The sequence below is a fragment of the Schistocerca cancellata genome, chromosome 1 (assembly GCF_023864275.1).
Source record: "Schistocerca cancellata isolate TAMUIC-IGC-003103 chromosome 1, iqSchCanc2.1, whole genome shotgun sequence".
Taxonomy (NCBI): domain Eukaryota; kingdom Metazoa; phylum Arthropoda; class Insecta; order Orthoptera; family Acrididae; genus Schistocerca; species Schistocerca cancellata.
In genome coordinates this window covers 322,788,764-322,860,852 of record NC_064626.1, presented here as the reverse complement: position 1 = coordinate 322,860,852, position 72,089 = coordinate 322,788,764, and positions in this window count along the sequence as shown.

Below are 72,089 nucleotides of genomic sequence, written 5' to 3'. Positions count from 1 at the left end.
CAGAGCTTCGTGCTCCTTTGATGTTACTGTATTCCTTCAAAGAAAACGCTTAGTTTTGACGTTACATGTGTAAATGCTGGACGATTTTAGAAGTATGACGTTCGCCGAAGCAAAACCTTTTGCAGTTCCACTTGATAACGGCCCAAAGGCCGAAATTATAATAGTGAAGTAAAATAAACAATTTTCTACAGTCAAAGATGAACATAGTGCCTTTCAAAAAATTCCACATGGTTGTATCCCAACCACGAGAAGTTACTACATCGTCATTATACAGGCAGGGCTAAAACAAATACTAGTGATCACTTGCGTCACTTTATTGTTGATGTCCTGTATATGCTGGATACGTTTTCCAAAAGGATGGTTGCCAGTCATAAACCACTGCTATGGCCTAAGTACCCAAGATACGAATTTCCGATTACCTGGATGGCAAAAACTAAGTAATTTTGTGGCGTGGTCTTCTGAAGCGGAGTTTCGGTACATGGCTTTTATTGCAAATCGGGAAAAAATATTGAGAACATTTTATTCTCGAAGAATGTTTGTCGTCATAGATGAAGCTCGAATTAGGTAGAATAAGGGGAAGTAGTGTAGTTCCATTATTGTTATGCATTTCACGTTGATGCAGGGAAATGCACAAAATCGAAGGAAAATACTTTGAATAAATAACGTTTAGCACAAGTGAGCTTCTAACCATGTTTTCTTGGAAACAAGGCCCCACTGGTTAGAGGAGGTCAAGGAAACCGTAAATATGTATTTTAAGACACACAGTTATGTAACTTCTATTAATTTTTCTTCGTAAATTCGTACCGTCTACAAACACTTTCGATATCGTGGAAGAAATTTCGTCCTAGATTCCAAACAATTCAGAAATGACGAGTTAAACATAAATATCCTCGAAGCCCTTAGAAGGAAGTCATTTTGTGACGTTAACGAAGAGGTAATTGGTTGTTTACTACCTGTAATGTTGGTTTTACAATCATGGAGTGGTTTCATAGTACTGAGCGTAACTACGAATAGTCGTTGTCTCAAAGCTTTGACTGTGATCGTGAAATAAAACCAGCTGTTTGCTCTTAGCTAATCTCGTTGATGGAGTGATATTACTAATTGCTCACCATACCTTCAGGAAGATAATCAATATGCACATGGAAATAGTGTCCACGTGGTCGGCCCACGCAAATATTATCTCTCTCTTCACAAGCTCTGTATAGATGTGGACGACGCAGGATAACATGACACGTCCCGGCGGTTGTAATTAAACTGTAGTTAATCACAGAGGTCCAGACTGGTCTCTAATTCTCGAACTACAGCGACACTTTGAAGGTATGCCAATGCATTAGCGCGGAACCGATTTACACTGGAAAAAGTTAATTCTGATTTTAACTACCAGATTCTGATTTTGGCTACCAAGTACAAATTAGGCGCTGTGACTCCAAGAAAGACGTATAGAAATGTTTCCGTATGTAATGAATCAGGAACGGGACCAGGGCAGAAAAAGTCAAAGAAGTGAGGAAGGCATAATGTGATTTCATTATTAATCGCCGCTTACGCAATTTGTTCAACAGTTCTTTGCAGCAGTTCCGGTGGAACGGAGCAACATGTTCCTCTATATCGGCCTTCAGATCAGGTAGAGACCGAATGTGTTCCTGGCACACCCTACAGGCCCTATGAGTGTATTCTCTTCAAAGAACGGACCGAGAATAAGGGCGCTTCTGAATCCAACAGCAGAGTCACGTACTGTGAGTACAATGGCTTTTAGTGCACAACATGCTGTTTTCCGGTACCCCACATTCGGCAATTCTATGTATTCACTGTACCCAGTAGTGCAAAATGCGCCTCGTGACTACAAAGAATACTGCAGGGCCATATCATCAAGTTCGATCCGTGCCACACACTGAAAAGCAAATTCAGAATGTTGCTGCGGATCGTGAGTTTACAGTTGCTGCACCATTAGGATCTCTTGCGGGTACTCGTGTAATATAGACCGCAAAACATTCTGTATTGTTGATCTTGGGATACCACACGAGCAGTAGTACTATTGGGGCACCAACTGCATGATCAGTTACAACAACAGTAACGTCATCATTGATTTCCAACGCGGCAGGACACCTTCCTCTTCCAGATGCCACACCAAGTTCAACCATGTTTTCGAATTTCATTGTTATCTTCTTTAAACATCGGGCCTTTTCTCAGATCTCTCATTCGGCGATACTCTCTCAATTCAGCAGTGTACTTGCTGCCGCAAACATAAAGTAGATTCAGTAAAAGCGCGCGGTCTCTCTTTTCGTTTGCCAAATTGTTCACTCACGTTACGGCTTGGCAAATGACAGCGTGGATGTCACACAGTCATACAAACTGTGTACAGCCCCACATTTGTACCTAGTGACCACAACTGAATCTATTTTTTTTTTAGGGTAAATCGGTTCTGCGTTAACGGATTGCCATATCTGCCAAGTTTCGCTGTCATACCATAATTACAGCCTGCACTTTAGTTATAACCATCCGGTATCTTACCATAGACAAGTGAACAACACACAGTCGTAGGAATTCGATGACAATCTGATAACAAGCTAGATTATTTTCGATACGGTATTGCTCTTATAGTATTACAGTTTTATTAGAGATAATGTTTTTACACTCGTACGTTTAATTCGCAAAGGTGGAGCGGGCTGTTCAAGTTCTGGTAGACTACAGAACCAGTGTTTTCATCCAGTTACCAGGCGAATTCGTATTGGAATAGAGACAGCCTCAATTTCCAGTATTTGAGACAGTGTTTCTAGTTCTGGCTGTAGCCTTACAAACAATAGAAACCATCCGAAAAAGCTTGGTCAGAACAAGGGGAGTTCAGCTATAGAAGAATGCGATATAGTCTTACAAGCCACATGATAGTGGCTTCAGTCACTAATAGCTTCGTACTAGCAAGCTAATGCTGTGTGTTTAAACCCTTATAATTTTACCGCTTTTGTGCTCCAGCAACAATGCTGGCTATACGAGCGATTCGTTTCTGCGTATGTTGTGGATGAAGTTTTTATTTTCATGTAACTGGAACGCTGTTTCTGAGCTCATCACATCGTTCGTGCTGACATGGTATGTGGGAGCGCTGGCGTACTTATACCAACATACGTTTATCCACGTAGATTGCTGGAACTGTTTCAGCATGTCACTGCTTAGCATTTTAGAGTGAGATGTAACATCCTTCTCTGGTTGAAAATTTCAAAAGTCGAAATTTCAGTCGTAATAAATATTTTTAACGGACATAAGAGAAATGGTTACGTTCAGCATTTTTAATTTATTGAATCTAATTGAAAGTCTAGTATAGGTCTAAATTTATTTGTTTGTACTAGTTAATTAAAGTCGGTGTGTAGCGCACCTAAGTTGTTGCCGATATATACTCTATTTGTCATTATCTATTCCAAAGGGAACAGCAACGTGATTGAGATCTTACCAATTATAGAGCCTTTCTTCTTTGCAGCAAAGCATCAGCTGAGCTCTTGGAGGACCAGAGGATTGCAGAAGGGTCCCCAATTCGAATATATGGGAGGAATTCACTACTACCGCATAAATATCAAAACATCTTCGCGTGCACTTTATACATCTACATTTATTGTTCAGTTTCGTTTATTTGAAGTAATTATCTTACTACTTTTGAAGCTTTAACCCAATTGCCATGAGAGCTTGTAGTGGGGTAGCGGAAGTCCTGCTTTGGAATATTTAGAAGGCTTTCAGGCCCTTCATTTGTCCTACAAACAAGAAAACCGCCCTGAAAATCTAAGAGAATGGGAATTATTTTTAGTTCAGTATTGAGACGCTATCTTCCAGACACGATGTATGAAAGCGTAAAGTACTAACAGAATGGGAAGTATAATCGTACTCATTGTCCAGCTTTTAAGGGAGCCTTTTGCACGTTGTGGGCGCGAACTGTTTCGCGCCAGTGCGTCTACTAGATTCCAAACATGTTTTCGTTTACCCTTCCCCAATCATCCAATCGAAATTATTTGCAAATGACGTTGCTAACAGTACTGGTGGTGTAAGGCCCTGAGCGAGGCAAGAATAACAATTCGTATTAATCCATCGGCTTAATGGGGTAGGGTATACACAAAATAAGTTTGCAATTAGTAGAATCCAAGTGACTCTTGCCGAGAAATGTTGCAAATGATAACTCCTGGTTTTCACGCTTTTTTTGAAAATGAACATTATGACTTTCAACAGAATGGGGCGTCACCTCACTATCACATTGATACAAAGGCATTTCTAAGTCATACATGCCCTGCCGGATCAACAGGATTGAGATGGAGTGTGGAGTTTCTACACTCCTGGAAATTGAAATAAGAACACCGTGAATTCATTGTCCCAGGAAGGGGAAACTTTATTGACACATTCCTGGGGTCAGATACATCACATGATCACACTGACAGAACCATAGGCACATAGACACAGGCAACAGAGCATGCACAATGTCGGCACTAGTACAGTGTATATCCACCTTTCGCAGCAATGCAGGCTGCTATTCTCCCATGGAGACGATCGTAGAGATGCTGGATGTAGTCCTGTGGAACGGCTTGCCATGCCATTTCCACCTGGCGCCTCAGTTGGACCAGCGTTCGTGCTGGACGTGCAGACCGCGTGAGACGACGCTTCATCCAGTCCCAGACATGCTCAATGGGGGACAGATCCGGAGATCTTGCTGGCCAGGGTAGTTGACTTACACCTTCTAGAGCACGTTGGGTGGCACGGGATACATGCGGACGTGCATTGTCCTGTTGGAACAGCAAGTTCCCTTGCCGGTCTAGGAATGGTAGAACGATGGGTTCGATGACGGTTTGGATGTACCGTGCACTATTCAGTGTCCCCTCGACGATCACCAGTGGTGTACGGCCAGTGTAGGAGATCGTTCCCCACACCATGATGCCGGGTGTTGGCCCTGTGTGCCTCGGTCGTATGCAGTCCTGATTGTGGCGCTCACCTGCACGGCGCCAAACACGCATACGATCATCATTGGCACCAAGGCAGAAGCGACTCTCATCGCTGAAGACGACACGTCTCCATTCGTCCCTCCATTCACGCCTGTCGCGACACCACTGGAGGCGGGCTGCACGATGTTGGGGCGTGAGCGGAAGACGGCCTAACGGTGTGCGGGACCGTAGCCCAGCTTCATGGAGACGGTTGCGAATGGTCCTCGCCGATACCCCAGGAGCAACAGTGTCCCTAATTTGCTGGGAAGTGGCGGTGCGGCCCCCTACGGCACTGCGTAGGATCCTACGGTCTTGGCGTACATCCGTGCGTCGCTGCGGTCCGGTGCCAGGTCGACGGGCACGTGCACCTTCCGCCGACCACTGGCGACAACATCGATGTACTGTGGAGACCTCACGCCCCACGTGTTGAGCAATTCGGCGGTACGTCCACCCGGCCTCCCGCATGCCCACTATACGCCCTCGCTCAAAGTCCGTCAACTGCACATACGGTTCACGTCCACGCTGTCGCGGCATGCTACTAGTGTTAAAGACTGCGATGGAGCTCCGTATGCCACGGCAAACTGGCTGACACTGACGGCGGCGGTGCACAAATGCTGCGCAGCTAGCGCCATTCGACGGCCAACACCGCGGTTCCTGGTGTGTCCGCTGTGCCGTGCGTGTGATCATTGCTTGTACAGTCCTCTCGCAGTGTCCGGAGCAAGTATGGTGGGTCTGACACACCGGTGTCAATGTGTTCTTTTTTCCATTTCCAGGAGTGTATATCGATCTCCTGATTTATCTTATCCAGACTTCTGTCTGCGGGGCACTCTGAAGAATACAGTTTACGCTGCAAGACCACGAACACTGGATGGTCTTAAAGAGTAAACTGAACAAGACTATGATGCTATTCCATTACGAACAATACATTTGGCATTTCGTTTCGTTAAAAGTCGTTGTCGACGGTATGTTGCGGCGGAAGGAGGCCAATGTGAACATTTACCAACTGTCGTTTGATCTTAAAGTACATTACAAACATTGTACTGCATTACTATCTCCTTTAATTAAAGGCATACATTATTTTTGGACACCCTATGTTTACCTGCAATGGTCGGCTGTCGATCTCCAAAGAAATGGCCGCCCTTGAGGCTGTGCTATCTGGTGAGAGAGCTCGCGCAGTGCGTCAGTCGGCGTTATGGACGAGCGGCTAAACCAACAGTGCGTGCTCTGGACAGTGAGTGCTTGTTGAACTATGTCCATGTGACATGGCATTGTTTAATGGTGTGGCCTTTGCCGTTTGTCGTCGACTATGCGTACTGGAAAGAGCCGGCCGTGGCGACCGTGAAGTTTTTCGGCGAATACGGCCGGCTGGCATACGTGACACTTGGGTGGCCAATTGGTGCAACCGACGGAACTCACAGGCTCTTCATTGACTAAGTGCCTATGGTGATGCCTGGCTCATTAAATTTAAATCCGAATTTTGTTCAGCACCTCAGTGCATGAAAAGATGAGAATGGTGTCCTCTTGTCAAACGATTTAAATTTTGTTTGAACAAATGCCTCAGTAGTTCGACTGGGTACTTAACTGTGCCTTTTAGAGGGCTGGAAATGTCGTGCGACTAGGGCCTCCCGTCGAGTAGACCGTTCGCCTGATGCAAGTCTTTCGATTTGACGCCACTTCGGCGACTTGCGCGTCGATGGGGATGAAATGATTTTGCAAAGATGATGATGATTAGGCTGTCAGGGGAGGCGCTTATTACACTATTGGCCATTAAAACTGCTACACCAAGAAGAAATGCAGATGATAAACGGGTATTCACTGGATAAATATATTATACTAGAACTGACATGTGATTACATTTCAACGCAATTTGGGTGCATAGGCCTTGAGAAATCAGTATCCAGAACGAGCACCTCTGGCCGTAATAACGGCCTTGATACGCCCGGGCATTGAGTCAAACAGAGCTTGGATGGGGTGTACAGGTACAGCTGTGCATGCAGCTTCAACACGATACCACAGTTCATCAAGAGTAGTGACTGGCGTATTGTGACGAGCCAGTTGCTCGGCCACCATTGACCAGACGTTTTCAATTTGTGAGAGATCTGGAGAATGTGCTGGCCAGGGCAGCAGTCGAACATTTTCTGTATCCAGAAAGGCCCGTACAGGACCTGCAACATGCGGTCTTGCATTATCCTGCTGAAATGTAGGGTTTCGCAGGAATCGAATGCAGGGTAGAGCCATGGGTCGTAACACATCTGAAATGTACCGTCCACAGTTCAAAGTGCCGTCAATGCGAACAAGAGGTGACCGAGACGTGTAACCAATGGCATCCCGTACCATTACTCCGGGTGATACGCCAGCATGGCGATGACGAATACACGCTTCCAATGCGCGTTCACCGCGATGTCGCCAAACACGGATGGGACCATCATGATGATGTAAACAGAACCTGGATTCATCCAAAAAACTGACGTTTTGTCATTCGTGCACCCAGGTCCGTTGTTGAGTACACCATCGCAGGCGCTCCGGTCTGTGATACAGCGTCAAGTGTAACCGCAGCCACGGTCTGCGAGCTAATAGTCCATGCTGCTGCAAACGTCGTCGAACTGTTCGTGCAGATGATTGTTGCCTTGCAAACGACCCATCTGTTGACTCAGGGATCGAGACGTGGCTGCACGAACAGTTACAGACATGCGGATAAGATGCCTGTCATCTGGATGCTAGTGGTACGAGGCCGTTGGGATCCAGCACGGCGTTCCGTATTACCGTCCTTAACTCACCGATTCCATATTCTGCTAACAGTCATTGGATCTCGACCAACGCGAGCAGCAATGTCGCGATACGATAAACCGCAATCGCGATAGGCTACAATCCGACCTTTATCAAAGTCGGAAACGTGATGGTAGGCATTTCTGTTCCTTACACGAGGCATCACAACAACGTTTCACCAGGCAACGCCGGTCAACTGCTGTTTGTGTATGATAAATCGGTTGGAAAGTTTCCTCATGTCAGCGAGTTGTAGGTGTCGCCACCGGCGCCAACCTTGTGTGAATGCTCTGAAAAGCTAATCGTTTGCATGTCACAGCATCTTGTACCTGTCGGTTAAATTTCGTGTGTGTAGCACTTTATCTTCGTGGTGTAGCAATTTTAATGGCCAGTAGTGTATTCTCCTCTTATAGAGGCCACTCCTGTCGTAGTGCGGTCCTAATCAGCGCACCTTTGGCCTACGTCGTTTCACCGCCTTCTCTTCTCTTGCGTTCTTCATCTTCGTTCCCGCGCTTGTGGTTACGCCAGAAGTGACTTCAGATTTTTTTTAAAGTGCTAGTCTTTTAATATTTATGTAAAGGTAGCTTCCTTAGAATATTTCTGGGTAAACATTTTAAAGTTCCTTAAAGATTGGGCTCGTGTAGCCGCTGTGACGTTTATATGGTACTGTTCGTCATAGCTGAGTTCAGTTGATTGAAGTTTCTTTAATCATGGCAACAGCCGTCGAGTAATTTACATTCTTGAAATTTTACTACTTAAATATTTGAAACTTTGTTTTAAAGATACTGCTCTTGTACCCACTGTTCTGTGAGTTATTACTACAACGAAATTCCTGGTTGCAGCAACACTCGCCGACCAACGCTAACACGTCATCTTCTGTACTGTAGGAGTGTGACTGACGGGTTGTTTGCTAGAACCATCTGTGTAATTATTTAAATATGTTTTCGAGTTTCCCTGAGCCTTGTTTGTCAATCAATTTGTGAAGGCAGCTGTCAGGGAGGCCCTAAGGCCCCATTATGTTTTCAAAGTCACGCCGTCCATTGCATTGCCTACCTGGCGTAATGTGAACATTTTTTAATTGTCTGATCCAGCAAATGGTAGATGTTGCTACAACTTTGGACATTTGTAATAATTGTTTAAATAAATGTGTATTATTTACTGTATTGTCTCTGGGTTTGTGCCCACAATCTTCCCACTCCGAATTGAGTGTAAGTAACTTTGTTATTTGCATTTACTAGTTAGATACCTATGGTCTAAGCAGTGATCTATTGACGATCCGGATTACAAATATGGTAAGCTCAAAGGCGCTAAAGCTTCAACATTAATTTGAATCAAAATTAGTAAATAAAGCATATCAGTTATTTTGCATTTTAAAAACAGCTTCTAAGTGACAAGTAACGACACACCCGTTCTGTTTCAAAATAATCCTTGGTAACTGTGATGAGATCTGTGAAAATGACTCAATTAAATAGGTAATACAGCACTGTTATTGGGCTCTTCCTGCATACTACGTTGTTGAATACAGCTAGTTTTGAGTATGATACTTTTCCACACACTACGAAGTCGTGTCCTGAATTTTTTCATCTCCACTGAACTTATTATAATTTTGCTAAGACTGTGGCAATATCTTTCTACAGGCATGAAATTAAATTTTCTGTGTACTTACGCTGAGAAAAGCTGTGTTTGCAACAATTTATGTAGTATTTACGGTAGAATCTAAACCCTAAGTTGTCTTACTGGAAAAATTCTGTGCAAACGACCTACCACCATAGCGATTAACATTATTGGAGTGACACCGGTTTACCATATTAAAGCGATATTAAAGTTTCTATTATGAATTTGAAACACCAGTACTTGCGTAACTTGTTATTACTGTGATAGACTAAATAAGCAGTACACTGAAGTTCTGTGTTCCAAATCTTTAGGTTCTAATTGTATAAAAATTCTGATGTAAGGTTTAAATTTTTACTTACCCATGCAGACAGTCAGTTCTCCCGTTACGGGTGAACGATGAGCTTGCACGAAATCAGCTAGCTAACTTTAGAACTCAGTGTTTATATGTTCTGGAACGTAGTGACTTATTGGGACCAACTGATTTGCTACTAAGACGTGTCGGTTACACAGATAGATGAGCGGCAAAACCAGTTTCCCCAGCTGAAACACGGACCAAGATTAGGCCTGCTCAGCTGTCCTGGTTTCACTCCCCTCTGTGAATACATCTCACACGGGTTGTTGACAGCAGTATAAAATCATCTGCAGACCCGTAGTTACTGTACTCTGCTATTGAAGTGCGAACACCGTCGTATCACTTTGTCTTTCGCTTCACTGGACTTGCTGGCTCTGGAGTGGACCGCTACCGAGACGGTCGAAACTTTGGTTCTATCGTTGTTTCTGTTTTCATAGTGACTCGTCGTGACAGCCAAACAGAATTTATACAATATCATTTCCTGTTTGACAGCCATTTTACGTTTCATGTTTGTGTTGCACATTGCACATGTGAATATACACTCCTGGAAATGGAAAAAAGAACACATTGACACCGGTGTGTCAGACCCACCATACTTGCTCCGGACACTGCGAGAGGGCTGTACAAGCAATGATCACACGCACGGCACAGCGGACACACCAGGAACCGCGGTGTTGGCCGTCGAATGGCGCTAGCTGCGCAGCGTTTGTGCACCGCCGCCGTCAGTGTCAGCCAGTTTGCCGTGGCATACGAAGCTCCATCGCAGTCTTTAACACTGGTAGCATGCCGCGACAGCGTGGACGTGAACCGTATGTGCAGTTGACGGACTTTGCGCGAGGGCGTATAGTGGGCATGCGGGAGGCCGGGTGGACGTACCGCCGAATTGCTCAACACGTGGGGCGTGAGGTCTCCACAGTACATCGATGTTGTCGCCAGTGGTCGGCGGAAGGTGCACGTGCCCGTCGACCTGGGACCGGACCGCAGCGACGCACGGATGCACGCCAAGACCGTAGGATCCTACGCAGTGCCGTAGGGGACCGCACCGCCACTTCCCAGCAAATTAAGGACACTGTTGCTCCTGGGGTATCGGCGAGGACCATTCGCAACCGTCTCCATGAAGCTGGGCTACGGTCCCGCACACCGTTAGGCCGTCTTCCGCTCACGCCCCAACATCGTGCAGCCCGCCTCCAGTGGTGTCGCGACAGGCGTGAATGGAGGGACGAATGGAGACGTGTCGTCTTCAGCGATGAGAGTCGCTTCTGCCTTGGTGACAATGATGATCGTATGCGTGTTTGGCGCCGTGCAGGTGAGCGCCACAATCAGGACTGCATACGACCGAGGCACACAGGGCCAACACCCGGCATCATGGTGTGGGGAACGATCTCCTACACTGGCCGTACACCACTGGTGATCGTCGAGGGGACACTGAATAGTGCACGGTACATCCAAACCGTCATCGAACCCATCGTTCTACCATTCCTAGACAGGCAAGGGAACTTGCTGTTCCAACAGGACAATGCACGTCCGCATGTATCCCGTGCCACCCAACGTGCTCTAGAAGGTGTAAGTCAACTACGCTGGCCAGCAAGATCTCCGGATCTGTCCCCCATTGAGCATGTTTGGGACTGGATGCAGCGTCGTCTCACGCGGTCTGCACGTCCAGCACGAACGCTGGTCCAACTGAGGCGCCAGGTGGAAATGGCATGGCAAGCCGTTCCACAGGACTACATCCAGCATCTCTACGATCGTCTCCATGGGAGAATAGCAGTCTGCATTGCTGCGAAAGGTGGATATACACTGTACTAGTGCCGACATTGTGCATGCTCTGTTGCCTGTGTCTATGTGCCTGTGGTTCTGTCAGTGTGATCATGTGATGTATCAGACCCCAGGAATGTGTCAATAAAGTTTCCCCTTCCTGGAACAATGAATTCACGGTGTTCTTATTTCAATTTCCAGGAGTGTATAATAACATATTCATATTATTTCCCAAACAATTAACAGCTTAATGCAATACTTAGCATGTGTGATTATTGTAATAGTATGATGCGTTCGACTCTGTCACAGTCATAGTGTACGAGATAACGGCAGTAAAGCAGTAGGGTGGTGAATATCTAGAAAATTGCCATCAGATCTTCGACAGAGCGGATGGCAGTGTGTGGGCGTCCTTTGGCGTGAGTCAAGACAAATAAGGTCCCAACTTTCTGGGACATCGACTACGAACGCGACTCAGGATGCACGTCAGATTCTACTGATGCTCATTCCTCCTTAAAATCCACCAAGAGTATTTTTTTTGTCTAAAACCACAGGTCATTATTCTTCATGGATATTATATATTTTTCTTTTGTTATATTCCACATTGACAAAACAGACGTATGCAAACGGTTCCTCCCCATCAATCCCAAATCGCCTGGTTGTTTGATGTGGGGAAGGTGATCAGACAGCGAAGTCATCGGTCCCATCGGATTGGGAAACAATGGGGAAGGAAATCAGCCGTGCCCTTTCAAAGGAACCATCACGACATTTGCCTGAAGGGATTTGGCGAAGTCATGGAAACCTTAAATAGGAATGGCCGCACACGGGTTTGAACAGTCCCGAATCGCTTTGAAATTGCTTGCGAAAACGACTCATACGTTTCCAAAAGAAAATTTGGATATTTTTGCTAAAATGCTTGCACTTGGTCTTTAGTCATTCTTTTTCTCGGTAACAGTTCGGCACCACGTTATCCTGGGAATTACGTAGCAAGCCGCTTCTTTGTACAGATGTTCCAGGTTAGTTGTTGTAGGCAAATACAATGGAATACTGGATTACTCGGATCTGTGAGTATCGCAAACTGATCACCACACTCCATTTCCTAGTAGACATACTTAATTCTAACACGCAGCGTTCTTTTATATTTAGTCGTAGCTATGAAGCCGAAATTACGAAGAAGCAGCTTTAAGCCATGGATCCACACCAGACATTACTGGCCATTGAAATAGCTACACCAAAAAGAAGTGCAGATGATAAACGGGTATTCATTGGACAAATATATTATACTAGAACTGACATGTGATTACATTTTCACGCAATTTGGGTGCATAGATCCTGAGAAATCAGTACCCAGAACAACCACCTCTGGCCGTAATAACGGCCTTCATATGCCTGGGCATTGAGCAAACAGAGCTTGGATGACGTGTACAGGTACAGCTGTCCATGCAGCTTCAACACGATACCACAGTTCATCAAGAGTAGTGACTGGAGTATTGTGACGAGGCAGTTGCTCGGCCACCATTGACTAGACGTTGGTGAGAGATCTGGAGAATGTGCTGGCCACCGCAGCAGTCGAACATTTTCTGTATCCAGAATGGCCCGTAAAGGACCTGCAACATGCGGTCGTGCATTATCCTGCTGAAATGTAGGGTTTCGCAGGGATCGAATGAAGGGTAGAGCCACGGGTCGTAACACATCTGAAATGTAACGTCCACTGTTCAAAGTGTCGTCAATGCGAACAAGAGATGACCAAGACGTGTAACCAATGGCACCCCATACCATTACGCCGGGTGATACGCCAGTATGGCGATGACGAATACACGCTTCCAATGTGTGTTCACCGCGATGTCGCCAAACACGGATGCGACTATCATGATGCTATAAACAGAACCTAGATTCATCCAAAAAAATGACGTTTTGCCATTCGTGCACCCAGGTTCGTCGTTGAGTACACCATCGCAGGCGCTCCCGTCTGTGACGCAGCGTCAAGGGTAACCGCAGCCATGGTCTCCGAGCTGATAGTCCATGCTGCTGCAAACGTCGTCGAACTGTTCTAGCAGATGGTTGTTGTCTTGCAAACGTCCCCATCTGTTGACTCAGGGATCGAGACGTGGCTGCACGATCCGTTACAGCCATGCGGATAAGATGCCTGTTATCTCGACTGCTAGTGATACGAGGCCGTTGGGATCCAGCACGGCGTTCCGTATTACCCTCCTGAACCCACCGATTCCATATTCTGCTAACAGTCATTGGATCTCGACCAACGCGAGCAGCAATGTCGCGATACGATAAACCGCAATCGCGATAGGCTACAATCCGACCTTTATCAAAGTCGGAAACGTGATGGTACGCATTTCTCCTCCCTACACGAGGCATCACAACATCGTTTCACCAGGCAACGCCGGTCAACTGCTGATTGTGTATGAGATATCGGTTGGAAACTTTACTCATGTCAGCAAGTTGTGTGAATGCTCTGAAAAGCTAATTATTTGCATATCACAGCATCTTCTTCCTGTCGGTTAAATTTCGCGTCTTTAGCACGTCATATTCGTAGTGTAGCAATTTTAATGGCCAGTAGTGTACTTTCTTGCAGGCAAGGTATGCAGGAGAACCTCTCTGAAATTTGGAAGGGGTAAAGTTGTAAGGGGGTTCGTGAGTTGTTGGATAACTCAGTTGGTATATATCTTGGCCCGAGAAAAGCAAAGAGCTGTGGTTCGAGTCCCGGTCCAGCACACAGTTTTAATCTATTAAAGTTTCAGGCGACTTTAAGAGAACATAATCACTAATTACCCGGATTATCGTAGGATTATGATAGAAGTATATCATCAGCGCTTGCAAATACGAATAGCCGCACAACGAGTTAAAAGCAAGCCTTATATTCGACACTACCGGCCATACCCCCACACCGGGAGAGGTGGAAACGTGTAATGCACCCAGGAACACTGTCTAAAGCGACCGTTTTTGTGGTCTAGATGTTATGGCGCAGGGAGGGATAACGTTTCCAGCGTGTACTGGCTCGAAAGCTTTGAACACGCTACACTCAACGCTCAACGCTATTGTGACACTGTACTCACTACACATGTACGTTTTTTCAGGGCCGCATTCGTCCCTGATTTCACTTTTACGGATGACAATAGGCGACTGCATCGAACAGCGTAGATGGAGGAGATGTTAACACGAGAGGATATTCGCCGAATGGACTGGCCTACCTGTTCCCCTCACTTAAATCCCATCGAACGCGTGTGGGGTGCATTGGGGAGACCTAGTGCAGTGCCCACATGCACCAACGACTATCAAGCAGTTGTCAACAGCACCAGTGATGGAATGGAACAATCAATCTACCACAAGAACCCTTTACGAACCTTGTGGTCAGCATGGCAGTACGCTGCAGATCATGCACTTCTATCCGCTGCCATCACACACCCTATTAAGAACCATGCAGTGTCGAGGGGATCAACATGATTCGCTGTGACTTTAGTGTATTTATTGTCTTTGTGTCATTTCTCTTTGATTCGTTTTTTCTTCTTTCATTTACTTTGTGTACTAAATTGCATCAATTCTTTTATGCATGGTCGACGTTCCTCGATCTACGAAGGCGAGTCAAATGAAAACTTTGTAATTCAAATCGAAATTTCGCGCTGTTATCCTATAAATTGGTAAGCGTGCTACGAACAGCGTGCAGAATGGCCTGTAGGTGGCAGCATAGTTGCAGATGCACACATACCGTAGCAGTATCAGTATAAAGATGGCCGCCCCACTTGCGACTTGCACCAAGGAAGAACAGCGTTCTGTTATTCGGTTTTTGCGTAGTGATGGTGTGAGACGTATTGAAATTCATCGACGAATGAAGTTTCAGTACGGTGATGCATGTTTGTCACATCAGAAAGTCTGCGAATAGAGTAGGAAGTTCGCAAACGGTATGACTTCAGTGGAAGATGGTCCTCGTCCAGGTCAGGCATAACGAGTTGTGACTCCACAGAACATTGCAGCAGCTGAAGCTCTAGTGAAGGAAAACCGCCGAGTGACACTAAAGGACATTGCATCATGTTTACAGATTAGTCATAGGTCAGCGCACCACATTCTGCATGATGTGCTCCAGTTTCACAAAGTGTCTGCAAGGTGGGTGCCACGGAAGCTGACTCCTGAAATGAGAGAACGAGGTGTTGATGCTTGTGAAGAACTTCTTCGGCGCTTTGAACGAGAAGGTGATGGCTTCCTTGCAAGAATCGTTACTGGGGACGAAACCTGGGTTCACTTCCACCAACGGGAAATGAAGAGAGCGGGCAAGGAATGGCGCCATTCCTCATCAACAAAACCAAAGAAGTTTCGAACAGAACCATCAGCAGGGAAGGTTATGCTGACTCTCTTTTGGGACGAAAAAGGCGTCATTTTGGAGCATTACATGCCTAGATGGACCACTGTCACCAGTTTATCATACACATGTTATGCTGACTCTCTTTTGGGACGAAAAAGGCGTCATTTTGGAGCATTACATGTCTAGATGGACCACTGTCACCAGTTTATCATACACAGATCATCTGCGGCCTGCAATCAACTCAAAGCGACGTGGATTGCTGTCAGCCGGTGTCCTTTTACAACATGACAATGCAAGGCCCCACACTGCCCGTACAGCAGTTGCAACAATCACAGACCTGCATTTTGAGTGTCTTCCTCATCCACCGTACTCACCAGACTTTGCCCCAAGTGATTTCCATATGTTTGGACCACTCAAAGACGTAAAGGGAGGAAAGAAGTTCCGTTCTGATGAAGAGGTACGCCACGCGGTACATCAGGGGTTGCGCGGACTACCAAAAGAATTTTTTTTCTTAAGGAATTTATGCACTTTGTGAGCGCTGGAGAACTTGCATTGAGCGTGGGGGAGATTATGTTGAAAAGTGATACAGCTTTGTACCACTTCTGCACAATAAACAATATTTTTTAAAAAAAATTTAAGGTTTTCATTTGACTCACCCTCGTATGTTGGCAGTGCTACATCATGCGAAATTTCTTGCGTCCTTAAGTTTTGCCCACCAGCGCAATTAGCGAGAAGAAATTTTCGGACAAAGGTAACTTAGTTTGTAAGTAAAAAGCGTACGAACCGTCGCCCCTTTCTCGTCGTCGTGCGGGTCGCGGCTGTGAAGAGCGAGGCACGCAGTACGTAAACCAGCAGCCACGGCTTGCGGCGAGAAGAGGGAACCACAGCAAAAGTTGTGAGGGGCAGTGCGCAAGTTGGGCGCCCTGCGCTCTCCGCCCACCGCCCTGCCCAGACGGAATACGGAATACTTGCGGAGAACAGCGCGACCCGCCGGCCGCAACTTGCAGCCACAGACGCAGACGCGAGCTGCAGGCCGGGCCACAACACAGGCACTTGCCGCCCTCGGCAATAGCCGCAGACAGCCCACGACTGTCATGAATTCCACTTACAAAAGGTTTAGTCCGTCGTTTTTCATCTCGTGCCGTACCAGCACTTAAGGTGGGGAGAGGAATGTTGCATGGAAGGAGCTGGGCAGAGCCTTCCGTGTCTCCACGGGATTTCGTCGTAGAGAACAAATGGTGCCAAATTTAGCGATATCGGCGCAGTGAGTTTGTTTTCTGAGTTGATGACGTGACTTTCACCGCTAGGAGTCACGTGAATGTTGGCAAAACATGATTGTTTCGTGTTGCGCTTATGGCTGTACTCAGCGTTTTTTCGGGGGAAATGGCATTACATTTCACGTGTGTTTCTATGATAGTGAGGATGCGTTTATTGAAATCTGCTTAAATGACTTTTATATGTTTTTTACACTTGAAATAGAGTATCACGTAAATTAAGTGTTGAAAGTGATGCCTGTAAAGTCAGACTCATATTACATTTTGGAAAGTATCTGTGATAATTCGGTTACAGAAGTAAGTATAACTGTTTCTCATTCCTAATCATAGGTTCCCTAAGGATGAAAACCCAAGGCAGCTTTGGATACAGGCCCTGAAAAGGACAGAAAAAAGTCATTTTCCATCACGACAGTGCACCAACATACACCTCAGCAGTTGCAGTCGCAAAATTAATGGAAGTAGGATTCCAACTCGTTTCACATCCTCTCTTTTCTCCAGACTTTGCTCCCTCGGGCTACTGTTTGTTCCTCGATTTGAAGAAATGGCTGGCTCTTTTTATTCAAAAGAGGAGGTGACTGCAGCAACTAATAGCTATTTTGCAGACTTGGATAATTCCTATTATTCGGAAGGGATCAACAAGTTAGAACAGCGTTGTACGAAGAGTATGTCTAGAAGGAGACTATGTCGAAAAATAAAAAGGTTTATCCCAAACATTAAGTAGTTTTTATTTTTGCACGGAATTCTCAAACGCCGCTCGTAAAACCCACTTGCGCTCCAAGCTAACCAATTTTGGTGGAGGCAGGATGGCTGAACGACGGTTCGCTGTAGGTACTCTTCTTTCCTAACAGCACATCGAGTAGTCAGCGCAGTCAGACTTGTTTCAGCTATCTGAGCTATCCGCACGAATGTGATTTTAATTTCTACTTTCGGAGGCGTTAGCGTCACTCGAGGTTGGCATCTGGTGGTGTCCAGCAGTGATGTTAAGATCATACCCGCCGACTTTTGAACATGGAAGCTTAGGGAGGAATATTATAAGCAATTTGGCGTATTACCAATTAACATTAACTCACAAGCTGTACACTGTCCATTCACATTAATGTGGCCACCTCTTACAGTCTGAGTAACTACCTTCTACAGCGCGGACAGCTGACAGACGTGCACGAAGAGAGTCAGTGAGTTACTGGAAGGTAACGACAGGGCTATGGAGCCATGCCGACTCCAGTTCCGTGGCCAGATGAGCGAGGTTTCTCCGTTGAGGATCCATGGTGCGAACAGTCCGGTCGAGATGGATCCACAGATTCTCGACTGGGTTTAAATCTGGGGAGTTTGGTGGCCAGAGAGTACAGTAAACTCTTCGAACCACGCACGTACTTTGTGATCTGCGTGACACGTTACTTGTTACATTGTCTTGCTGGTAGATGCTGTCCTGACGTGGAAAAATGAACTGCTCGTCGGGTGGAAGTGGTCGCTAAGGATATATGCATGTTTGTGTTGTTTCATTATACGTTCCAGAATGATGAAATCACATAGTGAATGCCACGGATTCATTCTCCAGACCATAACGCTCTCTCGTGGATGCAGCGCTTTTGCTTTGAGATGTTTCACGTCGTACACGTCTATGGCCATCTATCCGATGAAGAATAAAACTTGATTCATCTGGAAAGGCCACATGTCGTCACTCACTGAACGTCCAGTTGCGATAGTGGTGTGCAAATTCCAGTCTTCGGCGCCGATGGACAGCAGTCAGTATGTTTGCATGAACGTGGCTCCTACTCCGGAGTCCCATATGCAGCAACGTTCGCTAAGCGGGCGTTGAGGACACTGTTGGTAGCCCTCTGATTCATCTGGGCCGTCAGTTGCTAAACAGCGTCACGTCTGTTTGCCTGTAAAATCTCCGCAGCCGCCGTTCAGACCTGTCGTTTATGGTTCGTCATGCACCATGTGGCGCGGCACGCTTCTTTTTACCACCCTGCCAGTGTACAGCAATGTTCATTTGTCTAGCTAAAAGCTGTGGTAGAAAATACTAGACCACTACTGTCTACTGCAGGTCGGAACATACATAGAATTGTCCGGTAAACGGGATGTGGCTAGCTACTGAAATAAAAGTTTTAACTTGGCAATGTAAATTTTCAGGTGTATTTTTACGATAAAGATCACAGTTAATACTGCCAAGTCCGTACTAAGTGGCAACACAATGTAAAGTTCACATGCACACCGCAATCACACACGTAGCCAGATTATGGTATTTACACCCGTTACCGAAGTTAATAGAGTTCACCGGATCGTTTAGTTATGAAAATGCTGGCTCAAATGTTGTGCACTCTGCTCTACACGTAATACCTGTTCCAGTCTTAGATCGCACAACACGCCACGCAGTTTTAACTAACAGTCAAAAGCATTAATTTTGATATTCCATCCGAAATTCCACACGACTTCCACTATACCGTTCACTTAAATACACTTTGTACTACATCGCGAACTCGTAATTAGCATTTTTCCGCGATTTTACAGTACTTTCGTCGGAGCTGCTTTCAATGAGATGTTACTAGTTCGAACCCTCAGCCCTGACCCCCCTAGATCACATCAAAGTCTTTGTTCCCAGCATAGATTGGCGCAAGCCTGCATTTTTCTGATTGGCTGATATCACAAACAGCAAATCAGGTTGCAGTATTATCCCGCGCCAACCCGTACTTTACTTCAATGACCAATCATAGTAAAACATTTCTTTCTACAGCAGTTACTAAATAAATAAATTTAGAAAAGTATCAAATATAAAATTACTCCTTCTGAAATTACCGATTAATTTGTGTTCTACTCAAAATTCATTACTACCATAAACTGACTGCAGATTTAATTATAGTAAATCCCCTGTATAGTTTAACTGGTACTTCGTGAATAAACAAAACAATTTTCATTTACTTCTGTTCTTCTTCACTCATACAACATTCACACTGCTAATTACTACACATATAAAACAATTATAATTAAGCAAATACATTAAATATTAATCAAACATAACTTTACAACATTGTTTTGACTACGACTGCTAGCACTGTCCGTCAACTGCTGACCTCTGCCGCCTACTAGTACAACTACGTGCAGCTCTATAACTCAGGTCCATGTTAGCTGGTGACATCTGTCGATGACTCATGCCTATAACGATATCATCCTAACAAGTGACAGGAGCGATGCGAAGGCGCTACGCTTCAACCACAGTCGCCCGGGTTCCGGTTTTGGGTAATGCCATTTTGCCATTCATGGTTTACTGTTATCACGGCGACACGTGAACAGTTTATAAACTTGGCCGTTTCAGAAATGTTTTCACCCTTGGCGCGAAAGCCATGATCATGTCCTTTGGACCACAGATAAACCGCTCTGTTTCCGCATTACGACAACGGCTCCAATGTTGTGTAGACCCTCCCCCTGATACGCTTTATATACTCTCCATAGCTGGAGCTACCACCTTCCGTCTGTGAGTGGTTCTTCAATGTTGACGTTGAACTTAGGCAGTGATTACGTAAATATGACTGGATCGTGTTTGTCCTTTAGAAACCATATCTTTGTTGACAATCCTACCATCCCAAGGAGCAACTCTTAATTATGCTGCACGCACCTTCTTTCATCGCAGTCATTTGTCGATAAGACTTCGTAATGGGCGCTTTAAGCCGTTATTTTATTGCATTAATAACGCCAATATTTCCGTACATCTCTATCATTATTTCAACGTTAAATTATACAGTCGAGGTAATCACTATAGTCTTGGCATAAATTGCGCATGAGTCGAAAATAAATTGTAATATGTCCGTAGGGAAATATTGAAATTGTATTGTGATTACTATTATTCGTCAGTGTATGAAATAAGAATGGCTTCGTGATTGCTCAAGAGCGCTAGTAAACTTTCCGATTGTTACGTATTTCCGCAGAAATAAATAAAGTAAATCCACCGTGTTTGCTGGCATGTGCGAACATGCTGCAAAGGAAAACTCTTTATACGTGCGCGTGCGAGGTGCTAAGTGGCAGCTATAATATACAAAAAGTCAGTGTATTCAAAATATGCTTCACAGAGACACACAGAGTAGTTTTTGTATTTCCATCCTTTTAGCAGGAGGTCTCTGGGTCGATGGCCGTTTACTATCACGACAAATAAAAACACCTACAGCCGTCCTTATGCCTTTATCTTATTTTGTCGCTACCAGTTTCAACGCTTCAGTGCGTCATCTTCAGGCTGTTTTTGATGTGGTACAGGTTTATATGATCCCCATGCATAACACATGAGTTGCCAGAATTACTGGATGCCGCAGAAGAATATAAGCAACAAATGACTGTGGACACTGAGTAAAATTATTACTTTGAGACGAATAGTTTGACACAAGAGAGAAATTTACGGCGAGCTGCATCAAACCAAAATAATGGGCTGCTATTTCTGTAGCATTATTTTCTATGTACGTAGAAAGAAACCTCAGAAGATGCAAGTTGCTCCACGTAAATTACCCATACAGATGGCAAAGCCCATCTGTGAACAAGGGAGCAACTCAGCGTCTATGTAGAATTTTGCTCGTAGTGAAATATTTCTAGGCATGTTTACGACATATTCAATAACTTCAAGACACCATACGTATTACATCACTGTATCTTACACATATTATCTTGAATTGCGGGCAAATGCAGTCAAATATCCACCTTTTTATATAAACGCAACAAACACCGCTCTGGCTGCAGAAAGTTTATTAAAGCCACGAACGGTTTTAAGCATCCTCAGATGATATAACTGTGTCTACAGCATTATTTAACACTTTTCTTGAAGCGGGTGTTAATTTTATCAATGAAGTGAAGGACGAGGAGAGGCTTCAAGAAAAACGTCAAATGATGAAGACACAGTTTTATCACCTGATGAGAATGCACCAAAACTGAAGTAAAACTGGTCGTAATGTCATAAACGTTCTACAGCCAGAGAGTTGTTTATTGTCTTTTACAAACAATGTATCTTAGTTTCTCTATGAGATGCGATTAGTGATAAAACTATAAAAAAATAACAATAATGGTATTAAATTACGAACTACAGCACTCGTTCCAATATTTCAAACACTAGTAACGGGTCTTTTAGTACGTCAGTTTATTTGTTTTTATTGAAGATAAGCCCTTTGTTATGTTCGGGAGTTTACCATTTGACAATATTTATTTACGGAATTTTACTACAGTTAATATTATTTATAATTATCAAACGTTTTAATCCCACATTTGATTGCGTATTTTGACAGTTATTATTAGTAAATATTTGTTTATTAAATATCTGCCACCAGTCCTGCCAACAGCATCACTAGCGCAACGTTGGCAATTTTTATCCATTTTTAAATATCACTCAGTTTAAAACCATGCATCCTCTCTGTCACTGCTTTAAAGAAATTGTCTTACATGTTTATCAAACGCATGTAACCGATTCATGTTCATGAACCATTAATTTTGATAATCCTTTGATTTCCCTCTTCATGATCCGCAACCGCTTATTTGTTCAAATAAGACTGTGAATTTTACTGTTAATTTAGTTACGAAGATAATGGGACCCCTCTAAAAGCCATTTACTACAATATTCTCCTCTGTATCTGCAGTGTCCTCCTTACCACTAATGAATTAACGATTAGGGAATCGATTTGCAAAAAATGGCTCTGAGCACTATGGGACTCAACTGCTGAGGTCATTAGTCCCCTAGAACTTAGAACTAGTTAAACCTAACTAACCTAAGGACATCACAAACATCCATGCCCGAGGCAGGATTCGAACCTGCGACCGTAGCGGTCTTGCGGTTCCAGACTGCAGCGCCTTTAACCGCACGGCCACTTCGGCCGGCAAATCGATTTGCACAGCTTTACTGCAAGAACATGACAAGACGAGCGGAAGACATTGTGAATTTTGCAAAGGAGCTGAGTGATCATTGCGACTCTTAGTGACGTGACGTGACACTGGTAAAGACTTTTGAACTCTGAATCTTTTGTATTCAGATTAGAAAATTAGGATGTCTCCTTTTATCGTGATATTGATTTAAAGTTTTTTATGACCAACTGTGCGTGCCTGACACCTATGGAACCATACCTAAGTAAACACTGTTAACCGAATTGGACAATCAGTTTTCGATATCTTTCCTCGATAAACAAAGAAATCATTATTCAGTTTAAAATTGGATTTGACGCATATACTTGCAGCTGCACTTCGCAAACCCTACCCTAGTGTTTGAGGAAATAATTTATCCAGTTGTCGTTCTGTAGTACTGAAAACTGGTAATTAAAGAATAACGTATATTTCACTATCTCGTAGTAACTGCAGAAGCGCGGCTAATTGGTTGGAATCGGTATATCCTGCTATTTAGCGTATTTCCGATGAAAATGTGCAGTTTCAGTGAACTAATTAGCATCTACTAAAAAATAATGATCTCGATTTTTTTCTGTTCTTAATACCAGCTTACTTACTTTATAGGACTTCAGTTGTAATTCGATTAGCTTGTACTTCAAAAGTGCCTACTCCTTCCACAATGAAAACAGCTATAGAGATAAAACTTTCAGTCCACTTTCTCTTTTCTGGGAAAAAAACGAAATATTGTTTTTTTCTTTCTTATTATCTTTAGTCAGTAGTCCCCTTTCTGTCCACGTACAATGTTTTGCGTATTTTCCTACATCGTTTTGACGCAGAAAATACAGAAAGAGTGATTCAGATTCCAGTTCCAAAACCAGTCTAACGATTACGTGCAATAGTTTCACAGTTCTTTCTTATGATGTCTATGCCCATGCTCGTCGATAAATTACGAATAAATGTTCTTATTTCGCCAGACTTTTGAGGAAAAGTCTTTCTTTAAACTGAACATTATATAAAAATTCCGCTTTCAAAATTCAAAAATACGCTGATTCTGATGTGCTACTCGCCTTAGCCCTGGCGATAATTACGTTCTTCTCGCTTGTGTCAGTCCACTACAATGTACACACCCTGCGCTTCCATCGGTTATTGGATGTTTCACAGGTTCATACTCAGCTACTGAAATTCAAACAAACAGTCCGCAGCTCATTGTCGTGCGGTAGCGTTCTCGCTTCCCGTGCCCGGGTTCCCGGGTTCGATTCCCGGTGGGGTCAGGGATTTTCTCTGCCTCGTGATGACCGGGTGTTGTGTGATGTCCTTAGGTTAGGTTTAAGTAGTTCTAAGTTCTAGGCGACTGATGACCATAGATGTTAAGTCCCATAGTGCTCAGAGCCATTTTAACCATCAAACAAACAACAGAGAAATTTCGGGTCGTATTTTAAATAGTCTCCTATTCCTAACTCCTGCAACTTTATTCTGTTACCACTACGTTGTTTTATTTGTAACTCGCGGTGACACCCTGCGTTGCCCAGATACTTATAGTTGTGTGTCCACGGCCGTACTACGCAGTCTGGCCTTGTGCTTAATGTTTGTGACGTCACGTTTCCTGCAATATGTGTCGTACGATATATGTAGGTTCAGAGGTATATGTGGATACTGTATGCAAAATGCGTTGTGAATTGAGTCAGTAACAAGGACGTAATAAATTTAAACGTCATGCACAATACGGCAGTTTTTCACGCATCTCATTGTTGACGTCGCCATATCTCCTGAACGATGGTTCGTACAGGCATGTAATATTGTAGGTACATTCAGTGGCATATTGTCTACAATATTTATTGCGATTAGAGCTAGTAGCAAAGCAGTAATACATTTAAACAGTATGCATGATGCAGCAGCTTCTCACTCTTCTCGTTGTTTATGACGTCATATCTTCTGAACTATGCGTCGTACAATGATGGAATTTTGTTATGGAATTCAGTGCATAGTGTATGTAAAATGTGTCGTGGATACAGTTAATAGTAAAGAAGTGATAAATTATAATGTCATGTCTTATGCGGTACTTTTACTGAATGATCAGGTGAAACGCAGTGAACAATAAACAATTTCCCTTTCATGATTTTGTGGGAGCTGTCACCGAGAAAAAAATTCGCAAATGTCTGAAATCATGTGTAAAGTTTGTTGCTAGTCATTAAGTTCAAAAAATGGTTCAAATGGCTCTGAGCACTATGGGATTTAACATCTGTGGTCAACAGTCCCCTAGAACTTAGAACTACTTAAACCTATCTAACCTAAGGACATCACACACATCCATGCCCGAGGCAGGATTCGAACCTGCGACCGTGGCAGTCACGCGGTTCCGGACTGAGCGCCTAGAACCGCTAGACCACCGCGGTCGGCAGTCATTAAGTGCTCTCATTCCCAAATACTGGGTAAATAAAGTCTAGGAATTCATGTGTTACAGGCTACACTTCCTTTTCACTCCCACGGCCTTGATAGTTGGGTGGTTCTTACTCCCACAGAAATTGTTTATGTGACAGTAAGGTACATGTGTACTAAGATCGGTTAAAAGAAGTCCAGTAATTCAGGAGGAGACTGCAACACACACACATACACATTGAAACCTCCCCTTAGAAAAATTTATGAATGATTATGCTGATAAATCCCTTATGTTATTTGATTTTCAATCAGCTGAGCAAAACTGAACGTCCACAGACATTTCTCTCTAATTTACTGTCTCTGATGGACACAAGTCCAGATCATCCACTCTCAAAACTCCGCCATCTCTCTCCCCACATCCACCACTGCTGGCGGCTCACCTCCAACTGCGCAATGCTACGCGCTGTTCACATCCAACTGCCCAACATTACAGTAGCGAATATTACAACAATGCCAACCAGCCACAGACTGCACACAGCACAGCCAGTGATTTTCATACAGAGCGCTACATGGTGTTACCAATATAAAAACCTAAACAGCCTACTTACAACACACACCCACAGATACATCCATTTTTATAATATTTATGGATACATCAGTATAACAGTCGTAAGATATTCCTATTCGTTGTAACGTGCATTGCGAAATTAACTTTACCTCTCTTAAAACAAAAATACTACGTGTTGTCGGGACAAAGTGTTCTTGGAATTAGAACTGCAACGGAATAACCACTATTGGAAGAAAAAGATTAGTGATTTAACTAGAGTCCAGTGCCTTTCCAGAAATGTGGCAGAAGAGCCTTCTAAACTTCGTACTCGTAACAGTGCTTTCTCGGAAATATGAGAGCGCTGACTTCTAAATATAGGTACTCGCTACAGTACGTTCTCTGAAATACGGCAGCACCGCCTCCTAAATGTACGTATTCGTAACATGTGAAAGCACTAAGAACAAACAGCACGTTTGTCGTCAGAGGCGCTTGAGAGCAACAGGAGGAGAGTTTGGCCGGACACGCGGCGCCAGCGTGAGGGCGCGTTGGAGGCGCGGCCGCTTGTAGCAGCGGTGGGAAGACCCAGGGGCGGCTACTTCTGGGTGAAGGCTTTTCCCTGTCCATCAGCCGGTTTACGAGAGCCCGCCGGCGGCGGTGGCGGCGGCAGAGGCGGCGTTGCTGTAAAGGAGGATGCGTCGTGGGGGCGTGCGAGCTTTATGTGGGGGCGTGTGCGTGTGTGTGTGTGTGTGTCTGTGTGTGTGTGTGTGTGTACGTGCGGCCAGGCTTCGTTACGCCGCCCACCGCTGCAGATGAGATGCGCGCCCCGGCGTCGCAGATAGCTTCATCCCGAGCGCCCGTTGCCAACGCGTTTCCTTTCAACTGGCCGTGTTCTCCCAAACAAGCCTGCTACTTTGACGCAGCAACTTTCCTTTTCTCCAGCATAAAGGCGCATACTTTACTCGTACTGGCAATTTTGTGTGGCTTACTCGCTTCATTCTCGCACAGATATACCAGTCTAAGCTATACAAATTTTAACTAGACCCTATGTTGATTAACGTGCAGGGTCTTTACAAGTTATCAGAGCGTATTTAGTGGATTATTAAACTTTGGCCCAATCATGTTTGATTATTAATAACTCGCATGTCAAAAAACGAGTGTCGAGAGGGCAAATACAGAAGCGATTCCTTTAAAAAGGCCACAGACAATTTCCTTTCATATTCTTCCCCAATCCACAGTCTAAGTCCCTTTCTACTGCTTTGTTATCAACTAAACTTTAAAGTCCAATCTTCATGTATTTTCTTTGACTTGTTTCTTGACGTCACTTGTCACTAATTACATATCTAACCGGCTATCAAATGAAAACGAGGCCTGCAAAGTAAGAACCTACGGAATATCAGACCAGCTGTCTGGCTGGATTGAAGAGTTTTTAGCAAACAGAACACAGCATGTTCTTCTCAATGGCGAGACGCCTACAGACGTTAAAGTAACCTCTGGCGTACCACAGGGGAGTGTTATGGGACCATTGCTTTTCACAAGATATATAAATGACCTAATGGATAGTGTCGGAAGTTCCATGCTGCTTTTCGCGGATGATGCTGTAGTATACAGAGAAGTTGCAGCATTAGAAAATTGCAGCGAAATGCAGGAAGATCTGCAGCGGATAGGCACTTGGCGCAGGGAGTGACAACTGACCCTTAACGTAGACAAATGTAATGTATTGCGAATACATAGAAAGAAGGATCCTTTACTGTATGATTATATGATAGCGGAACAAACACTGGTAGTAGTTACTTCTGTAAAATATCTGGGAGTATGCGTACGGAACGATTTGAAGCGGAATCATCATATAACATTAATTGTTGGTAAGGCGGGTGCCAGGCTGAGATTCATTGGGAGAGTCCTTAGAAAATTTAGTCCATCAACAAAGGAGGTGGCTTACAAAACACTCGTTCGGCCTATACTTGAGTATTGCCCATCAGTGTGGGATCCGTACCAGGTCGCGTTGACAGAGGAGATAGAGAAGATCCAAAGAAGAGCGGCGCGTTTCGTAACAAGGTTATTTGGTAAGCGAGACAGCGTTACGGAGATGTTTAGCAAACTCAAGTGGCATACTCTGCAAGAGAGGCGCTCTGCATCGGGGTGTAGCTTGCTGTCCAGGTTTCGAGAGGGTGCGTTTCTGGATGAGGTATCGAATATATTGCTTCCTCCTACTTATACCTTCCGAGGAGATCACTAATGTAAAATTAGAGAGATTTGAGCTCACACGGAGTCTTTCCGGCAGTCGTTCTTCCCGCGAACAATACGCGACTGGAACAGGAAAGGCAGCTCATGACAGTGGCACGTAAAGTGCCCTCCGCCACACACCGTTGGGTGGCTTGCGGTGTATAAATGTAGGTGTAGATGTAAATGTAGAAGTAAGCAAACTGTGTTGAAATAGGTACGTATAATGCAGATCGTCAATTTTAACTTATCATCTAAGAGCATACGCGATGTATCGATTACAAAGATGTGCGTTTGAAAGAACGCTGCGAAGCAACTATCGCTGAGTCAAAGTATGCGTAACAAAGAGCTTATGTTACGTCACGCAGTAGTACGCAGTATCAGCAGGAGAAGCGCGCCAGAGACTGGCAGTTGTAATGTCCCCACAGAAAATACCCTCTACCACGCACCAATTAATCATTTTCAATCAAACCATGCACATTCATTCACTTTGGAAAAGTTATCTGATCTGATTTTCTCGTAATATATGCGGCGACAGCTCGACGATGCCAAAGTATTTTCTAGTGCGTTTATTCTTTGAAATAACAGAGATGCATATATGCATTTTCCATGGTTGTTAGAGTGGTAACGAGGACAGCTTCTGGAGTATCTGTTGAGCGATTGACGTGTTTCTGAGAGATACATATTCTGCTTTTCTTCTCGCTAAAGCGAGCCAATTAACATTTGTGCCGCTAGCGGTTTGTTTGAGGAGAAAGAGACTGTAAACGGAAAATAATTAAGGCATGGAATCACGGGAGATCTGGATATGTAATGGAGATGGATTTAATACACAATTTCCTCCATAAATAAGGTTTGTGACTTTTTTGTTCTGGAGTGAATGAACGAATGAGTTTTTCCTGAATCATTTGATGATCACGTTGGCCCTGTAATTAGTGGGGAAGTTTCAGCTGTGTCGAAGAGAGCCTGCAATCACTGAGTCTGTGTTAAATCGTCCAAAAGGCTTCGTACACATCTGGAATTCGCAATCTTTCGTAAAAGGAACAAATTGTCCAAACGATTGATTCTCCCGACTGACTGCAGTGTTTAACAGCAATAATAAATGTAAAGATCTCTTACAGCAAGCCAGCCGCTGATTGCCAAGACGAAGGACTCCACCAAAGATCCTATTTGGCTGATTTCACGTAATGAAATCTTATATTAAAAACTGTACATAGATAAAGGAGAGAAAGAGAGAGAGAGCGAATGAAGAGAGAGATAATACTAATAATCCTCCATTAGTCTAATTTTTCGCCTGTTTTATCACAGATCAGCCAAGAGGCCTCACTTTACTGTATAGATTTATGTGTGAAGGTGAAGGGATCTTAAAGGCAACAGATACACGTCTATACAGACAATACATTACACAGAGATAGCGGCTAGCTGCATTCATCATCTATTCTTAGATAAAGAGACGGCAACTTATTATCCGAACATTTAAAAAAAATATTAAACAGTGTCTGTTGCGATGCTCCGGAGAGGGCAGTTACTTAGTGTAAAATATTCAGTGTAATAATTTCATTGTGGTGTGATAGTGATTTATGGAAGAAACAATATTTGAAGTATAATTAATTAAGAAAATGCTACAAATATTATTACGAAATTTTGAAACTTCCTGGCAGATTAAACCTGTGTGCCGGACCGAGACTCGAACTCGGGACCTTTGCCTTTCGCGGACAAGTACTCTACCAACTGAACTACCTAAGCACGACTCACGCCCCGTCCTCACAGCCTTACTTCCGCCAGTACCTCGTCTACTACCTTCCAAACTTTACAGAAGGTCTCCTGCGAACCAGGAGTGCTAGTCTTGCATGGTTCGCAGGAGAACTTCTGTAAAGTTTGGAAGGTAGGAGACGAGGTACTGGCGGAAATAAGGCTGTGAGGACAGCGCGTGAGTCGTGCTTGGGTAGCTCAGTTGGTAGAGCACTTGCCCCCGAAAGGCAAAGGTCCCGACTTCGAGTCTCGGTCTAGCACACAGTTTTAATTTGCCACTAGGTTTCATATCAGCGCACACTCCGCTGCAGAGTAAAAGTCTCATTCTGATTACGAAATTTTGAATAACAATCTTTCTACATACTGTTACATCAATTTACAATAAGGTAATCAGTATTCATGTATTTATGCGCTTTTGCTGTGGTACGAACTTGAGTGAGACCAGCTTTGCACGTAATATCAAGTTTTTTTTTTGTTTTTTTTTTTTTTGTAAAGTTCATTTGTTTGCGTAAATGTGATATGTAATTTTTATGATATGGCTTAACAGTGGCAGGTCAGTTTCGCAATATAGTAAGATTTTAAAGTAAGATATAACAGTCATCATCCTCACTCTTGTTCCGCCTCCCAATTCCAAGTCGTTTTTATTTAAAGAAATTCTAAATGTGTCTCACTCAAATATCTTGTAGTTAATTTAGTGGTACTGAGAGCAACACAACGGGTTATCCAAGGCAACACCAATACGAGGCAAGAAATTTATTTCACACAGTTTATGGATTTGCACTCAGGGACCACTTTTGTACTTACTCAGATTTACAGGCCCGTAGTAAGGTCGGGTACATCTGAATATTCTCACCTCTAATTTGCCATTATCGTGCACAGGTTTTAACTAGTCTGATTCACTGGTATTGCTTTCTTGCTAGCAAACAGATTGTTTAAAATAGGGTCAGGTAAATGCACAGATACACGTGATTAGATACTCAACCTGAACACCACTTGATACCTGTTCTTTGTTACACATAAACATCACACCTTACGTAAGACATAAACGTTACAAAGTATTATTTCAAAAACAATCGCCCTAACTGTTAATGCATTTGTCGCACTGTGAGACAATACGGTCAGTGCCTTCATGAAAAAAATGTTTGCGGTTACCTACGGAAGCATGACTGTGCCAAGGCGTGTACCTCTTCGTCCGAAGCGAATCCACGGGCACGAATTTCTTTCTTCAGGGCTCCAAAAATACAGAAATCACATGGGGAGAGATCGGGACTGTATGGAGGATATGTAAGAGCAGGCCCAGATGTCGCCAAAATTGTTTCTAGCATGCTGCAGAAGTTTCGATGTGAACCCCTCACCCGTCCTCTATGCAATCCCCATGTCTCCCCCTGAGATTCCCATATTTTTGGAGCTCTGAAAAAAGGCATCCGCGGCGTCGATCTGCGTGGGATGAAGAGCCGCTCTCCTGCGTACAATCATGGTACCGTAGGCAGCCGCAACGATTTTTCCGTGAAAGCATCCATCTCACAATGGGATAAATGTATAAAGAGTTATGACGATTACTTTTGATATAATTAACAGTTTACTTACTTTTTTCCATCTGTTTCATCTTCATTTGACTTCCTCTTATAATTGAACCATTATCCTTCACTAATTATGTAAGAATTACGACCCCGATTCCAAATGTAGTGGAGAAATCTAAAAGTAGACGGTATGTTGTGTCGAGAAACTGTCGCAAATGTAAAAAGTGACGTCCCCACAAGTTAAAACTTACTACAAGGTCGGAACTTGCTTCTGCTAGACATCTTTCCATTCAGAAGGTGGTGCTCTTACAAAGAGCAAAGGTCGGATTCGATCCCAGGTACGGTACAAAGTTTCACTGTGTCGTGAAGTTTCATAACGACGTAGACTCTGCTGGAGGGCAATAGCCTTATTACGACCACGCGTTGTTTACTATAGTTTAAAACAATCTCGGCAACCTTTGGCCTCTGAGGCTCTTACCAGCAAAGTATGTTCGAGAAATTTTGAAGACTTGCAATTTTACGTGCTCCGTGTTTGCACTGATAGTGTAAGGCGAGCTGTGACGCATTCCTCGATGATTACGATGTTAAGAGTAATCTTTGTGAAATCAGATTCAGGGTTCGGCTCGGTACACAGTTTCAGTCTATCAGAAATCCCATAACGTTGCTCACTCCGCTGACTAGAAAAAGATTTGTTGTAAAACTACAACTGTGTGTGTGTGTGAGAGAGAGAGAGAGACAGAGAGAGAGAGAGAGAGAGAGAGAGAGAGAGAGCGGAACTGGGACACCCATCATACGCAAGCTGTTCCTTTGCTGACTAAACTAGTCGCGGCTCTAGAAATCTAGACGATCCATCAAATTGTCCTGGGTCCGGTTTCGAACCCAGCCACTGCTTAAATTTTGAATAAAAATCGCCTGCAATGACGACAGAAGACTTCCGGCATTAGGAGTCACCCTTGCTCTGTCAGCGTCCTTGTCAAAGAGGGCGGAGGAGTGGGTAGAGGTTTGAGGCACACTCTTGTCCTTGGCAAACTAGAGGAAGCATCAACTGCATGAGAATGCAAACGGCAATGGAAACCACTGGATTAGAGACACACAATGAGTATCCACAGGACAGTTGAAAAATTGATATGATGATCCCTCCATTGGAAAATGATTCCGGACTGGTGCCCCATTCGGATCTTCTGGAAGTGACTGCCAAGCGGGAGGTAAACGTGAGAAAAAGACGGAATAAACAACGAATAGGTAACGTACTACGGGGCGTACCATGGAATGACGAAAGTTTTACGTGGTGAGAAGCTATAAAAACTGAAACGGGAAATTCTAATGCTCGGTCTTGTGCCTTGTCCAGTTCTTCATTTCTGCCCATAGTTCAACTGTCCTCAACTTATTAACTGGCAAATTTCCTCCTATGTCTCCCCAGTCTAGCTTTCCTGTACCTTTCAGTATTTTTCCCCCCACGAGTGGAGTCTTAGGGGCCTTGCAAACAGTTTAGTTGTCTTCCCAGATGTCCGGGGCGTGCTTTCCGGCATTACGTTTTTCTGACAGTAAAGCGTAAAAGTAACTATGTCCCTTCAAGCGCTACTAGGCACTGATACTGGTCAACTTTGGCCTCATGTATACCCATGAAAATCTAATTCGAGTATGACATCGTATCTTCTGCCTAACCCTCCCACTTGGAAATTCATGTGTGCCCAACCAAGCGAATAAATACTACCGACATCTTCGGAACTCACTCTGTACTGAGGTGTGCTCAAATTCTTATAGAAAACATATCCTGACATTCTACGGATACCTATGACTCTGTGTCCAGTAAAAATTAACACAATGTACCTATTACATAGCCAGTCCAATAATAATCTGTCACTGATTGTGCACACGGGTATCCTCTTGCCACATTTACTGGGAACGCTGCGCAGTGGCCGCACCATTCCCTTTTTCGTCGAACGCCGCGGCGCAAGCTCTAAACTGTGTCTGGGCCTGTGAGAGTCCACACGGACCTTCCCGTTCTTATTCTCACACTTACTTTGGACCGAGCGAGGTGGCGCAGTGGTAGCACACTGGACTCGTATTCCGGGGGACGACGGTTAAATCCCGTCTCCAGCCATCCTGATTTAGGTTTTCCGTGATTTCCCTAAATCGTTTCAGGCAAATGCCGGGATGGTTCCTTTGAAAGGGCACGGCCGATTTCCTTCCCAATCCTTCCCTAATCCGAGCTTGCGCTCCGTCTCTAATGACCTCGTTGTCGACGGGACGTTAAACACTAACCTAACCTAAACTTTCTTTGGCCTCCAATACTGAGATTTTATGCATTTCCGCCCAATGTGACCAGGCTACCACTTTTATAGCTTACAGTTTCCGTGTTAAAGACCACCTTCTATTTCCTCGTTACTGCACCTCTCTCTACTAATGCTACTTAGTCCTACAGCTTCACTTAAGGATTGTGGGGATTCCACTCGTACTTTTCGCAAAATTTCTGCTGGCGAACCCCGCAAGAATGAATATAGTGCCCTCTGCTCTTTCTGCTACAGAATAGCTTCTTTGGTGTTGTCTTCATTTGTTAACTCAAAAGTATTAATGGTCATTTTCAAATGTGATCAACAAAACCTATAGATTCTCTCTGCCTGTGTTCCATACTATTAAGCACATGCTGTATGCGCGTTCCGTCGTTCTCTAAGTGCTTTTATATACGTTCCTCGCTGCTCGCACAACAGCTTCACATGTACATACATCTAAATTATCAGTCTGTTAATCTGAGTTCACATTAATCACATATAATATGTTCTTCTTTGGACATATTATGGCATTATGCTTCTATGAAAAAGGTGTTGACATCTGCTAAACCAATACTAAGTAAGTATTTGTAATATATTTTTATACTTCAGATAAACATATAGGAAAGGTCTAAAAATCTATAACGTTACTAATTTCGTAGACTTCTGAAGAAGACTAATCTGCCAAAACCGGTAAAGCAAAATAAAAATATATTTGCAACTGAAGACTGAATTTCATGCCGAAATTATGTTGCTAATCGTATGAATGGAGAGCTTGTGCAGGTATATGTATTTAATGATGGTGTTCAACAGTTGAGTGATGACACTGAAATAATTCCTGTGGGCAATGATTTTAAATTTTTATTGGGGAATCAATGTGTATGGTAAGAAAACTTTTTACATGGTCAGTGAAATCAGTAATGCAAATCAGTTTCATGATTTTAATGATAGTGCAAATGGTAATGACGTAAGAGAGCCGGCCGCTTTGGCCGAGCGGTTCCAGGCGCTTCAGTCCTGAACCATACAGCTGCTACGTCGCAGGTTCGAATCCTGCCTTTTGCATAGATGTGTGTGATGTCCTTAAGTCAGTTAGGTTTAAGTAGCTCTAAGTTTCTAGGGGACTGATGAACTCAGATATTGAGTCCCATAGCCCTTAGAGCCATTTGAACTATTTGAACGTAAGAGAGATAAAAAATTTCTAATTAATTAATGATGAGCAACAATGGTTGTTGGTAGCAGTAAATTAAATAGCAACTGAATCGAAATGATAAGTATATTTACAGTTTTTATTGAAACAGTGAATTAGTAATTTCGAATTTATAAGCAGCAGATGTATAAGTCAATACTGTGATGAATTAAGACAATGGATATGAAGCGTACAATTTGTTGTACGTAGTAGAATATCTTGGCGGTCTTAATGCCAAGGGTATATATTTCAGGTTGAGGTTTTTGGTGTCAATTTGTTATATAAATTGTGTTTAGCCTTGAAATTTTGGAGGGTAGTTTGCTACGGTGATGTGTAGGTTTTTGGAGTACGCTTACTATGGAATTGTCAGAGTTAAGAATTTTTGATGTGTTAACTGAATGTATTTTGTGTAATTGTTGCAGTTAAATTATGAACTACAGACCATGGGGAGGGAAAAATTATTGTTCAACAACATGTTAACTGAGAAAAAGTCAGCCGATAATGATAAATTGCAATTAAAGTTATTTGAAGCTACAGTGTGACATGACAAAATAGGCTTATTACGGAAAAACTATTTTGGTTTGTGAGGGTATTTATTCATTAGGGTTCGATTAGTTTCTAGTATAATGTTGTGTAGAGATTTTGTTTAATATGTTTTTATTCCCTGACATTAAACTATGACAAAGTAGTGAGATGCAACAGTATTTTTGTTTTGTCTAATGGAAGGGTTAGTTTGTTAGATTGTTCATAACGTCAGTCATCTTTTTAACATTTCTGAGTATTATTTTGCCACATTTTGCGTTAATTTTGTTTGGAGAGACTTTGCCTCAGTGTAGCACAGTATCAGTGGTTTGAGCTATTCTGATCTTGACTGGAACAAGTTGTTGTTAAAGAAATGAAAACTCTGTATTTAGCATGCATTCTTTACGAACACAAATAACTGCTTGTCTGTGTCAGGTACACGATAAAATTTAGTTTTGCTTGGGTCGGGTCTGGATGGTAGAGCATGTGGGTTTTGATCAAGCCGGTGATTGGATGGGTGTAAATAACCGGTGACTCACTGACTTTTGTTTCTTGGTCATTTCAACTGGTTGGCAGGAGTGTTGAAAACAGAGCTGCACCGTTGTAACGAGATTGGGAGGCACATTAGCGGACAGCAAAGGTGGTGTGATCAGTATTCGTTTGTGCTACGAAAATATATGCAAAATATGTGATTATGTAGATGGTCGGATTCATAAGTTACTAAGAAAAAGAGGAAAAGAGCATATGATGAAAACTTTAAGCTAATTTGATAATGGATCTGTGACCACAGAGGTTTAATTTTTTTGATTTTTAATTGTTTATTATGTTTCCAGATAGCTTGTACTCATTCACAACACAGAGAACTACAGGAGTTCAGAAGAATTAAAAAATTATCTAGTCGTTTCTGTTTTATTTGCACCACATACTGCCTCTTTTGGTATGCGTAGGGATACAATCGTTTAAATATGTGTGGGATAATGCTACATGGAACATATGGATAACACTGACAAGGAGAACGAACAGGATGAGAGGACATCTGTTAAGACATCAGTGTCTAGCACACTGGACTCGCATTCGGGAGGATGACGGTTCAATACCGTGTCAGACCGATTTAGGTTTTCCCGAGATTTCCCTAAATCACTTCAGTCAAACGCCGGGGTGGTTCCTCTGAAAGGGCACGGCCGACTTCCTCCCCCATCCTTCCCTAATCCGATGAAACCGATGACCTTGCTGTTTGGTCTCCTCCCCCCAAATCAACCCAACCAACCAACCACAACCCAACCAACCAACCACAACCCAACCAATCTATGGTTCTAGAGGGAGCTGTGTAGGGTAAAAACTGTAGAGGGCGGCAGAGATTGGAATACTTGCAGTAAATAATTGACGGCGTAGGTTGCGAATGTTACTCTGAGATGAAAAGGTTGGAACAGGAGGGGAACTCGTGGCGGGCTGCTTCAGACCATTCAGAACACTGATGATTCAAAAAGAAAAAGTATAATGTTTAGGATAAGAGATGCTGATGCATGAATTAGATGATAAGTTTTTCTTCAATTTTTGTGGTTAAAGATACGGAAGTATTTCTTTTGTGGGCATATCACAGTTTTTTGTGCTAACTGCAACACCATTCACTACGTGAATGGAGGAGCAAGCGTGGGTACTGAGATGGTACATCCAAAAAATTGTGACGAGAGATTTTAAAATCAGACGTGGATAACCATTCTGTTTGTGATAAGAGAAAGATGTAGCAGAGCGGCCGAGCCGGGGCGAGTAGTTTGACAGCTGAAGAGCCGAAGACAGGCAGAGTCCACCAGTGCCCGCCCTAGTCTCGCGCTGTCGTCAATAGATTGTGGCACCCTTTGATGCGCAGTTATTCGTGGTCGCTCTTGCTATGAGAATTTTAGACCGTAGGTCAACTAAACGGTGTCTCTGGCCGCATAGTCAAGAAAAAATCTGGCAGTTAGTGTGGTACTTGGAAGGGTAGCCGCCATAGCCGAATAGGCTGCCCAGAATAAAGTAGCAAATAAGACTAAATTTAATAAAAACTAAACCCAAAATGTGACAGGGAAGTCGGCAACATGGTTTCAAAGACAAAATTAAGACGAGTGCGTGTATGAAAAGGCGCCCTCGATACGAAGTACAGTTTTTAACTTACTTCATGTTAAATGTTTTATGCATATAATGAACTTTAAAAATTAATATCTTGGCAACACCCTAAGCGGTTTTTAAAAACTACGTGTCTATGATAGGTACCAGTGAGCCCTAGTGGAGGATCAGAGTAGATATCTTTAAAAACGTTACCTGTTTTGAGCTACAGGCCGGAATGTACATTCCGCGCATAAAAAACTAAATCTTTCATAAGATACGCAGAATGGAAATGAGCCTACGGCATTGTGGGCCGGGATCCTCCATTCGGGAAAGTTCGGCCGCCGAAGGCAAGGACTTATTGCATTCGACACCACAGTGGGCGACTTGCACGTCGGAGATGAGGATGAAATGATGATGACAACACAGCACCCAGTCCCTGAGCGGAGAAAACCTCCGTCCCCAATCGGGAATCGAATCCGGGCCCCTTGATGTTGCAGTCCGCTGCACTGACCACTCAGCTGACGGGACGGACATAAGATACGCAGAACTGAAGGTAGCGGCAGCATTATATAAGATACGCAGAGTTGAAGGTAACTGCAATATTACTAAAAAACATAATTACACACGCATGATTGTACTCAGTTTTAATTGTTTATGTTTATTAGCAACATCACAATGCTAAGTAGCGTTCATTTAGACAAAATCATTGTTTGTGGACAGAGAAAAACTAAAAGTAACGCTGTAAAGCTGAAGAAATTTATGTGCAAATTCCAAAATTTTACACGTGTTTAATTTTATAAGTGTGGTTAGTAAGTAAAGAGTACATGTGCTTGACTGACGTCAGTGTTAGGGTTTAAGTAGTGGCAGCTATTTTCGAGCGATTTTACTCCGTGGATTCGCTCTTTGATAGTCAGTAGGGGTTGAGAGGTGAAACAGACAGCACAGTGAATAAGAGTATTTGGTAATGGATTTGTGATATTCATTTGTGCTCAACAGAATGAAACGTTTTCTGTTTGGGGACAGTGAATATTTCACATTAGGCGATCTAGTATGAATTTAAAAATTTTTCTTCTATTAATTCTGAGAGTGAACAGCACACGGAATTTATTTAATTATCAGTTGCTGAACTGCAGACTTGTACTCAATGAACAACAATTATTTTCTGGTAACTTTTCAGTATATGCGAATGTATGATATTGTCTGTTTAATTGAAGCCCACGCTCAGACAATTATTATTTCAATGATGAACGATAATTAATTGTGATAAGTGCTACTTTATTTGAAATAAACTCAGTTTCGTTAGAATTAAAGAGGTCGTGATTAGTGGACACCATTTTCATTGCAAATTGCCGTCTGTCTGTATCTGAAGTTGTGGTGTTTTTTTTTTTTTCAGATGCGTTGGTTATAGCATAGCCAATACTTAAAAATCCAACTACATATATTGGAGGCACAGTAATCGGTGACTTATTGATTGACTATTTATTATTCGTGCTATTGCACCTGTGGGCTCACAAGCTATTGAACGGACAGTTATTTTTTGGAATCAGCAACAGTTGGTAAAGAGCATTTGGATCTGTTTAGTCGCACATTACAGCAACCTGATTTGGCAAGTGCTGATTGTTTCATAAGCTGAGATCTTTTTGCCAAATACTATTTTGATTACTGTTCAACTACCAAAAGCACCAAGAAAAAGCATCATCAAGTTAAAGGAAGAAGAAGAAAATAGCCATACAGGTCCATAAAATAGCTTGAAATCGGCACTGATTTGTATTTTCTCCATTGGTGATACTATCATTATTTTTCAACTCCGCGGCTGTTGAGACAGGATTGCAGTCTCCACCAGTGATTCTCGCACAACTTGTAAGGTGGGGCGCGTTCTCTGATGGTGGATTCACTAGGAGACCTCAGTTCGATCCTTAGGTGTAACAAAATATTATTTACAAATGTTTTATTTTGACATTTATTTTATGTCATACATGTAACACCCGCTACTAAAAAAACTTTGTACTGCAAAATGTCCTCTGATCGAAAGCAGTCGTACAGCTAAAGTTGTGTGCACCTTGATGTGTTACTTCATGTCATTTATACCATTTATCAGAACTGTGTAGCACAGGCAACGAAAACTATAGTTTGCTGTGCAGTTGTGAGTGCACTATATCGGGGCTCAGTGCATTTTTCGAACATGTTCTAATTGTTGGCGCTCGCACGATAGGTGCATCCGTAACCAAGGCAGGTCAATTGTGTTTCAAGAGGCACTGTACCGAAGATTTATACCGTATACAGGGAAAGAGGAAAAACAACACCCTCTAGGTCACAACGCGGACGTGGACGAAAGTGTGTGCCGAGTCATCGTGATGGTCGCTCATTGACGAGGATTGTAACGAAAAATGAGATAACGATAGCCTCAAGAGCCACTGCAGAAATGAACGTCGCTCTCGCGAATCCTGTCAGCACCAAAATAACACGAAAAGAGCTCCACAAGCAAGGAACTACGGGACAAGCTCGAAATCTAAAACCACTGCCCGCACAGGAAAACAAGTTGCCGAAACCATAAAACCTGGACTGTGAAGCAATGTAACAATGTCATTTGGTCGGAGGAGTATTTTCTCTTCTAAATTCTGGCCGAGTCTGCGTCCCAAGAATGAAACATGGAAGAGGATCGGTGATGATTCGGGCAGTCATATTGTAACATTCGATGGGCCCTTTGGTTACTCTACAACGTCACGTTTTTGCCAAATATGATTATTTTGGTTGACGTGGTCCGTCCCATGGTACAATACAGGGTGTTTATAAATAAATATCGGTGTTTTAGTGCTTTGTCATATTTATTACATTAAACTTACTGCTATAAATGATGTGCCAAATGAAAGAGCAACTCAAACAGTTGTATTTGGCATCAGTGCGCAGCGCGCAATGTTTCCGCCGCAGTACGCTAGACGGCAGTAGTAGCAATGATGGCGACTAGTGAACAGAAAGCGTTTTGTGTTTTGCAGTTTGCAAAGACTGAATCCGTAGTTACTGAGCAACGTGCGTTCCGATTGAAGTTCGGTTTTGATCCTCCAAGTGATAATAACATTCGTAGATGGTATCATCAATTTGAAGATACCAGCTGCCTTTGTAAAGGGAAGAGCACAGGACGACCAAGAGTTAGTGAAGAGACTGTTAAGCGAGTGAGAGAGTAGTTCACTCGTAGCCCAGAGAAATCAGTCCAGAAGGCTGGTCGTGAGTTACGAGGTCCCCTGTCGACTGTTTGGAAAGTTTTAAGAAAACGCGTAAAACTATGACCTTACCGTTTACAGTTGTTACAGGCTCTAAAGCCGGCAGACCATGGGTTACGTGCCAACTTTGCAAACGAAATGTTGTTTCATGACGATGAAGATTTTCTGGATCATTTTGTTTTCAGTGCTGAATCGATCTTTCACCTTGGTGGACATGTTAACACTCACAATGTGCTCATCTGGGGCTCAGAAAATCCTCACGAGTTGGTACAAATGCAACGACATTCCCCTAAAGTGACTGCTTTTTGTGCCGTATCCCAGCGGAAAGTTTATGGTCCTTTCTTTTTTCGTGAACCAACTGTAACTGGCCCTTCTTACCTTGATGCACTAGAGCAATGGCTCTTCCCTCAGACGGAAGAAGATGAGACAGAGAATTTCATTTTCCAGCAAGATGGTGCGCCACCTCACGGGCATAGCGAAGTACGCGATTGGTTGAACTTCACTGTACCCAAGCGCTGGATAGGCTGCAAGGGGCCCAGTGATAGGGCTTGCTTTACATGGCCCCCACGTTCAGCCGACCTAACGCCATGTGGTTTTTTCCTTTGGGGCTTCATCAAGGATCGTGTGTACGTGCCTCTGCTACCAGAAGACCTCCCTAAATTGTTATTGTTGTGGTCTTCAGTCCTGAGACTGGTTTGATGCAGCTCTCCATGCTACTCTATCTTGTGCAAGCTTCTTCATCTCCCAGTACCTATTGCAACCTACATCCTTCTGAATCTGCTTAGTGTATTCATCTCTTGGTCTCCCCCTATGATTTTTACCCTCCACGCTGCCCTCCAATGCTAAATTGGTGATCCCTTGATGCCTCAGAACATGTCCTACCAACCGATCCCTTCTTCTGGTCAAGTTGTGCCACAAACTTCTCTTCTCCCCAATCCTATTCAATACTTCCTCATTAGTTATGTGATCTACCCATCTAATCTTCAGCATTCTTCAGTAGCACCACATTTCGAAAGCTTCTATTCTCTTCTTGTCCAAACTATTTACCGTCCATGCCTCACTTCCATACATGGCTACACTCCATACAAATACTTTCAGAAATGACTTCCTGACACTTAAATCTATACTCGATGTTAACAAATTTCTCTTCTTCAGAAACGCTTTCCTTGCCATTGCCAGTCTACATTTTATATCCTCTCTACTTCGTCCATCATCAGTTATTTTGCTCCCCAAATAGCAAAACTCCTTTACTACTGTAAGTGTCTCATTTCCTAATCTAATACCCTCAGCATCACCCGACTTAATTCGACTACATTCCATTATCCTCGTTTTGCTTTTGTTGATGTTCATCTTATATCCTCCTTTCAAGACACCATCCATTCCGTTCAACTGCTCTTCCAAGTCCTTTGCTGTCTCTGACAGAATTACAATGTCATCGGCGAACCTCAAAGTTTTTATTTCTTCTCCATGGATTTTAATACCTACTCCGAATTTTTCTTTTGTTTCCTTTACTGCTTGCTCAATGTAGAGATTGAATAACATCGGGGAGAGGCTACAACCCTGTCTTACTCCCTTCCCAACCATTGCTTCCCTTTCATGTCCCTCAACTCTTATAACTGCCATCTGGTTTCTGTACAAGTTGTAAATAGCCTTTCGCTCCCTGTATTTTACCCCTGCCACCTTTAGAATTTGAAAGAGAGTATTCCAGTCAACATTATCAAAAGCTTTCTCTAAGTCTACAAATGCTAGAAATGTAGGTTTGCCTTTCCTTAATCTTTCTTCTAAGATAAGTCGTAAGGTCAGTATTGCCTCACGTGTTCCGGTATTTCTACGGAATCCAAACTGATCTTCCCCGAGGTCGGCTTCTACTAGTTTTTCCATTCGTCTGTAAAGAATTCGTGTTAGTACTTTGCAGCTGTGGCTTATTAAACTGATTGTTCGGTAATTTTCACATCTGTCAACACCTGCTTTCTTTGGAATTGGAATTATGATATTCTTCTTGAAGTCTGAGGGTATTTCGCCTGTTTCATACATTTTGCTCACCAGGTGGTAGAGTTTTGTCAGGACTGGCTCTCCCAAGGCCGTCAGTAGTTCCAATGGAATGTTGTCTACTCCGGGGGCCTTGTTTCGACTCAGGTCTTTCAGTGCTCTGTCAAACTCTTCACGCAGTATCGTATCTCCCATTTCATCTTCATCTACATCCTCTTCCATTTCCATAATATTGTCCTCAAGTGCATAGCTCTTGTATAGACCCTCTATATACTCCTTCCCCTTTCTGCTTTCCCTTCTTTGCTTAGAACCGGGTTTCCATCTGAGCTCTTGATGTTCATACATGTGGTTCTCTTATCTCCAAAGGTCTCTTTAATTTTCCTGTAGGCAGTATCTATCTTACCCCTAGTGAGATAAGCCTCTACATCCTTACATTTGTCCTCTAGCCATGTCTGCTTAGCCATTTTGCACTTCCTGTCGATCTCATTTTTGAGACGTTTGTATTTCTTTCTGCCTGCTTCATTTACTGCATTTTTATATTTTCTCCTTTCATCAATTAAATTCAATATTTCTTCTGTTACCCAAGGATTTCTGCTAACCCTCTTCCTTTTACCTACTTGATCCTCTGCTGCCTTTACTACTTCATCCCTCAGAGCTACCCATTCTTCTTCTACTGTATTTCTTTCCCCCATGCCTTTCAATTGTTCCCTTATGCTCTCCCTGAAACTCTGTACAGCCTCTGGTTCTTTCAGTTTATCCAGGTCCCATCTCCTTAAATTCCCACGTTTTTGCAGTTTCTTCAGTTTTAATCTACAGGTCATAACCAATAGATTGTGGTCAGAGTCCACATCTGCCCCTGGAAATGTCTTACAATTTAAAACCTGGTTCCTAAATCTCTGTCTTACCATTATATAATCTATCTGATACCTTTTAGTATCTCCAGGGTTCTTCCATGTATACAACCTTCTATCATGATTCTTAAACCAAGTGTTAGCTATGATTAAGTTGTGCTCTGTGCAAAATTCTATCAGGCGGCTTCCTCTTTCATTTCTTAGCCCCATTCCATATTCACCTACTACGTTTCCTTCTCTCCCTTTTCCTACACTCGAATTCCAGTCACCCATGACTATTAAATTTTCGTCTCCCTTCACTATCTGAATAATTTCTTTTATTTCATCATACATTTCTTCAATCTCTTCGTCTTCTGCAGAGCTAGTTGGCATATAGACTTGTACTACTGTAGTAGGTGTGGGCGTCGTATCTATCTTGGCCACAATAATGCGTTCACTATGCTGTTTGTAGTAGCTTACCCGCATTCCTATTTTCCTATTCATTATTAAACCTACTCCTGCATTCCCCCTATTTGACTTTGTGTTTATAACCCTGTAGTCACCTGACCAGAAGTCTTGTTGGTCCTGCCACCGAACTTCACTAATTCCCACTATATCTAACTTTAACCTATCCATTTCCCTTTTTAAATTTTCTAACCTACCTGCCCGATTAAGGGAACTGACATTCCACGCTCCGATCCGTAGAACGCCAGTTTTCTTTCTCCTGATAACGACATCCTCTTGAGTAGTCCCCGCCCGGAGATCCGAATGGGGGACTATTTTACCTCCGGAATATTTTACCCAAGAGGACGCCATCATCATTTAATCATACAGTAAAGCTGCATGCCCTCGGGATAAATTACGGCTGTAGTTTCCCCTTGCTTTCAGCCGTTCGCAGTACCAGCACAGCAAGGCCGTTTTGGTTATTGTTACAAGGCCAGATCAGTCAATCATCCAGACTGTTGCCCTTGCAACTACTGAAAAGGCTGCTGCCCCTCTTCAGGAACCACACGTTTGTCTGGCCTCTCAACAGATACCCCTCCGTTGTGGTTGTACCTACGGTACGGCTATCTGTATCGCTGAGGCACGCAAGCCTCCCCACCAACGGCAAGGTCCATGGTTCATGGAAACCGGATTGAAGCAGCTGTTACTACAATCACTGAAGACACACTTAGCAACGTTTGGGAAGAACTCGGCTATAGACTTGATGTGTACCGTGTGACAAATGGTGCTCACATTGAACATTCATAAGGTTGTTGGTAAAACTGAGTTGCTCTTTCATTTGACATATCATTTAAAACTCCAAGTTTAATATAATAAATACTATAATGCGTTTAAACCCCGATATTCATTTATAAACACCCTGTACTTGTTTCCCCAATCGTGTTGCTGTGTTCCAAGACGACAGGGTACCTGTTCACACAACTCGCATCATCCCGGAACTGTACGGTGAGCACGAGGATGAATAGTGGCATGTCCCATGGCCACCACACACAGCAGACCTGAATATTGTTGAGAAGGGTGTGTCACCATCACCCATGACCAACATTATCACCTTAATTTCCCAATATTTTGTAGGAAGAAAGGTATAACATTGGCTTGAAAACTATCATTTCCGAAAGGACTGGAAGATGTTAGTGCCAACCGTTTTCTCAATCGGCTTAGGCTTGGTAATACGTTATGTTTTTGGTGTTACCATATTTTTATCCATCCCCTCCACCTGTGGTAACAGAGAGAAGGAAATAGCGCACTGCTTCTATAAACACGTGTCATTTACTAGAGGTGTATGTAATGCTTTGTGGAGAAAGTGCGTTAATTTGATGTCGTTGTACACTGAAGTGACAAGTCACGGGATAGCAATATGCACATATACAGATAGCGGTAGTACCACATACACAAGGTATAAATGGGCAGTGCGTTGTTGGAGCTGTCATTTGTTCTCAGATGATTCATGTGAAACTTGTGGGTGATGATTGCCGCAAGATGGGGATTAATAGACTTTGAACACGGAACGGTAGTTCAAGGTAGAAGCATGGCCACTCCATGTGGGAAATCGTTAACGCAATCAATACTCCCAGATTTACAGTGTCATGAGTTTGTCGAGAATACCAAATTTGAGGCATTACCTCTCAGCTCGGACAACGCAGTGGCCGACAGAATTCAGTTAACGGCCGAGAGCAGCGGCGTTTAAGTAGAATTGTCAGTGTAACTGACAAGCTACACTGCGTAAAATAACCTCAGAAATCAATGCGACGAATGTATCCTGTAGCACCTCTCATGGGCTGGTGACCATATCGGACTCAAAACGGCCAGAAAACCGTGGGGTTGGGATTGGGTTGTTTGGGAGAGGAAACCATACAGCGAGGTCGTCGTCTCGTCAGATTAGGGAAGGATGGGGAAGGATGTTGGCCGTACCCTTTCAAAGGAACCATCGCGGCATTTGCCTGGAGCGGTTTAGGGAAATCACAGAAAACATAAATCAGGGTGGCCGGACGCGGGATTGAACCGTCGTTCACCCGAATATGGAGTCCAGTATGAAACCGTGGGCTGATCAGATTTCAGTTGGTGAGACCTGACGGTTGGGTTCGAGTGTGGCGCAGACCCTACGAAACCAAGCACCCAGACTGTCAACAAGGCACTGATGGTGGTTCCATAATGGTGTGGGCCGCGTTTACATTGAATGAACTCGTTCCTCTGGTCCAACTGAACCGGTTATTGAGTTCATTTGCAGCCACTCGTGAATTTTCTGTTCCCAGAAAACGATGGAATTTTTGTGGATAACAATGCGGGTAACAACTGTTCACGATTGGTTTGAAGAACATTCTGGAAAATATCTATATATACATGGTTACTCTGCAATTGACACTTAAGTGCCTGGCAGAGAGTTCATCGAACCATTTTCATACTACTTTTCTACCATTCCACTCTCGAATGGTGCGTGGGAAAAAGGAACATCTAAATCTTTCCGTTAGAGCTCTGATTTCTCTTATTTTATTATGATGATCATTTCTTCCTACGTAGGTGGGTGTCAACGAAATATTTTCGCATTCGGAAGAGACAGTTGGTGATTGAAATTTCGTGAATAGATCTCGCCGCAAAGAAAACGGCCTTTGTTTCAGTGACTGCAACCCCAACTCGCGTATCGTATCAGTGACACTCTCACCTCTATTGCGCGATAACACGAAACGAGCTGCAATTCTTTGCACTTTTTCGATGTCCTCTGTCAACCTACCTGGTAAAGATCCCATGCCGCGAAGCAATATTCCGGCAGAGGACGGACAAGTGTAATGTAGGCTGTCTGTTTAGTGGGTTTGTCGCATCTTCTAAGTGTTCTACCAACAAAGCGCAGTCTTTGTTTCGCCTTCCCCACAATATTATCTATGTGGTCTTTCCAATTTAAGTTGCTCGCAATTGTAATTCCTAGGTATTTAGTCGAATTGACAGCCCTTAGATTTGTGCGATTTATTGTATACCCTAAATTTATCGGATTTCTTTTAGTACCCATGTGGATGACCTCGCACTTTTCTTTGTTTAGTGCCAATTGCCACTTTTCGCACCCTACAGAAACTCCTCTCTCTAGATCATTTTGTAATTGGAATTGATCGCCTGATCATTTTACTAGACGGTAAATTACAGCGTCATCTGCAAACAATCGAAGGGGGCTGCCCAGATTATCACCTAGATCATTTATGTAAATCAGGAACAGCAGAGGGCCTGTGACACTACCTTGAGGAACGCCAGATATCACTTCTGTTCTGCTCGGTGATTTACCGTTCATCACTACGAACTGTGACCTCTCTGAGAGGAAATCATGAATCCAGTCACGCAACTGAGCACGCAATTTGATTAATAGTCGCTTGCGAAGAAACGGTATCTAAAGCCTTCTGGAAATCTAGGAATATGGAATCGATCTGAGATCTCTTGTCGACAGCACTCATTACTTCATAGGAATAAAGAGCTAGATGTGTTGCACAACAACGATTTGGAGCGAATGATGTGGCCACACGTATCGCCCGGCACGAATGAAAAATGGTTCAAATGGCTCTGAGCACTATGGGACTTCACTTCTGAGGTCATCAGTCCCCTAGAACTTAGAACTACTTAAACCTAACTAACCTAAGGACATCACACACATCCATACACGAGGCAGGATTCGAACCTGCGACCGTAGCCGTCGCGCGGTTCCAGACGCCTAGAACCACTCGGCCACCCCGGCCGCCCGGCACGAATCCCATCGAAATTTATGGGATATACTCGAGAGGCACAAAATCGTGCAGTGGCAACACTTTCGCGATTATGGAAGGCTATAGACGCAGCACGGCTCAGTATTTTTGCAGAGGACTTCTAAGGACTTGTTGAGTCTATGCCACGTCGAGTTGCTACACCCGCCGGGCAAAACGGGGTATCCCATGACTTTTGTCACCTCAGTGTCGCCGCTGGGAAAGGTATAGTATTTGATTCCTCCGAAACACGTGTTTATTTCCGTTCAGAAATGAAATGCATCCTACGGAGGCGTGAGACTGCTTCGCACGCTGAGAAGTGCCCTGCGACATGTTAAGTGGCTGTCGCATTATTTTGTCACACCAGTGTAGCTTGAAATATGGGTGCGCGGCACGGAACGAGACAGCTGCCACCGCACGCCACGACATCCCGCGCTGCCCCGCAGGCGGCCCCGCGCCACGCCAGCGCGGCGGCGCGTCGCCAACTTGCGCCCCGGTGCTCCAAGCCACAGACGAGTTCCGCGCCGCGCCGCGCCGCGCGCTGAAAATTCCCGCAAGTTGTCGGCGCGGCTGGGAGTTTATCACGTGCCGGCAGGGCGCCCCGCTCCGCCGCCGTATAAATCGAGGCGGCGACGCCGGGGGCAGAGCGGCCCTTATCTCGATCGCGGACGGATATAGCGCCAGCTGAGCAGCCCCGGGGCTCGCGCCTGGTATCCCTGATGGTTTACCAGATAACGGGCAGGGTTCAACACAGCGCCTCGCCCCACAGGCGAGAGGTCTCGTCTTTATTTTCACCCGGAATAGAAGGATCGTTTGTTACCTTGGACGATTTATTCAGTAGATGTTGTATACTCTCAACCTTTAATTTACATCTACATACGAACGTTAGTGATAATGCTTTAATTCACCTTTTTCTCGCAAAAGGCTAAGTCTTGTCTCTGCACTCCCATTTTCCTCTCTTCTTCTGTCCTCTTCATCTCTATGTATCAAAAACATCACCTCTCACAAATTTTTTTGTTTTTAAAATACAGCGGGGTCCATTTATCGTGACCGGGCCAAATACCTCACGAAATAAGAGTCAAACGAGAAAACTACAAACAACGAAACTTGTCTAGCTTGAAGGGGGAAACCAGATGGTGCTATGGTTGGCCCGCTAGATGGCGCTGCCATAGGTCAAACGGATATCAACTGCCCTTTTTAAAAAATAGGAACCCCCATTTTTTGTTACATATTCGTGTAGTACGTAAGGAAATATGAATGTTTTAGTTGGTCCACTTTTTTCGCTTTGTGATAGATGGCGCTGTAATAGTCACAAACATATGGCTCACAATTTTAGACGGACAGTTGGTAACAGGTAGGTTTTTTAAATTAAAATACTAAACGTAGGTACCTTTGAGCATTTTATTTCGGTTGTTCCAATGTGATACATGTACCTTTGTGAACTTATTTTTTCTGAGAACGCATGCAGTTACAGCGTGATTACCTGTAAATACCACATTAATGCAATAAATGCTCAAAATAATGTCCGTCAACCTCATTGCATTTGGCAATACGTGCAACGACATTTACTCAACAGCGAGTAGTTCGCCTTCCGTAACGTTCGCACATGCATTGACAATGCGCTGACGCATGTTGTCAGGTGTTTTCGGTGAATCACGATGGCAAATATACTTCAACTTTCCCCACAGAAAGAAATCCGGCGACGTCAGATCCGGTGAATGTGCGGGCCATGGTATGGTGCTTCGACGACCAATCCACCTGTCATGAAATATGCTATTCAATACCGCTTCAACCGCACGCGAGCTATGTGCCTGACGTCTATCATGTTCGAAGTACATCGCCATTCTGTCATGCAGTGAAACATCTTGTAGTAACATCGGTAGAACATTACGTAGAAAATCAGCATACATTGCACCATTTAGATTGCCATCGATAAAATGGGGGCCAATTATCCTTTCAGCCATAATGCCGCAGCGTACATTAACCCGCCAAGGTCGCTGATGTTCCATTTGTCGCAGCCATCGTGAATTTTCCGTTGGCCAATAGTGCATATTATGCCGGTTTACGTTACCGCTGCAGGTGAATGACGCTTCGTCGCCAAATAGAACGCGTGCAAAACATCTGTCATCGTCCTGTAATTTCTCTTGTGCCCGGTGGCAGAACTGTGCAATACGTTCAAAGTCGTCGCCATGCAATTCCTGGAGCATAGAAATATGGTATGGGTGCAATCTATGTTGATGTAGCATTCTCAACACAGACGTTTTTGAGATTCCCGATTCTCGCGCAATTTATCTATTACTGATGTGCGGATTAGCCGCGACAGTAGCTAAAACACCTGCTTGGGCATCATCATTTGTTGCAGGTCGTGGTTGACATTTCACATGTGGCTGAACTCTTCTTGTTTCCGTAAATAACGTAACTATCCGGCGAAATGTCCGTGCACCTGGGTGATGTCGTCCAGGATACCGAGCAGCATACATAGCACACGCCCGATGGGCAGTTTGATCACAATAGCCATACATCAACACAATATCGACCTTTTCCGCAATTGGTAAACGGTCCATTTCTACACGGGTATGTATCACGAAGCAAATACCGTCCGCACTGGCGGAATGTTACGTGATACCACGTACTTATACGTTTGTGGCTATTACAGCGCCGTCTATCACAAAGCGAAAAAAGTGGTCCAACTAAAACATTCATATTTCTTTACTTACTACACGAATATGAAATAAAAAAATGGGGTTCCTATGTAAAAAAAAAAACGCAGGTGATATCCGTTTGACCTATGGCAGCGCCATCTAGCGGGACAACCATAGCGCCATCTGGTTTCCCCCTTGAAGCTAGACGAGTTTCGTTGTTTGTAGTTTTTTCGTTTGATGCTTATTTCGTGAGATATTTGGTCCGGTCACTATCAATGGACCACCCTGTATAATGTTCTCAGTCGCCCCCTCAATGTCTTCCCTAGGCTCCAGCCTTCGAAAATGATTTGTAGAAAAATATCACGAGTAATTAAGTTTTCAATGAGTTTTTCTTCGTATTGCCGTATAACATACAGTAGTACTTTCTTCACACCTATTTCTTGTAGAACAATCTCATGCGTTTTCAGTCAGTCCATCTAGTTCTTGTAGCTCTCCTCCAGAACCACATTTTCGTAGCTTCCACATTCTCCTGCTTTGCTAATGTACGTGTTTCACATCCGTATGTCAGGAAACTCCATACAAAGATGTTTATAAAGCCGTTCTTAGTGTGGAAGCTGATGTACTTGTTCAGTAGAAGCTTCTTCTTATTTTGGATAGCATTGTTGGCCAGTGCTAATGCCGGCTTGAGTGTCCGAGCGGTTCTAGACGCTTCAGTCTGGAACCGCGCGACCGCTACGGTCGCAGGTTCAAATCCTGCCTCGGGCATGGATGTGTGTGATGTGTTTAGGTTAGTTAGGTGTAAGTGGTTCTGGACTGATGACCTCAGCAGTTAAGAGCCATAGTGCTCACAGCCATATCCTAGTCTTCTCTTGATTTCCTTGAGAAATCTGTTGTTTTCTACACAATGCTACCGAGGTAGTGTAATTCTGTTACTTACTAGAGTTACCTACTGCCTGTTTTCGTGTCAATCTTATCTCCATCTCCTTTGTGGCCTGTAACCGTGACTTTGTCTTCTTGGTATTTATTTTTCGTTGGTTATCTCATGATATAAGGCCTTAAGCATTTTATTTAGTTCTTTCTCTGAACCTTCCACTTTTGCAGTGTCATCGGCAAACCTGTTCAGTGAATATGGATACCATTAATTTTGATTCCAGTCGACCTTTTTGTTGTTACCTCCTCAGTCATCGTATTAAATAAATTAAGTATAAAGGGCACCTATGTCTTACTCTCTTTCTGATGTGTGCATCTTTCTTGCTGTTCAAAAATGGTTCAAGTGGCTCTGAGCAGTATGGGACTTAGCATCTGAGGTCATCAGTCCCCTAGAACTTAGAACTACTTAAACTAACCTAAGAACATCACACATATCCATGTCCGACGCAGGATTCGAACCTGCGACCGTAGCGGTCGCGCGGTTCCAAACTGAAGAGCATAGAACCGCTCGGCCACAGCGGGCGGCTTTCTTGCTGCCATTAACATCCAGTTCACTACCTCAATGTACTCAAAATTAATCACCTGCCCTTCCAATCAAGTCCTCCATCGCACAATGCTTTAAACAATAACTTTCAATCAACTCGTTTAAAACCTTCTTCTAGGTCAATAAATGCTATATTTATTGTTCTGTTTACTTATAATCCGTTTTCCATATTTTGACGTAATACCAATATTGATTCTCTCGTTCCATTCCCTGAGCCGAATCCAAGCTGATAGTTGGCTACGTCAAGACCTATTTTGTTTTTAACCATCTCTTTAATTATTCACGGCAATAGTTTTGATGCACGTGAGAGAAGCGCTAGTCTTCTATAATTTGTTTTAATTATCACTTCTACAAAAATCACGCTGCAACCATCAAACTTGGGGACTGCGTTAAACCTGCTCCACATGTTCCTGACTTCAATAAGACAAATCTTTTTCTAAAGCTGAATAATTTGTCAGTGACTTTGATAGTAGACATCTGCATTTTAGCTGTTCAGAAGACGTTCCCCCTGGAAAACCAATCCTTCATCGTTCTTGAAATGCCTATCGCGCAATGGTTTCCAGGAAGTTAGGTTCTAGTCTCCCACTCTAGAGTATTCTTAAGATCGCTCGGTAAAATTTCTTATATTTCCTTCATTGCTTCTTCGATGTATAGATTGAACAGTAGGGGCAAAAGAATGCAACCCTGCCTTACACAATGAGAACGCGTGCCGTCTTTTGGTGGAAGGAATCCTTACACCACCGTCCATGGCGGTGCTTTCTCCTGGAAACCGAAAACGCGGCAGACAAAGATGAATGGCGTCGCTTCGTTCGGAGCAGCAGGAGATAGTAATCTGTTGATACTATTTCGCATTCCACCTGCTTTCCGAGAAGACACTGGTCTCAGTAACATGCCCTCTGCATGCTTCGACCAACGTGGGCCTTGGTTGTAAAACGGCCATTTACTTGCTACAGGTGGTTGTCTCCATTGTTCGTTAACTCTGCGTTTTTAGAGGGATCCTTGCGGCCTGCGCTGTCTTCCTGCACGTCACAGAAAAATATTTGCAGGTCCACCAGAGCAGCGGTCAGCAGAGCAATGCTGATCGGCACAGAAGCTGCGCCCCGGCTGACCAGAGGCTCTGTCCCTCGTTCTGTTGACATGAGTCTCAGAAGTCAGTCTTTGTACCTTGAAAAGTATCTATGCAGTACTCTCAACCAGTCGATCCTGCAGTGGCATACTGCTGACTCCCCAAACCAACGCTCATAAGGCGCATTTGGTATTCTGAATGCAAAAGTTTCCAGTCAGAAGAGTGGGGGCTAATAAGTTAAAGATAACTTGATCTTTACGATCACTGACATCATTACTGTAATTAACTAGTATAAAACGAGTGGAAGAAACTTGAGTGTAATTGTGATCAATGGAATTGATGGAATAATAATGAGATATCACAGTCGGGAACGGATTGGCGCCTCTTAAGTTTACTGTTAGAAAAGGTATTGGTACCACAGGGGCAGTCCTGGTATGTTTGATAACAAAAGCAAGACTTCGGAAAAATCAAAATACGATCATAGGATTTGTCGTCATTGGAAAGCTTCTGACAATATAAAATGATGCATGATGCCCGCAATTCTGGAAAAAATAGGAGTAAGCTGTAGGGTAAGAAGTAAGCTATAGGGTAAGACATATAATATACGAACAAAATGTACAAGAACCACGCGGGAACAATAAGAAGCCCAAGAACGAAGTGCTCGGATTAAAAAGGGTGTAAGATAGGGATGCAGTGTTGTGCCTCTGCTGTTCACTCTGTGCATCGAAGAAACAATGATCCAAATAAAAGAAAGTTTCAAGAGTGAGATTAAAATACAGGGTGAGGGTGCGGTGTTGTCGACTATTCGCGCCAGAAATCGACCAGTGCAGAGATGCTGTATGTCACCGCGCCACCAATCCGGATGAGGCTCGAGCCACACCTCCCAGAGTGGCTATGCACCACTGCTGCGCAGCCTGCTTTGGAATAAGGCCGCAGGAGACAAGCTGGACAGTTCTAGTTCCGCTGTGCATCTAGTTGCTGCTGTCCGGAGACGTCGAGTAAACGTTTTTCCGAGTTCACGTCAGTTTACTGAGTGCTGAGTTGTTTTCTACGGGCGAGTGTTAACTGATAGTGGCATAGTGGCGCATAGAGCATTCGGAGTTCAGTGTGATGCAGCACAATGTTTACAGCTGCTTCTTGATATATTTGTGCCAAGAGCTGCCTAATCCAACGCTTGTCATATACAGTCACGGCAGATTGGAGAGCAACAAAAGGTAAGTGTCCAATCAGAGCTAAATATATAGTTCTGTTTATTTACTGTGTGTGTCTGTTCATTCACTCCTCTCCGTCCCCAAACTCGTGTACAAAGGAAAAATCTAACGTACTGGAAGTTACTGATAAAATTCGTTGAGAACATTGCTATCCTCAGTGAAGGTGAAGGAGAATTACAGGATCCGTCGAATGGAATGGACTGAGAGTAAACCAAAGAAAAATGAAAGTAATTAAAAAAAGCTTAGTCTTGATACCACACAGGCCATTGTCAGAAAGACAGGGAAGTTATTGAAGGATTCTGGCTTATCAGATGAAGTGGTGAAGAAATTAACGCCTCGTGCCGCCAGACCTCCCAGCCTCTATGGATTACCAAAGATACATAAGGAAAGTGTTGCTCTGAGGCCCATTGATAGTGCAATCAGTTCGCCCACCTGCAGACTATCTAAACATCTGGCAGGATTATTAGCACCAAAATTGGGACATTGCGAACACCATGTTGTCAACTCGCAGAAATTTGTTGAGACACTCAAGAGAATGAAGATGGACTCAAACAACCTAATGGTTAGCCTGGACGTTGTGTCACTTTTTACGAGGGTGCCAATACACGATACGGTGGATATTTCAGCCCAACATTTTCCACCTGGAATCATTAAGTTGTTCCGTCACTTCCTAACGACAACGTACTTTTTGTACTGCGATGAATATTATGAGATGACGGACGGCACAGCCATGGGATCACCACTGTATCCAGCTGTCGCAAATTTCTTCATGGAGCACTTTGAGGAGGAGGTTCTGCAAACTGCGACATTACGGCCATCTTGATTTCTACGATACGTTGATGACACCTTCCTGATGTGGCCTCATGGTGAAGATACACTACAGCAGTTCGTCGATCATATGAATGGTGTCAATCCCAACATTAAATTTACTGTCGAGATGGAGAAGCACGGCCAGCCAACATTGTTGGATGTTTTGGCTGAGTGGAAGGCAGGAGGCCAGCTTGGTCATTCAGTGTACCGGAAACCAACACACACTGATCGGTACTTGAACGCCAACAGTTTCCACCACCCTGTACACAAAAAGCTGTCCTGAACACGTTGGTTCTAAGAACCAAGATTATCTCTGACGACGACCACCTGCAGTCTGAATTGCAGATCTTAAAACGTGTTTTCGGGGACAATGGATACAGCGAAATAGACATCGCAAACGCTTTCAAGGGCCTCCAACGAAATACATCTGGTGAACCAATAGAACAGGCCAAACGGACTGTATTCCTGTCATACTGTGGAGGAACTACAGTAAGTTAGGACTTTTGCTGCAGAAACATGGGCTAAGACTAGTGTTCCGGCCCGCCCCCAAGATACAAGATATGTTGCGCCCTGTGTGTCCGGTGTGTATGGTGTACCCTATGAATGTGGCAGCATGTATATTGGACAAACACTTCGCACGGTTGCGGAGCATTATACTGAGCACAAGCGCCATATAAAACAAAGGGAGTTTGACAAGTCAGCCATAGCGGAGCATTGCCTAGAAAACGGACATAAAATACAGTTCGAAAATACAAAAAGTGTTGGCTCATGCGTCTACATATTGGGACTCCGTTATAAAGGAAGCGGCCGAGATTCGTTTAAACAACAACAATTTCAACAGAGACCAGGGATAAACACTCAGCAGGGCATGGGGGCGGGCGTTGGACATCCAAAGAAAGCAAAGACAGATGCGCAACGCGGGAGCGGAAGTTTAAAACGTGGCGCCTGCCCCTGGCGCCACCTGACGTCACCGGTGCTGCCACGAGCAATAACTCCCCTAGCTGCCCGGGTCGACTTGGAAGCGTGTATTCGTCATCGCCATACTGGCGTATCACCCGGCGTGATGGTATAGGGTGCCATTGGTTACACGTCTCAGTCACCTCTTGTTCGCATTGACGGCACTTTGAACAGTGGACGTTACATTTCAGATGTGTTACGACCCGTGGCTCTACCCTTCATTCGATCCCTGCGAAACCCTACATTTCAGGAGGATAATGCACGACCACATGTTGCAGGTCCTGCACGGGCCTTTCTGGATACAGAAAATGTTCGACTGCTGCTCTGACCAGCACATTCTCCAGATCTCTCACCAATTGAAAACGTCTGGTCAATGGTGGCCGAGCAACTGGCTCGTCACAATACGCCAGTCACTACTCTTGATGAACTGTGGTATCGTGCTGGTGCTGCATGAGCAGCTGTACCTGTACACACCACCCAAGCTCTGATTGACTCAATGCCCAGGAGTATCAAGGCCGTTATTACGGCCAGAGGTGGTTGTTCTGGGTACTGATTTCTCAGGATCTAAGCTTCAAATTGCGTGAAAATGTAATCACATGTCAATTCTAGTATAATATATTTGTCCAACGAATACTCGTTTATCATCTGCATTTCTTCTTGGTGTAGCAATTTTAATGGCCAGTAGTGTATAAGGAAAGTTGAAGGTAAGGCTCATCAGCCAGCGCATGTTACGTCCAAGAGCACAAGATCCTGTTCTGATACAGAGTTCCCAGTAAAATGTCTGGTATCCGTAACAGGGCCGACTCGAGACATTTTTTCACACAAGTGTCTTATCATTTGGCTGTCCATATCCCTTCACCTCCATCCTTCCCACTCGTACCATTTCACTGGAGACAGTTTTCGCTACTAATATTTATAGAGAATATACACAATCTTGCAGCTTGACGCCTCTGGTAGCCCCCCCCCCCCCCCCCCCTCAGTTTAGCGTCCGAAGTGGTTGTTACTAACTGTGACACGTCCTGTATAGAAATTCGTACCGCAAGCGACGGCTTGTGTCGATTGGACCTTAAACCGGCGCTGATCATTAATTCCAAACGACTCATATGTTTTATTATCGCACGACCCTGAAATGGTTGAGTCACATACGCTCGTAAAACCGTTTACATTATTGTTAGCATTTGGGACATAATGTAGTATTTTCAGTATCAGCTGTTGAATAATTGTGTTTATATTAACAGACAAGTACTTCTTCTTCATCATCATCATCTTTTTCAATTCCGGGTTACGGCCCTCGTTTGTTCGTTATCAGTCAAGGCATCTTTTCCGTGATCTTCCTCGAATCTCTATTTCCTTGTGGCTTGTAGTTCAGTACCTGTTTTGTTAGTCTTCCTTCTGGAATCATATCGATATGTTCTGGCATTTGCTCTGTTTTGCTTTCCTAATTCGTTAATTCATCAAATTCCCAACCGAAATCTGATCTCTTTATTTCTTACCTGATCCCTCAGACTACAAATGCAGTTCACTGTCTTCCAAATAATTTTGCAAGACAGCAATGAAAATCCGATGGAACTTTGCACAGATGTGTCGGGCAGTGTCTTTAGTGTGCCTGTCGGTCGCTTCACGTCGCTCTTTTCAGTTCATAGCGCAAACTGATCACGTGGAAATGTCTAAAACCACAGTGTCTCTCGCCAATTATGTGGATCTGGTGAAAGATTTCGCCTGAAGCTATGCAGCCCTCATAAAATAAATGTCATGCGTTTCTTTCATCAGGACGATTTTCAGCCGCGTTCTGCGGGGGCAATGAAGACGCTCCTGTAGCGGTTTCGATGGGAAGTGTTTGACCACCCACGATACAGCCCTATATTGCCTCCCTCCGTTATTCATCTCTGCTCATATGAACCGCTGGCTACGAAGACAACATTTTGGCACAAACAACGAAAGGCAGACCGGCTTAGAGAAATGTCGGAAAGCACAGGTGACTGCTTTCTGTGACGAGGGTACTGAAAAGTTTGTACAACGCCATAACATATGTCTAAGTCGAAGCGGATAAGTGGAAAATGTGGCTAACTGTTGCGAATAAATAATTTGTGATTTTCTCATTCCGCAAGCGATGAGACCTTACTTCCCGAATAGCACTCGTAAAATTTTAATACGTCTCATAAGCAGGCTAGAACATTGGGTTCTAAAGGAACAGACCTTGAACGATCTAAAATTGGGCTAAGCGATCATGTTTTAGAACAATACTCACAATTTAAAAGATAATGTTTCGCATTTAAAAATTTCAATCATTTCATCTGTTCGTAATGTAATAAAATAAAATATGAGCAGTGACTTATACAAAAAAAAAACACACACATTAATGCCATGGCTCAGCATAAAAGAGAAATAACTAATGTAGGAATATTATTAACAGTGTAATACGTTGTTTAATTTAGCCCGGCGTGTATAAGCACTCAGTAAACTAGCTCAGTTTTCCGGTTAGTTACGTAATCGTCGATACATCGTGGTTTCGTCTCGATTCCCCAATATAAGATAACAAGAGTAGCATCTACAAATGAAATCCTATAATGGAACTGGAATCCTGTGACCAGATCTTTTCTGCCTGGGATGTTATCTCGTTACATAAAGAAAATCTGTAAGCAAATTGTTAAATTATTAGTAACTGCCTCCGGTCTCGTGGGAGCTGAAGCAAAGTTAATTGTCCTAATCGACGGCACGTCTCGTAGATGACCTAAAAGGAAAATGTTAAAGATTTTCTAAGATGGCGCCTAACAATGAAAATTCTTTATTAAGGCCCATATCTACTTAAGACAATAAAGCTATCATATTTACAATAGATTGACCACATACACAAATTCTTTTGACAAAATAACCATTATATTTTTCGGGTATTAAGTACAACTTACATTATCAGCTGGTACAGCAAGATGAGCTTTACACAAGTACGTCCTCTTAGGTCCGAGTCCAAGCAGATAAGATAAACGAATGACAAAGGAAAGATATTTCACGCATAGAAGCGCAAGAGTCCATAGAATATCATGTCCATTGTAGTTCTATCTCTTCTTCTTTGGCGTACTTGTCGATTATTTATAAAATTTGTCGTAATATTTCGTTTTCATTTTTTTTAACCCAGGTCAACCCAGGAGAAACAGTACAAGTTGTACACTACATTTGGTTGTAATGACGGAGTACACCTTTTACGTCACGTCCTTTGAATAGGACCGCAGGAACGAAGCATCGCTACGCCTCTGGCCTACTGTGGCGGCCTGGCGTTCAGCTGCAGTGGGCGGTTGTGGAGGTGGCGCTGCGCCGCACAGCGAGCAGTTCCGGCAACAAGTTAGGCGCAGCGGGGTCGGCGCGCCGCTATGCTAATCGACAATTAATTTGGGGCCGCGGGAGTTGGAAGCGGCGCCGACTTCGCCTCGCCCCACGCCTGCCGCCTGCCCGGACGGCCACCCGCAGCGCACTGCGACACTGCCACCGTGCCGCGACGCACTCTGCCGCCGCCTAGCGCTCCTGCGGTGTGTACGCCATGACGACAAGCGCTTTCACTCAATTCCCAGCTGCGATTAGCGCGTAGTTTGACTAATAATTCTCTAATTCCCGCAAAAGAAACAATGGCTCCAAAACAATGAGGAAATGACATCAAAGTTCAACGCGTTGTTGTTGTCTTTGTGGTTCAAAATGGCTCTGAGCACTATGGGACTCAACTGCTGAGGTCATAAGTCCCCTAGAACCTAGAACTACTTAAACCTAACTAACCTAAGGACACCACACACATCCATGCCCGAGGCAGGATTCGAACCTGTGACCATAGCGGTCTCGCGGTTTCATACTGTAGCGCCTAGAAACGCTCGGTCACCCCAGCCGGCTGTCTTTGTGGTCTTAGTCCGCTCGATGCCAATCTATCCTCTGCCCCGCGACTGCTACGGTCGCAGGTTCGAATCCTGCCTCGGGCATGGATGTGTGTGATGTCCTTAGGTTAGTTAGGTTTAAGTAGTTCTAAGTTCTGGGGGACTGATGACATCAGATGTTAAGTCTCATAGTGCTCAGAGCCATTTGAACCGTCTATCCTCTGCAGTCAGCCTCATCTCTGCGCCGCAACTGCAAACTACATGCACTTGAAACTTCTTACAGTAGTCTATCTTCGTTATCCTTACTTCTTTAAGTTGAATGATCTCTGCTTTGAGTGGCTGGGACATAGCGGAGCGTGCTGCAATGCTCGATTGTGCTCGTAGTTGACATGGATAAAAATGGTTCAAATGGCTCTGAGCACTATGGGACTTAACATCTGAGGTCATCAGTCCCCTAGAACTTAGAACTACTTAAACCTAACCAACCTAAGGACATCACACACATCCATGCCCAAGGCAGGATTCGAACCTGCGACCGTAGAGGTCGCGCGGTTCCAAACTGAAGAGCCTAGAACCTCTCGGCCACACCGACCGGCTGACATGGATAAAATTTTGGTATAATTACTACGAATAATACGATTAACTCGTCACCCACTGCAGGCTCTCTACACTTAGGTGATAAAGGTCATGGCGTAACGAAATGCACATGTACAGATGGCGGTTGTATCGTGTACACACGGTGTAAAAGGGTAGTGCATTGGCGGAGCGCCTCTCTTGAACTCGTGATCATATCGGTTGGACCCCAGACGACTGTTCAGATGAGTACCGATTTCAGTTGATAAGACCAGACGGTAACTTTCGAGTACGGAGCAGACCCGACGAAGCCATGGACCCAAGTTGTCAAGAAGGCTCTGTGAAAGATGGTGGTCGCTCCTTAATATTATGGGCTGTGGTTACATGGAATGAACTGGGTCCTCTAGTCCAACCGAACTTGGAAACCATTTGGAGTCAACAACTATGGATGACAACGATCCATGACGCCGGCGCACAGTCGTTCGCGAATCGTTTGAAGAACTTTCTTGGACAATGCGAGCGAACAATTTTCCCACCCAGATCGCTAGACAGGAATCCCATCGAACATTTATGGGGCATAATTAGGAGGTTAGTTCGTGTACAAAATCCTGCACCAGCCACACTTTCCAACTTATGGACCGTTATATGAGCAATAAGGCTCAAAATGTTTCCAGGTGACTTCCAACAACTTGTTGAGTTCATACTACGTCGACTTGTTGCACTACGACGTGAAAGAGGAGGTCCGATACGATATTAAAAGGTATCCCATGTCCTCAGTCACTTCAGTGTATATTACACAGTTCTCATTGCTGGCACAACACGAATTGTGATTAGTTGTACCAAGGTTTGCAACTTGTACTGGACGCCAGCTTGGAAGTTTGGCACATCAAGCGAAGTTTGGCTATAAAATAACGAGAATATGGCTGTAAAATATTTTATTCCAAAAACATGTTTAGTTAATGCGACCATTAATATACCCCCTCATCTATCTTTACAAAGCTACAAGCGAATTTTCTATTAATACAAATGGAAGTCTTTTCTTGTGAGCTCCTTGATGACGTGTGTCGCTTTTTCTTACACTAAAATCTTTTTTCCTTTTAATGCTGATTTGACCTTGGGGAGTAGATAAAAGTCATCTGGTGCTAGGTCAGTCGCATAATGTGGGTCGTCTAACAGTGGGATGCTGCACTAGAAAACCGTTAACAGACGCCGTCCGGGGTGGCCGAGTGGTTTTAGGCGCTTCAGTCTGGAACCGCGCGACCGCTACGGTCGCAGGTTCGAATCCTGCCTCGGGCATGGATGTGTGTGATGTCCTTAGGTTAGTTAGGTTTAAGTAGTTCTAAGTTCTAGGGGACTGATGACCACAGATGTTAAGTCCCCTAGTGCTCAGAGCCATTTGAACCATTTAACAGATAAGGCGGTATGAGGGGGTACGTTGTCTTGCAGACCCCATGACTTGTCCTTTCACAGTTCGGATCGTTCTTTCCTTATTTTGTCACGGAGTTGAGCAATAACCTCAAGTTAGTAACGTTTATTAACAGTTTGATCTTTAGGAAACCAGTTAAGTTACACAGTTCCATAAATATCGAGAAAACATCATTATCGCTTTTAATCTTGTTTCGCTCATTCCAGCTTTTTTCGCTCTCGGTGAAGTTGGGCACTTCCAGTGCATGGACTGGCGCTTAGTTTCTGGATCATAAGTGAAAACCCAAGGTTAGTCACTTGTGATCACTCTTTCCAAGAACTTAGGATCATTATCTATGGTATTCAAAGTGGCGGTACTAACATTTTCGTGAGCTTCTTTCAGCTCGATCGTGACAATTTTCGGCACCAGTTTCGCACACACTTTTCTCGTGTTAAATTTTGCCTTACGCATTCTTTCCAATTTCTGCGTTTCAACAATCGCTCATTGCATCAGAATCCGATGTTGACGGGCGTCCCAGGCGTGAACCACCTTTATCGTCTTATCTGGTATCTTGGAAACGCTTGAATCACTCAACAATTCGAATGCGTGATAAACAGTCTACGCTATACACTTCCTTTAGTAACAGATAGGTTTCAGTAGCAGTTTTTCCAATGTTCATGTGAAACTTCACAACAACTCATTGCTCTGTTATTTTACTTATTTTTCTGGCTAAACAAAATAACAGCTCTTACAGAAAAGGAGGCCACTGCAGCACTGATTCGTCTACGGACGCCAAAGATGGCGCATTCGACTGATCAGGCTTCACGCTTCACAGCTACCGGTGCTTCTGCTTTGGCGCATGCGTCCTTACTTTGTGAGAGTATAAGTCCAGCCACACCTCGTATAAGCGAATCACAGTCCAAAATTAGTAACTGTTCGCGGAGAGTAACGCTCACTGCGCTAGATTGCGAGAAGCAAAGATGTGTCAGCCGAGGATCGAATCGTAGCGGCAGATTAACGACCCTCGGTGCCGGACCGGCCAACTTTAGGTGGTTTTCAATGCCTGTTTAGGCTTGTTTAGAAAATACGACACACAAGCAGCTAAAATGCCATTTTCCCTTACATTTCACAGACAGACGGCGTCCAGGACTTCCGTCGCTTAGGTAACTGACGACTGCGGTGACAGGAAGAGCATCTGTCCATCCACCAAGTTAAATAAAATAAACTTGGCAAAGTCTTGACTACAGCGGATACCGTACTAGACGGAACTAACGCAAGTAAAAGAAAATGTCTAAAAATAGTAATATTGGCAGTAAAATAACATATCAGTATTTTTATTTTATGAAAACTTTTAATCTTCATGCTACCACAGATTTACTCTTAAAGTATTTTTTACACAGGAGAGCATGAGATTGGGACTTCAGCCTTGAAACTAGTAGTGACCAAATATGAATGGAAATTAAGCAGCTATGGAAGAATTATTTCCAGAAAATCTTTATCACCCAGGATCCCGAAATACAATCACTTTGAAGAAAATAGAGAAGATTATAAAATAATAAATATTATTCATTTTCCGTCACTAAAACATTAACGGCTAACGAGCTCACCTCTTCCATCGCTATGGAAGTTACAAGAAGGTATCCTCTCACAAGCTGCGAGAGTCACGGACTGAACAGTGACCCGAATATACAACAAATTTCCTTTAATTTACGTCCATGGCCACAAATTTTTTGTCATCAGACTACCGGTTTCGGTCTATAACGACCATCTTGAGATCTGTTCTATAAAAACATGTCCTAATATAATTAAGAATAGTGGCATCGTCAAGCGCTGGCGGTGATTTTATGTATAGCACTTGATGATGTCATATGGCTCCAGTATATTAGGATTTGTTTCTATAAAACAAATCTGAAGGTAGTCATTATTAACCGAAACCGGTAGTCCGATATCAAAATATTTGTGACCATAGACATGAAGAAAAGGAAATTTATGATAGCCTCTCGTTTCTCAGCGATATGCTATCTCTTCCAGTTTCCACCATTCGGCCGAATGTGTACCGAATGTGTACCCCTAAATATGCGTTCAGTGGCTCTCTGAATTTTAGAGCAAAGTCAACCTCTTCAATGGAAGTGAGAATTTGGACTGCCGCATGGTGTGTGGCTGACGGCTAACTGGACTACCTCACTATTCTCTATAGCCCCAAACACGACACAGGAGCGTCTCTTAATGTTTTCCTCCAGAAAGGGAACTTCTGCTCAGGAAGATAGTATTGTAATTTCATTTTCGAGTTGGTAATTAAGTTTAATTTAGAGACAACTGTAACACAGAAAACAGATATACACCAATCATATAATTTCAACTTTCAAATGAATAGGTATTTCTTTAAGTCTGACATATTAAAATAGTACTGACTGTGAGGACTATTTCACAATAGGCTAAGTAAAGATTAATAGCGCAGAAATTATGGATTCCAGAATCCGAAAAAATTGGGGAATGTGTCATCTATAGTGAAATAGATGTGCCTTTTATTGATAAAGACAGATGTTATACTAAAGGCAAGCTTAGGAAGGTAGGAATAACTGGAAAGGGATCGAATGCCACTGCTTTTTAACATGGTCTAGAAACGTAAAAATGGTGCTGCCTCGTTCTGTCTTTTAACGTTGTTAAGCTACTGTTTCCATAACGATCACTCGCCATTCAACACGGACCGCCAACAAACATAAGACTTTTTTTGTGTCCCGAGATCAATAAATCTGACTCATATATGAAATTTTCCGCGATTTTACTATTTGTTTTACAAAATTGTTCTGAACGTAGGAAAAGCTGCAAGCCGTGAAGCAGACGTATTAGGAGTACACACAATGTGGAGAAAAAGGGATTAACATAGTTGAAAAGTAAAGGGACTGTGAATTTGAAAAAGACCAGAATAGTGGGCGAAGAAATTGGTTTCAGTGAATATCGTTCAGTTCAGTTCCGAGAAAAATATAAGCTGTCCATAACTGGCGGTCATCTCTGAACAAAGTACTCGTATTTACATCAATACAGTGCTCCCGCCACACTGATTGACTCGGGACATAAAAGTCCAGTTTTAATTAGATTCTCAGTAAGGCGGAGCAAATAAATCGGTAGCGCTGCAGTTCTGCAAATATCAGTCCATATTGCTGAGGAGCTTGGCTGTTGCTACCTGTGAGATAGCCAGTAAATACGATACAGTCCCAGAGGAGGGGCGGTACTCGTGCTGACGTCGGTTTTCCAGCAGAAAGCAGCTGTTTGTTTTCGCAGTGCAAACACGCACATTTGTTGCGTATTTCGTGTTTCCGGCATTCTGCATGAGAAACATGAACAAACATTTATTCAGACCGCTGTTCATATAAAACTCTCACTGTAAACATTCCCTTTTTGAAGTGTTCTGTCGGCAGATAACGCAATTTGCACCGCCCTGGGAGGTATTCTACGGTTAAAGACATACTGAGGTAAATGCAGGGCCCAACTAACTTTTGAGCTTTCTTTCAGTCTTCCAACGGTCAGAAACAAAAAATTTCCTTGAATTTCTCATTCTGGTTATGTTTTAAAGCTCCTTGTGTTCTGTACGTAGAAGTTTGTATTACATTCCTAGATTCCTTAGTTAATGCTGGCTCTTGAAATTTTAAAACTATGATCTTTAAGTGTCCACGTTTACGTGATGTTCCCTTGTGAGTGAAACCGACCTGTGACCATTCGTACTGCCCTTCTTTGCATACGTACAGTACCCCCTGTAAATACTACTTGGTATGGATCTCTGGCGAAGAATATTCTAGGATGGGTCGGCGAAGTGTCACGACATCAAATATTCATTGAGAGGATGAATGTTTTACCAATTGTCATTATCCTTTATATGACTTTATACTTGCTTTGGCAGCATTACAACGAGAGATTCTGATATCGTTTGCACATTATCAAACATTCATGCCTCCTGAGATGAAATCGGTGAGCATTTCACTGGAACGTTACACTGTATATGTCCTTCAAAACACCCCAAATCCACGTAATTTCGACATGCTCTCCCTAGCAGAAAAGGCTGTATCAGGTGGACCAGACAAAATCGACCCCACGATGTCTGCTCGATATAAACTTAAGCTTAGTGAAAATGAAAGGACTATGTTCTGCGGATGGAACTGTATGAGCTGGACTCCATCAGTACGGGAGCTAGGAAGTATCAGCTAGGAAGTGATAGCGATGAGTCCAAGGCAACCTCAAGAAATGGAGCCATCTGGAAGAGCAATCTGACCATTGTAACAGGAAGGATTTATGGACTACCGTACATACTCGTCTATTTCCGCTCCGTTCTGCCCAACGAACGCCCGAAGACTTCCCTCGAACCACTTGTTTCTTAACTGACTTAATGTACTTTAATTTGAAAAGCTAGACCGACATTATTTGCCCAATTTTTACGATTTTTTCAATATTTACGGTGGAGGATCCTAGACTATTTTGAAATGACGAACTGATGACTAACAGCTGGAAATTAATGTTTCCGATGGTGCGAGGACTGAATAAACAATACGAGTGAGGCATGGTTAAATAATATTTAAAAAATAAATATGTAAACTCGCTGAAGTTGGTGGAGCTGTCTTCTAACACATCTATCATTGGCGGTGTGCCTATGGCGCATTTTACAGCTGTTCACAATCAGATAATAGTTGTCGAAAGAGTAGCATAATTCGTGATTGTAACATTCAGCCGTACTTTTAACGTATGGATATAGTGCCTGAAAATTCGAATCAAAGAACAGAGAAAAAAATTCAAATGGCTCTAAGCACTATGGGACTTAACATCTTAGGTCATTAGTCCCCTAGACTTGGACTACCTAAACCTAACTTAGCCAAGGACATCACACATCCATGGCCGAGGCAGGATTCGAACCTGCTACCGTACCAACAGCGCTGTTCCGGAGTGAAGCGCCTACAACCGCTCGGCCACAGCGGCCGGCAACAGAGAAAAGTTTAGCAAAAGGCGTAATAGAAAGAAATGTATTACCGAGAAATGACGTTTCATGCAACATGATGTATTCCAAGGTCCTTGACAAAGAATTGCGGAGATGATGTTGGATAGTATGGAAGATGGTTCATCAATTAGCAAAGACCAACTCCCTCGTGAAGTGGACAAGTCGAAGAATACACTGAGCACAGTTCATGTGAAGCAGCAATTGCACATCTATCGTAAACAACGTGTGTAAGGTGAAATTGAGTCTGATTCCAGAGTTGAATTTTCAGGTAATGCTTTCACTAAGCCTGGCGGGCGCCACTTAGAACAGTTACCGTAAGCTAAGTTGTTGCTATGACGTATGAGTTTCTTTTGTAAAAATAAAAACAGATATTCATTTCCGGTCATTGGTCCCTATCTGATCCTCTACCATCAACGTAATTTGACCATTAAGGTTTTGAACACCTTGTTAATTTTTTCTTCTTGTTGTTCAGCACTGTCAGACAAAAATATAATAATTGATAGTCTACATTAACGCTGACCTATAATAAGGGTATTCATCAAAGACGTTTGCATTTTGTAGTATTCCTCAAGATACTGGAAAAACAAGAAATACTATCTTTAACATTTGAGATTATGTGGCTCACAGCCTTCTTCTCTAGGTATAGGTACACTGGCGTCTTAGAACCCCTGTCTTAGCCACAAGGCAACGGCTTCAGTTTGTTAATCCCTACTTTGGAAACGGTTAACTTCCATCAGCTATGCATTACAGATTAATCTGATATGTACTTGAGTAGACTTTGAAATCTTCATCGTAAACCAGGGAAGGTGTTTTCAAAACGCGTTATCACTCGGAGCCATGTATGCCGACATTGTTAAATATCTGTTACCCAATTATTACTGGCATTTTGTCCTGAATTATGATAGACACATCAGTGGTAATATTCACTGCTGCCTGCCACTGTGGCCGAGTGGTTCTAGGCGTTTCAGATCGGAACCGCGCTGCTGCTACGGTCACAGGTTCGAATCCTGGTTCGGACATGGATGTTCAAATGGTTCAAACGGCTCTGAGCACTATGGGACTCAACATCTTAGGTCATAAGTCCCCTAGAACATAGAACTACTTAAACCTAACTAACCTAAGGACATCACACACACCCATGCCCGAGGCAGGATTCGAACCTGCGACCGTAGCAGCCTCGCGGTTCCGTACTGCAGCGCCAGAACCGCACGGCCACCGCGGCCGGCCGGGCATGGATGTGTGTGATGTTCTTAGGTTATCATACAATGTAAGCTTTCACGGCCGGTATTGTCTTCACTTAAAACTTCCGGGCTGATAGGCCGTGGTCGAAAAATAGAACTCTCTCCTGACGTTTCGTCTCCGACTGCGGGAGACATCCTCGGAGGTAAAGCGGCGAACTGCGAAGAGAATTCGAGGAAGCGCTGATTATATAGGCAGTACAGAGGGCGCCACTGTCGATCACGTGGCGTCGGCTATGAGATTGTCTCTGGTAATGCCATGCATAGAAAGCCCACACATACTGATCGTTATCTACACAAAGAATCAAGCCACCACCCTAGACAAAAAAGAGGTGTAATGAAAACTTTGGTAGACAGGGCGTACAAACTTTGTGAACCTGTTTATTTAAAAGATGAGATTGAACATCTACAGTCAACTTTCGTGAAGAATGGCTATTCTAGCAAGGATATAGATCGAGCACTTCGCTCTTCGCAGAAACAGGCAAGAAGGAGAGGCAGGATGATACGATATATGTTAAGTCATCAGAGAATGACGTCCTTGTTGCTAAAGGACGCTGTAAGGGATACAAACTGTAGGGAAAGTGTACATCCAACAAATAACTGAGGATGCCGAGTATAAGTGCTACTTGAGAAAGAGGCGGACACAGGAGAGAAACTCATGAAAGTCATGACGATCGCCTCAAACAAGCCAGAAGATTGACAGCACAAAAAATACGGGTATTGCTTGGTTTCCCGACCTGGGTAAGGTTGATTAAGTTTAGAAGTTCGATCGATAAGTTCAAGGATTGCAGTGAAAATGAAATAATCGTGTGGCAACGATGGCAGGGAGTTCCTACCTGGAGAAGCTCGGCTGCCAAGTTGCAAATCTTTGCAGTTGTCGCCATACTGAACGACTTGCTTGTCTATAATGATGATTAGGATAACACAACATCCAGTCCCCGTACGGAGAAAATCTCCGTCGCGGCCATGAGTCGAACTCGGGCCCTCTGCAGCGCAGTTAGAAGCGCTGACTCCTCAGCTAAAAACAAGGACTGCAAAATGGTTCAAATGGCTCTGAGCACTATGGGACTTAACTTCTGAGGTGATCAGTCCCCTAGAACTTAGAACTACTTAAACCTAACTAACCTAAGGACATCACACACATCCATGCCCGAGGCAGGATTCGAACCTGCGACCGTAGCGGTCGCACGGTTCCAGACTGTAGCGCCTAGAACCGCTCGGCCACTCCGGCCGGCCAAGGACTGCAGTAATAATCACAGCAAAATAAAGTTATCCGAGCACAAGATATGAGGAATAGCTCTGTTTATGTATAAAGAAATTGTGAGAGTAGAAGATGAAAAAAGTCAGGAAATCAATTGTTCTCAGCGATCCGCAGTAGGCCAAATCTCAAGGCAGAAAAACAAAGTGTTTGAATTTTTCGGTCAGTGCTAGCGGCCGGCTTGCGTAACAGCAGCAGTAGTTTGTAGTACGGGGAGGCTGTTGCGTTGTTTCGCCGGCCTAAACACAGGCGTACACTTGCTGGCGTCGCTCTTTTACGACCTCCGGGAGAGTAGTTTGTATTCGACGGCGGCTTCTGCCCAACGGCGCCAGTTCATTCAGCGGCAGCGATACGGCGCAGTCGGCAAGCGTGCTAAATCAAAGGCTGCGGGCCGCGGCCGTCTTCTGCTGATAGACCGTGCCACCAGTTTATTGTCCCGAGATAAGAACCGTCAACATTCATAGCCGCTGTATTTTTTCTCCTCATTTTTTCCCTTCTCCCGGCCTCCTTGGCGGCGAGCGTAAAATGGATCTGGAAAGCTTTAGCAGTAAAGAAAGCGGGATATCCGCGTCATTAATTTTTAACCTTTATCTGGATACCGGCTTTTATGTGTAGCTGTGCAACTACATTTTGTTAGAATTTCAAATGAGGCTTTCGCGCATTTGCATACAGGGATTGGCCCCAGGCCAAGACTTCTCAATTCAATTTAGTGCGAGCCGCCGGCTGCTCGTCCCGCTGTTGTTCCTCTTGCTGCTCCTTCGCCGCCTCCCTCCATTTAATTCGGCGGAGGAATGGCGACCGTGATCCGGCGCGTCCCCCGCATCGCGCGGACGTATACATCACGGCCGCAGTGTGCCGCTGCTTCCGCGCTGGCGAACTGGGCCAGGCGAACGAGGCATCCCAAGCTGTCTGCCTCGGAGTAATCTTCAACCACCAAGCCACAGAGTTCTACTCTGGGACGCAGGCTTTGTGGATCTCTGTTTAATCTCTGTTTATACCTTCAAGATATTTTATCCCTATCTGGAAAGCTGAATAAAATAGTTACCTTTCCAGTAGAATGTACCAAATTCAAACTGAACCGAATAGTTGAAGGAAACAAGAAAGGACAAGATCATTGTTATGCTTCCACCTCGGCCCTTGTTTACACGTATTTACTTCATTTAGTTTCGCACGACTGACTCTGCAGATCACAGGTGCCAACATATCGCAATACGCTGAAGTAATAAAAGTCATCGGATAGCGATATTTACATATACAGAAGGCGTTAGAAACGCACACGCGGGGTAAAGAAGGGCAGTGCTTGTACACGTCGAGAACGGGAACGGAGCGCAGCCCTAGTGACAGAGAAAATCCGCCATTGCAACGCATCGCAGTTCTACGGAACTTAATGTTCCGGTGTGTTGTAGGGTGAGCGGCTGTCACCTTTCCTACCTTGTTCTTCTCGTTTCGAATCGTCATCTCGGTTGCTTAGCTGCTATGAGTTCTTCTCGTGGTGTGGCGTTCTGTTACGCCAGCAGCAGGTCTGCCCATCTTGTGGTCGGGCGCCACTGGACTTGGTTGGCCAAGTCGCGGATAAGTGCGTTCTCCGACGTCAGCGCGCCAGGTAAAAACGTTGCGCCGAATACCGGAATTGGTCTTCTAGCAGCGGGATTCCTGCCATTGTGTGGAGTACTCCGGTGCTGATGTCTCGTGGTAGGTGTAGCGCAAACCTAAGCGCCTTGTTCTGGACCGTCTGTAGGCTTATAATCGACGAGTCGGCCGCTTTACACCACGCCACAGCAGCGTACTCTAACGCTGGGTAGGCCGCTGTGGTCGAATAGTTCTAGGTGCTTCAGTCCGGAACCGCACGACCGCTACGGTCGCAGGTTCGAATCCTGCCTCGGGCATGGATGTGTGTGATGTCCTTAGGTTAGTTAGGTTTAAGTAGTGTAAGTAGGCTATTTAGGTTTTTTATATTGGTAACGCCACGTAGCGCTCTGTATGAAAATCACTGGCTGTGCTGTGTGCAGTCAGTGGCTGGTTGGCATTGTTGTAATACTCGCCATTGTAGTGTTGGGCAGCTGGATGTTAACAGAGCGTAGCGTTGCGCAGTTGGAGGTGAGCCCCAGCAGTGGTGGATGTGGGGAAGTGAGATGGCGGATTTTTGAGAATGGATAATCTGGAGGTGTGTCCATCAGAAACAGTACATTTGTAAGAATGGATGTCATGAACTGCTATATATATTATGACCATTAAGGTAAATACATTGTTTGTTCTCTATCAAAATCTTTCATTTGCTAACTATGCCTAACAGTAGTTAGTGCCTTCAGCAGTTTGAATCTTTTATTTAGTTGGCAGTAGTGGCGCTCGCTGTATTGCAGTAGTTCGAAGATTTTTGTGAGGTAAGTGATTTGTGAAAGGTATAGGTTAAAGTTAGTCAGGGCCACTCTTTTGTAGGGATTATTGAAAGTCAGATTGCGTTGCGCTAAAAAAATATTGTGTGTCAGTTAAAGCACAGTCACGTATAATTTTTCTAATGGGACGTTTCAGTAGTTCTAAGTTCTAGGGGACTGATGACCTCAGATGTTAAGTCACATAGTGCTCAGAGCCATTTGAACCATTTCTATCACTGGCTGGATTAGTATCAGGTACAGAGTGATGCCGTATTGTGGGGGCAGGGTCGTCGCTGGGTTCAGTAGGGGTATAATAACCGGTATCTCACTAGCGATTTACCCCTTACTTCCCTGACGTGCGCCTTCCACGTCAGGCGCCGGTCCAGAGTGACGCCTAGGTAGCGTCCGGTGTTTGTCCACGGGACGGGGCCTCTCACAAAGCTGACTGGCTGCAGGTCCATAGAAAATCACCGCCTGGCTTCTGGCTGCGTTAAACTTGAACCGCCATTTAGTGGCCCAAGCTCCCAGGATGTCGCAAGCCGATTGCAGGCCGATATGCATCAATATGGCGTTGGTGCTGCGTCTATATAATGCCGTGTCGTCGGCGTAGAGCGCAACGTGCGCGTCCTGCCTCTTCGGGACGTCAGCTGCGCAAA